Source organism: Ciconia boyciana, chromosome 14 (assembly GCF_034638445.1).
Source record: "Ciconia boyciana chromosome 14, ASM3463844v1, whole genome shotgun sequence".
Lineage (NCBI taxonomy): Eukaryota > Metazoa > Chordata > Aves > Ciconiiformes > Ciconiidae > Ciconia > Ciconia boyciana.
Genome location: NC_132947.1, coordinates 6,807,241 through 6,879,174, shown reverse-complemented (window position 1 = coordinate 6,879,174; position 71,934 = coordinate 6,807,241). Strand labels below are relative to the sequence as shown.

The 71,934-nt window shown below is 43.8% G+C and overlaps 1 protein-coding gene across 1 annotated transcript; it reads right to left on the bottom strand.

Annotated features, from left to right (window-relative positions):
• Positions 1–22,060: 22,060 nt before the first annotated feature.
• Positions 22,061–68,368, bottom strand: BMP7 (bone morphogenetic protein 7). Its single transcript, XM_072879127.1, has 7 exons — positions 67,852–68,368; positions 43,366–43,558; positions 32,249–32,397; positions 27,154–27,351; positions 25,232–25,308; positions 24,471–24,581; positions 22,061–23,150 (listed from the first exon to the last, which is right to left on the bottom strand). The coding sequence occupies exons 1-7, from the start codon at positions 68,366–68,368 to the stop codon at positions 23,001–23,003; spliced, it is 1,395 nt and encodes a 464-aa protein (XP_072735228.1). The 3' UTR covers positions 22,061–23,000.
• Between the last annotated feature and the right edge of the window lie 3,566 nt (positions 68,369–71,934).

The window sequence follows — 71,934 nt, the reverse complement described above, 5'->3', positions numbered from 1 at the left end:
TCACTGGAACAGTATTAAATCAACCACTAGTTACAGACACATGTCTAAGTCACCGAGTTTGGATTCACAGACCTTGAGACAAATGGGATCTTGGGGATTATTAACTAATGTGCTTACCACAGGCTTCCCCACTGGAATTCTTGTGCTAGAAATTATACTTACACAAGTGAGGCTCATATAGGCAATGAATTTTAACTCCAAAATTCATGTCTTTAGTGTTCAGAGGCAGGAAGTCAGCTTGATATGTGGTTTCTCCCTATATCTAGTGAGTGTTATTATGAGGAAATCTTCTGCTTGATCAGATGCATCCAATGATTCTTTAAAAGGCTTTGGATGTATTTAACAGGGTACCAGAGCTCACCACAAATGGGAAGAGGAAAAAATGTATGAAGTCTGAGGCTTTGTCACCATGGTGACATCTATTTGAGTTTGGAAGTTGCATTAGTTTGAGCTCACAAATTTTTCTTTTCCTGTCATTAAAGTCACGCCTCTTATCCTCTCAGCTACCTCCTCCTTCTCTTCCTACCCCACGATGACTGCATTTAAAAACTAAATTTCCTTTCAGGGAACAAATACACAGGATAAATTACATCCATCCATTACTGCCTCCAGCAAGCTGCCACTGGTGCAGTCCATATCTAAGTGGACCATGTATAAATGCAAAGAGAAGAAAATAGCCTGTCTTCTCCTGTGCCAGACAATTTATCAGCTATGATCAGATATGTCCAAATGTGAGAGGTCTTTATCCATCCTTTAATAATCACAGAGCTGACCACATTCACCCCTCCAATGACTCCACTGGATTAGGTGGAGTTCACAGCAGAGATGAATTTGACCTAGTAAGTACATCAGTGGTCTTTTGGGTTTGCTTTACGTAGCACGCAAAGAAGCTCTTCAAAAGTTTGTGGTACAACATAACCTTGACTTCAACTCTAGTTTTAATGGCTACTTGGAAGATGACAAAGACCACACTCTTTGGGAGACTGCCGTAGGGTGAGAAGCCTCAAAACCACATAGCCAAATCTAAGCATAAGTGAAGTCTATGCAGCCCACACAACTGCAGTGGCAGCTGTCAGAAGTATGCCAGAGAAAGCCGTGCTCCTGGCTGACAACTGGAGGGTAGAGAGTCTGAAGCAAAACTTAAAGGAAAAATGTTTCTTTGATGGATATCCAAAATTGGTGACTGCTTCCTTTCAGGATGAGCATGCTGTGCCTAGGGAGATGCTGCTCATCTCTTGAAACAGCACTGCAATCAGCATGGATAGACGGTTTGACAGGAACCTTGATCCATAAGCAACGGCACTTAGAGCACTTGGTTTTGATGAATTTGGGTGTTTGTTTAACTTGTCAGAGGGAGAAGCCACGCTGTGGTTGATGGGTAGAGCCAGGACCAGACTTACCCATTTGCTAATGGTTTTCTGGCCACCGAGAAGCTTGCTCTTAATCAGCAGAAATTCTGTCTTAGCACCTGATTTTAGAAGGAATTTTCTCCCCTGCACTGACCAGCATCACACATCATCCTTCCCTGCCTCAGTCTGTGCTCACAATCAAGTTCACTCTCAGTAGCATGTATTTTATTAAATTTGGCTGTGAGAACGTCACCAATTATGAAGGGAAAAGCAAGAGTGAAGGTTAGGGGGGAAAGGTGAAGGTTAAATTCAGACATTCATGAGTTTATGGGGCAGTTTGTCCTCAAATCAAAGCCAGGCATTCATGTTGAGCTACGTAAACAGGAATAAACGCTCATGTGAAACTGACTTAAGAAGCAAAAACCCATAAGAATGTTTGCCACAAAATGTGTGCTTTCTTCTCCCTTCCCCTCCTCTCGGCCCCAAGGAAGGAGATTGCTCAGAGCATGTTGCTATCCTGGACGATTTGATACCTCTCAAGATAAAGACAAAAAAATCCCTGCCAATAGACATACATTCGTGGTCAGAAGGCTGCTGTGTGCTGCAGCCGCTGCTTGCAGCACAGCCTGCAAACTGGCTAGCGTAGGATCCCAGAGCAGAGGCGCATGCCCAGTCCTGGGGCTAGGAGGACACATCCTGGTCTTTCTTGAGGTGTCCAGTGATGTTTTTTCCTCAATATCACACTCTGTAAAAGGTTTAATTCAAGGTAAAGTTTTGGGAAGGAATAGGAAAACTGGTGAGAACATTTTTTAAGAAGCAAATTAACCTTAGATCCCCAGCTACCTTTTATTTACCAAACAGAAGTTCCCCTGTGTGATACATTTCTTAAATTATAGGTTTCCCATTTCCTGGCATCCTAATAAAGTCTAGATGAATGATGAGAGAGTCTGCTGGGAGAATGAGTAAACATCTCCTACTGTCTGGAATGTAAGATGACTACTGTCTTATCCTTTGTTACAGGTTGTTAAGATAAAATTACCCTATATATCAACAGCACTGTCAATGAAATTAGAAAGGGCATTCTACCTCTGAGCTGCCTGGAGGGTTTGAGGAGGGAGGAGGGAAGGCAGTTGCTTCTATGTTTATTTTGGTTTTCCATTTGTATGAAAGAAAGAAAAGAGTTTTGTTTTGGGGTTTTTTTTGCTTTGTTTTGTTTTTTAATGCAAATGAAAAAGAGGAGAAAAGCCAAGGAGGATGTGCAAGGCAGATTCTGGATGTTTCACCAGCTGTGCAAGCAGGAGAGGAAAGAAATTGTGGCTTGGTGAAAATCCTGGGGTAGTTCATGCCTGAACTGCAGTGGCAGCAAAGCTTGGGTGCAAAGAGACCCTGCAGCTGTAGATGTGGCTCCCATGTAGGGCAGACGCTGTGAGCCCCTGAGCTAAGGGCACCTCATCTCTCCTGGGCTTTCGTCCCCCAGCAAGCGTGAGCGCTGAGCAACGCCTGCCTGGCGTGCAGTGTCCTTACGGGTGCTCTCCCACAGGGATGCTGGTGCCCAGCAAGCAAGGAGAACCCTGGGGTGTTTCACCAACAGCACCTCTCTCATTCAGCGCTTGAAAAACCCTAGTATCGAATGTGGTTAAACGTAACCAGTGGGTTGAAAAGTTAAGAGGTCTTGGGAAGACAGAGGCATATGTGCATGACATATTCCCTGGAGCCTCATAGGAAGCGAAGCTGACAAGGAACACTTTCCAGACAAGTGTCTTCTTTTCAATTATTTTCAATTCCCTTTAAATAGCAAAGGCTCCTGGGGTAATGTGTGCAGGCTCTGCTCGCTCTAATGAGTATTAGCTCGTGCAGTAGGTCCTGCTGGTGGTGAGCCAAAGGCGCGCAGCACTGTCCTTCCCGTTGTCTGTGTGTGACTGCTTGGGAAGGCAAAGCAAACCCTGGCACCCCCATTCACGCAACAGCTGTCCTTGCTCCAGCAATGGCCCCTCCGATCCCAGGGAGACTGGCTAGAGAGGAGGGAAGGGTGCAGACCAGCATCGAGCTGAAACGATGGGAGGTGAGGGTTGGCATCCTGAGAAAATAATTTGCATTTTTGAGAAGACCCAGTCTAATCTGATTTCTAATTTAGCTCTGGGAAATGCCTACAGATTTGGTGTTTTCTCTAGATTTCCTCAAGACACCTCTCAACCTCAAGTTTTCTCCTGTGGTTTGCCCCATTGCTCTTTCCACCACTCTTTATCTGCTGCTGCAGATTTGTCAGCTACAGTTTTAGGAGCACCCTCTTGCACATTCACTAATGTGTCTCTCTGGTGTCCTTTTTTATCAAATCTTGATGCTGTTGCAGTTTTACTCATTTTTAGAGAGAAACCACTGGAGAAGATCTACTTCTTCCAGAAAGTATTTTCTGGAAATGTGAATCTCATGAGTGTACACTTAATTGCCAAAATACTAGAAAACAGTCTATATTATCCGCCTGTACTCAGGAGAAATCCAATGTTGAGCTGTTTTCCTTGTAATTAGGCTGTATTGCCAAAGTAATTACCTGGTTTAGACTTGTTATATTAATTGTGTCTTCAGCTGTCATTACTCTTGAATCCTATAGCCATGAGAGTGGGATCCAAAACTTAACTCCCATTGCCTCTATTCTACACAAAATTAATTCCCTGCTCCAAATGCCTCCCCCAGATCATCCCTGTGGTCCAGGAGGGGATGGGCTGTGGTGGAGCTCAAGGGTTTCTTGTGGAGGGACAGGGTTCTCGTGCAAGTCAAAGATAGCCTCATCACTTACATGTCCTCTCTTGTATCCATGTCAGCTTCTGCTGCAGTATCACTCCTTTGCCTCTCCTTTCTCTGTTTTTACCAAGCACTTTGTTTTGTTTCTTTTTTTTTAAAAAAAGTTGGTTTTCCATTTTTGAAACTCAGACATTTCACACTTAGAATATTTTTGTTTTGAAATGAGAAAAAAATATAACTGAAAACAATACTGGAGAAAAGCTGGAAATAAAAAGCTGAACTTGGGTGAGAAATGCTCTTGGATTCACAAAGCATTCCTCAGTTTCCACCATCTCATCTTGTAGCATGTCAGAAACTTTACATGTCACTCTCTCATGCACTTATGTGTGTGTGTACATACGTATACATATGAGAATTTTCTCTGACAAGCTGTAGGGCTTTGCTACAGATTTTCCATCCCTAACCATGTCAAGAAGAAAATAATCTTAATGCTCTATTCACAAAATGTTTTTGGCCTGTTTCCCTTTGAATGTTATGCTTGTTTGCATAGGCAGTTCATAGGGGAGTTCATAAAACCTCTTTTTGCCTGAATTTGTGAATGCCTGCCCACTGCATGGGCTTAAAATTACATTGGAAAAGGGACTGTTTGGGATGCATACATTTTGCACATGTCCTTTAAGTAACTCAGATATGTTTTCAAAGGAGGATGTTTTTCCTATGGACTGAAGGACACGTTGTAGCACCTTCTAATTTCTTCAGCTCCAAAACAACACTAAGTAAATAGTTGAGGTTTTTGCCAAGTCAGTGTTTCCAGCACTTGTATCTTCCCCTTAGAGAGATCCCTCATTAAAGGACAACCTCTTACTTTAATTCTCGCTGCTTAGTTCCAGCAGGAAACCTTTCTCCTACCTCCGTTCCCAGCCTAATACTGTGATAATGGGGACGAAACTGCTTTTCGCAGTCCTGCTGCCCAGCCCCGCACTGCAGTGCCAATAGTGGCCGGCACAAAACAGATGTTTGTCTTTATTAATCATACACACACAATCTGCAACCTGAACTGTGTACAGAAAAGAATGGAAAAAGTGCAACCTGACAGCAAAAGTATTATTTTATAAATAAGGTCCTTTAGTAGTAGTTAATTGGATACACATTTTGCTAGATTCATGGAACATTAAAAACTATCATATTTGAATTGACTGACTGAGTTCATGTTACATCTCCAAATTACCAATGACCATTTTGCCTTGCAACATCAGACCTTGGGCTCAGAAATCTAGCTTGAGGGCCTTTTTTAAGTACATGGCGCTTTATTTTTTCTAATAGAGATTGATTTAGTGTATGTTTAATGGCCCCATAAATCACTCGACATGCCCAACTCGCATACAAATTCTGCCAAAAAAAAAGTTTTCAAGGAAGCAGATGCCTTGTTCTTGGAACCAATTTGCCTTGCTCTCTGCGTGTGCGTGAACCCACCGTTTCAAGATCCTCCTTATAAAAATGTTCTGCTCTCCCAAGTCTGAACATTGGTCATTTTCTCTGGGACTGCTTTCTTACTATGCCAAGTTAAACTCGGGCAATTCCCCTGCTGTGCCCGTTCTGTTCTAGTGCCTTTTAGATCAGCAATAAATAAATTCATTGTGCGTTTCAACAAGAAGAAAAAGAAAAAGCTGGAGTCGCATTGTGCTTGCTCTTGTGAAGATCTATTGTGTGCAAAGTAGTGTGCTATCAAATGGCGTAGGTCATTTTTCATTACCCCACTGAGGATGCAGCTCAAAGCAGAGGATTATAGAAACTCATTTCCTTTGGTTAAGGAAAAAAAAAAGAGTTAACATTCAATAAACTCAAGGGCTATGACGCAATGTGGCCCTCAGAACCTTCCGAGCGGAGCTGTTAATAGCTTCCTTTCCCAGGACGCGGGTTTGCCCCATTCAGTTATCGACTTTGATGCATTAGTAAAAGAAAATATCAACCCCTCATAACTCTCAGAAATGATACAATACATCACTTGAAAGTAAGCTAGGATCAACACATTGTTAACTGTTTGATCTCTCAAGTCAAAATTAATGATAGGTGTTTTGCACACAAAAAAAATGAATGTTAAAAGCCTATTTAAGCTAACTAAAGACATCCATACAACATCAGGGTTGAATTGGAGGTGATTTCCTGCAATGCAGCTGTTATAAGTTTATCAGTCTGCGGGTGGCAGTAACCAGTAATCATAACCAGATTGCAGAAGGGTGGGATGGAACTTATCTTTAAATAGAAGATCTAACTAACTAACTAAAGCTGGTTGAGAACTAAGTTCACGGTATAATTCACTAGAACACCCAAGGATCTGGGAGAAGCCAGTTTTCTGTCTATTTTAAAGAACTGAAATGATTCTGAAGGTTTAACTGTTAGGCAGGGAGACACCAAGGTTCGTAATGATTAACAGCAGACCTCCTGTGCTCTTGTACTCGCAACATTTACACAATAATGATAGCTAATAAGAAATGGCATTAAGAAATGACTTCAGCTTTCTCTGCTGAGATGTTGCCATAGGCTGTTGATGAACTTTTAGCTCATTCTCTTGTGACATGGAAAGGAAAGATCTGAAACGTAGCATATATTTCAAGCAGAAGAGCGATTGAAAAAATTCCAAGAAATCTCTCTGAAGAGCCAAAGAGAAATGTTGCACTGCGAGACAATGCCTCTGGACAATTACAGCCTGTTAGTTTTAATGCATCTTGAATTGCTTCCGTCTGCAGCTAATCTGACCGCTGGAAACAGTCACTTTTGCAATGCCCTTTAATTTTTCTGATTTGCGTGTGGGCGGTATCTGTTGGTATTAATATGAATGTTTTCCGGATTGAATTAGAGAAAACAAGACAAGCTTTCAAAGTAGCATCAACTTTCTTTGAGAAATGTGAACTCAGGAGCATGTATGAGGCAGTGGGAAACCATGCGGATGATTTAGGTCTGTCCCAGATCGCTGTCATGCAAACACGAAAAGGAGTGACAGAGAAGTCCCACTGGATCCTCAGATCTCCCCAGCACCACTCGACAGTCTCTTTAGCCCTCTTTGTTCTTAATTTTGCCAAATACTTGGCTCTTCCCGGGCGCTGGTTCAGGCACTCCAGCTCAATCCGTTAGAGTTGTGCTTGTGACCGGCCTCGTTGCCCGCAGCCGGTGGGGATACCCCTGTTTCCTAACTCACTGACCCGTGCAGACCCGCTGTTTTCTATGAATGAATGAATCCCTTAAACAGTTAAGGAGTGAGCCAAAATCTTCTTCCATCCCCAAAGTCAGCCAAACACGCGCTTTGTTTTTAAACTGACACGAGTTTAAAATAGCTGCTGTGTTAGTCTTTCCTTTCAACAGAGCCGGCTCCTGCCGTCTCTCTGCGCTCCCTCCGGCGTACAGCCACCTTGCCCTTGGCTTGTAGGAGTTGTCTTATGCCTATGCTTAAATCTGGTTTCTGGAAACTGCAGGTCCAGGGAAGTTCAAATTTGCTTTTTTAGGGAGAACAGACTGAAAAATGGCAACTACATTTTAACATAAGATTCTGATAAAAATGAATATGTTTTAAAAAATTCTTCACACAGCTTTCCTTCAAATTTTGACAAGAGTTTAAACCTAAAATAATTCTTCCCCATGTCTGACATCTGTACTTTATTTATACAACACCTTTTTTGATTTTTTTTTTTAATTGCAGAGGTGTTTTTCAATGGAGAAAAAGAAAATTATTGATAAAACTGAAAATTTGAAATATATTTCGATTGAGACACTCAGCCATTTCCAGTTTTTTGTTTTCTGAATCTTACTCAACAAAACCTCTTAATTATTTCTCCATAGCCACGGGATCAGCTCACTCCCTTCTTCTCTCTAATGGGACTATAAAATCCTCAGCTGGCAGATCTGCCTGTATGCCGGGCTGTGAGATGTGACACATCACGAGTATCTGGAGAGAGTAAATTTTCCATTCAACAAAGTAGCAGAGAGAAAGCAATTTCATTGCCTATGTGAGGACAGGTGGATGGTGGCCAAACACTTTCCAATTTTTGATTTGCTTTGTGTTTTCCCCGTTGTTACTGCTTTGGAATTGGCCCGTCCCAGGCAGTCCAGTTAGTGGTCTGGGACAGCTGGACTGGGCAGGACCTATGGCCACTCGGTGCTTGCCCTCATGCCTATCTGCTCACTGGGTGTGATTACTCCTCACCAGGCTCCTTGGCATAAACTGTGCCCTCCTGCATGCAGTGCCAGGGCTTTGCGTGCTTTACAGCCCGTCTCATCATATCAGTTCCTTTAACAATTCTGCCACATCTGCAAAATAAAAATTTTACAGACAGGGAAACTGAGGCACTGATGGGTGATGCCTCCTGCCCGAAGTTACGCAGTGGATGATGAGAAACAGAGATCAAGATTCCGGATCCAGCTCCTTCCATATCATACTGAGTTACGTCTTGTTTAAAGTACAGAAGTGAGTGTAGCAATTATCAAAGTTCAATATAGGAACTTTTTCTGTAGTAGGCTCTGAAATACTCTGTTGTGTTAATCATTTAAGATACAGTAAGGGCTGTGTTAAGACATTGTGTGGTTTAACGTAATCCTTATACTCACAAATTCACTGTTAAAACACAGCCTTGCGAGAGTGTGGGAAGCACTGCCTATCAATTTCAACTGGAGAAAATCTATATGCAGAAAACAGGAGAACTGGTAAACAACCAGTTAAGCGGTTCAGCCCGCTGTCACTCTATCCCTGCTGCATCAAAAAGTGCTGAATTCCTAAATGTGGAACCCAGATGCAAAAATAACAAAGACCACATTAAAGTGATGCTAATCATACAAGCTGTGGCTCTAGAGGAAGATGCGGAAGTGCTTGGGAGGCTGGTATAGGACTGGGGGAAAGACAGCACAGCCTACAATTGCTTTTTTAAATAACGTGTGCGGGGAAAAAGGTTTCTGTGCCACTACCAAAGCTCCTTGTGTGCAGCCTTGGGCATCTGAGACCGTGCGCCTACGCCCACACACGTGGGCAGGGTTCCCAACCCCTCCACAGATGTGGGGTCCCCCAGCCTTCTAGACAAGCTTGGGAGAGGACTACCTCAGGAGCAATCCTTATTACAAACTAGCCATGGGATGTGAAAAATCTACCTTTTATTACACCAGGCTTTGCAGGGAGCCAGTGATTTCACTAGATACACCCCAGCTGCCCAACTGGCCATGTGAAAGCAGCCCAAGCCCCTGCTCAGAGGCATGCCTGGCCCTCCTGCCTCTCGTTGCTGGTGACAGGACAGACATGGCTGCAAGAGCCCCCGGGGAGAGGAAGGCAGGACAGAGGCAGGTTCCTCCCAGTCCCCACAGTGATGTAGGGCAGAAAGTCCCTCCACAGTGGGGCCAGGCATGCAGGTGGCTTCTTGTGGCCAGTAAAGGAGTCTGTGAAAGGCGGTGTAATGACACAATACAATTGGGTGAACACCAGCATGCACTTAGTAAATGGATGATTGCTTCATTAGTGAGCTCTTTGGGGTTGGAGCCTGTGAGAAGGGCAGATATAGGCTCCTCCGTACTTAAGCTATACCACCTGGGGGAGAGGAAATGATGCCTTGTGACTGAGAAAACCTGATGGGTAAATTACCACCAATGAGGTGAAAATCAGAAGCTCCTAGAAAGGGCTGAGTTACAGAACTTTGAACTAGTCCCTGAGAAGTTGAGCTTAGAGCTTGGTGCTGGAGGCCTGGTTAGAGAAGGTAGGGGTTTGTCCTGAGGATGTGAAAAGTCTTGGCCTCTGGTGTTTTGGTGATGTCAGGAAGGTGTGAGCTCTCCTTTCCCTGGAAGGACAAAGTGCTGGTGCTACCTTGATGTTGCAGCCTGCTTCTCTTGAGAAGACTCTGGGTGGGGGAAATGAAAAAGGTGATATCTGGTACTGGAGAGGTAAGCTTTAACTTTGGTAGTTCTAAATAAAATTATATAGTCATTTGGAATGATGGAGAAATATGGCACTGTGGTTGATGTGGGGGTATAGCCGGAGTGGCCAGAAGTAGGGTCTGGAGGAGCCCAGTCTTGGGCAGAGCTGCTGCCCTGTGTGGGACACAGCAGATGAACAGCCTCTTCTACCTTTATCTGTTGGTCTTCACCCAGCCTGGTTGTGAGTCTGGAAGCAGAGGTGTTGGGACGCTGAGGTTGATCACTGAACAGACTGCAGCTTAAAATACTGTGTGAATCCTGTGAGAGGAGTTTCTGTGCAGTGTTTTTAGAGTAATGTTATTTTAATTATTATTCAAGTGCTTCAGTTGCTCTGGCTTCACCTTCTTCTTGATAGTGACTAGGACTGGGGCTGGTTACTTAGAGAGGCAAGTTAGGGCATTGCCTCACCTGCTGTGGCTAGCAAAACCAGTCTGCTGGCTGTGTGTTTTGTGCCTTGTTCTATTGCTACCCTCTCTGCTCTATTCACTGCCAGGGTTGTGTACAACATGGAGTACGGGGAAGGTTCCTGCAAGCTCTTCCCACCCTGCAGACAAAATAATCCTGAACTTCTGAATTTTGCTGCTATAGCATGAGCTTGTCCTCTAGGGAAGAGCAGGTGTTGCTTTATCCATGTAGGGGACCAAAAGCACTGCTTGGAACAGAGGGTGCAGGCACTAGAGTAGGAAGTGATGTTCTGCCTTTGAAAGCTGATTTGCTCTTGTCCTAGGGACAACAGAGCTCAGCCTGCAGTTCTGGCTGGAGTGATACTGCTGGTCTGCACCCCAACCCTGGGTGGGACACGGTGAGTTTTATTCCAGAGCAAGCTGATTCCAGCTTTCTGAGTAATCCTGGCTTATTGGAATAAGCTTTCCTTTGATCTTGTAGACAGAAGTCCACAACAGCTGTTCCGCAATAGATAAGGACAGCCACTCTCCAGGCTGACCGTGTTTGGAGATTAGTCCTCGGGATGTTCTGCAACAAAGGCACGCAGCCCATAAAGGCGAGACAGTCCTGTTGGTGTGCGCACCCGCAACTGGGACAGCGGGGTCGGGGAAGGAAGCTGTCTGCTTGTGTATCGGGGCTGTAGCGTGCTAGGTGTGATGTAAATGGATGAACTTCTGCTTTGTCTCTCTGCTGTATACCCACAACTGTTTCCTCTTATGGAGGCTGGGGAGAAATGCTATTCTTGCCTGTTAAACTTGGGGCATGTATGCTGAATCTGGAAGTTGCTGTAAAGATTTTTGCTGAAGTTGCTGAAAAAAATTCCCCCCCCCTTTTTAATGGAAATTACTTGATTACAAACTCTTCTCTTAAAGTTTTTAGTAAGAAGTTCTTAAAATTTGTTATTCCAAATAGACTTGCTAAAATGTCTCTCTGTGCATTACTTGACTTAAATGTTGCTTTGGTCTTGCAAGAGGGAAAGACAGCATTCACTCGAGATGGGTGTTTTTGGCAATGTTGATTTTGGGCTTCCTGCAGGGATCACAAAAACCTTTTGGATGTATGTATTTTCAGTAGGAAAATAGTTCCATATTCTCCTCAAGGCTTTTTGAGGGAATGAAAAATATTCTATATGTATGATCTCTGTTGAGTGTGGGTCAGCATGAGTCCAAGCATTGGTCCTTACCAGAATCCATTACATCTCTGGGCAAGCTATCTGACAGAGTGATATGGCTTTTGTTGCCCCTTGGCCTTTGTATGTCACCCCTTTCTGGGTACTCTGGGATGTTGTGAGCTGAGATTCCCCTAACAGCGATGCTAGCTCTCCCTGTGAGGAGCAGGACTTGGATTTGAAGGCTGCCAAAAGTGTGGGTGAGACTGTGGAAATAACCTTTGCCTGTAGTTGAAGGTATTCAGGAGCAGTGGTGGACATGACTTCACCGTGCCCGCTGCTCAGCATGAGTAACCAGTTCCATGCATTTCCATGCCAACCATTAATTTCCAGATGCAATGACTAGCACGGTATTTTCCATTTCCAGATCTTGTTTGTACTGGCATGATTTAAAATACTTGGTAATTACAGTGGTTCCTATAGTCAAACTGCTAGAGCGGTGCATGGTGCTTGGAAGTTTCTTCTTTAGCTAGCAATTTCAGTAATGACAGTAATTCAGATAATCTATCTTCGTGTCCTTGTGGCTTTCAGAAGTATAGGGCTTTTTTTCTTTTTTAGATATGTAGCCCTATCTCTATATATAGCTCAGTGGATATCTAGTATTCTAGATGTGTTAAAATAAACTCGACTGTGAAATTCCAGTCCCATCACCACAAACTTTCTGATGTTGCTCTTCATGTTAATGCAATCAAGTAAAGGGGGGACGAAAATGGAGGGGACAGAGGGGGGAGCTTGGCAGGCTGCTGTGGGCACCGGCTGGCTGTGTTGCCAGGCTGCTTCGGGGGTTTGGGTGTGCGCCAGCAGCATCTTGTCCTTAAATTGTTGAGTGATTGTGGATATGCTGGACTTTTCCCCTGAGCTAAGCAGACTGGATAGAGGTGAAAGAGGCCAGGGCACAGTGAGAAACCCAGGGTGTTGGCACTGAGGTGTGCAGCCCTGGGTGTGCGGGATGGGCTGTCCCCAGAGGGACATGCTGGTGATGCTTGACCAAGCTCTGTGTTGCTCGTGTCTGCTCCCCACAAGTTAACAGCTGAGACATGATATGGTGGTTTCCTCTCAAAGATGAGGTGGCCTCAATGAGTACAACTTCAGGCAGCAGTTGAGCCTCATTTTGGGCGACAGCTCACAGCATAATAAACAGTTTTGGCAGCCAAATGTGACAATGTCCTATTGAACAGGGAAAATCCTTCAGTTTTGGGAAGATGGCCGAATCCCCAAGCTGCTCTCCTTTGCTGGTTAAGTCTACTACGAAGAGAGACGCTCCTAAATTACTTCTGGGAGAAACTGGTAAGACAGATCAGAGGCAGACATCTCCCTTAGTGTGCAATTATATGTGCTGCTTGCTTTGAGAAGAGGCCAAAGCAAATGGGAAGCAGCAATTAAGGTAGGCACCAGCAATGGAGACCTAAAGTATAGAGCACGGTGTTTATCAGTCGTCACTGTACAGAAAAGACCTCTCCTTAATTTGACTGAAGAGGGAAGAGCTGTAGCTCAATATTTTTGTGTATTGATTAACTGTTATTTTGCCCAGAAGATTCTCACATGCAGAGGAGGGTGGGAGGGGCAGATGTTGATTAAATGTAAGCTCTTCTGCAAATGCGTGTGACCTCTGGCAAGCTGCCCATTCTTACCTTCCCTTCAAAGGCAGGGAACAGAGGTGGAAGGGTTTGCTATGCCTCTGTTCAATTAACCCCTGTATTTTCAACTAGAGGCTGACAAAACTGGGGGATCCTGAGCCTAGAACAAGCCCTTGAGGTCACTGCTGTCATACCAACAATAAATCAACCAAAATAACTTTTTTGAAGTCTTGAGCAGTAAATGCAGTCTCTCTGAGATTCTGTGACCACATAGCACATTGAAGATTGCTAGAAAGAGCTGTTGAACACACAGCGCATCATATCCAGGATGTTTGTGCCCATAGTGTGTATGGGAAGTCGTGTGTTTCCTGTAAAGCAATAAAACATCATTGAAATCTAGCTGAATTCAGAATCTGTATGTAAACAGATTCAGGTATCAACAGTTTTCTTTGTGGTAACCTATGTATAGGGTTGTTTCTGCTGCTTTCCAGAGATCTGAAAGCTAAAGCCAAATCAAATGAAATATTGTTGTCACCTGCCTCTAGAACCAGGGACCCATAACAGACCCATCAAAGCCCAGCTGGCAGCAGGACCACTGAGGGCCAAATTGCTTTTTTGTGGTACCTGTACATGTATGCAAGGAAGTGCTGTGGAAGGTGTTTCGGAGACATAACAAAAGAGATGTTGGTATGTTCCACCTTTTTCCGTAAGTGTGTAACTTGAGGTTAGCCCCATCAGCAGAAATACTCAATTTGATCCACAACTCAATACTCGATTTGATCCTGCTACTTTCTAGGCTTTGCTTGAAGCTACTGTAGGTTTTGAAGCCCTCTTCCAACCCTAGATGGGGGTTCAACTCCCCGGTTCTTAGGACAGTAGTCAAGTTACCTTGTTTTTCTTACATACGTGTGTGTACATACAATTATTAGAGACATGTAAACACATATACATATATGGCTACAAGGGTATCCAAAGCACAGCAGTGGTGAGGACTTGCCAAAGAAGGCTAAGAGCTGCTTAGGAAGTCTCCTTCCTTGCTTGTGTCCAGTGGACCTCCATGCCATCTGAAATCCCTTCTCTTCTAAACAACATTGCAAGACTCATTCTCTAACAGTGTGGTCCTTGATGCTGTCACAGTTTTACTAAGGGCCTTAGAGGCTTGGTAGCCTGTGGTCAAGTTTAGTGCTTTCCCCACCAATGAGAGAACTATACCCTGCTGCCATCAAGAAGCAGTGGGAACAGCAAAGCTCATTAATGCTTGCTTTGTTAATAAGAAATAGGAAGTATTACCTTCAGCTTCAGAGCCCTACTTGAAAAACAGTTGTCCTCATAATAAAGAGGGGCCACTCTGCCACCAGATGCAGGGTGCTGTGCTCATATCTTTGTCTAGTAAGCGCTCCTGCTGTAGGGACATCAGCATCCCAGGTCTCTTCTTGCAAGCCTGTAGCTTACATGGTTCTTTGGTAGCTTGCACTAAAGGTTTTTAATTTGTCCCAGTGTATCTGCAGAAAAGGGATGTTGTGTCTTGCTTGCAGTGTGGTAAGGGGCTGCAGAATATCTGTGGTGTGCTCTTACAAACTGAATATTGATCCTGTGTTTGATTGATCAGCCAGGGACTGACCTAGATGATGACAATCCTCATGATCTGTTTGAGCTCTCCATTTGCTGAGCATCTTTCAAGAGGAGGTATGTGAATCATGGACTTGAGACTCCCTGGTCTTCTACGCCTTTTCATAAAGGGAAGGAGGACACATCTGAGGAGACATCAGAGTACGTCTGACACATGGTCTGGAAATGAAGCAAAAGCAACTCCAGTATCCTGCAGTGTCAGCGGAGATGTTTTTCTTTTCATTTTCTGAGAGGTGCTGCAGCAGAAAACCAGATCTGCTTCCTCAAAGACTGTCACTCCCATCTGGAGAACATAATATTTGACCCGCGGGCTTAATTTGCTGTCAGTCTCCCACATCTCCCAGGAAGGAGTCTCCATCTCTTTTAACTTGAGGCTGTTACCTCTTGCCCAAACAACAGGTTTCCCAAGGCTTGTTCTTGAGCCAGATGAGAAATATGAAATAAATGAATGCAAAATACAATCTTCCTTTTTAACTAATACCAATAAAAATGCTTTGAAGAGAGAGTGCTTTGCAAGTGCTAATTGATAGGATTGTCATTGCAACTCCACATTGCCACTGCAGAGGAATCAGGCTATAAAGTGCAGTGTGTCACTGAAGACACATGTCTCTCTGGTTGTGATGATTTTTTTTTTTTATTGAGCATCTTGTTCTCAGCTGCTACTAGAAGCAGGAAATCTCTTAAAGCTGAGAAGAGCTGGTACAGTTTGTGCCTTGAATTGGTTATGCTTTTTCACCTACTTGTGTGAAGCTGGAGCTATTGCTTCTGAGCAGAAGTCCCTCTAGCAGCTCTGAGGGAGCTGGCTGCCATTCCTGACTAAAGACTGAAATAGTTGCAAGATCATGACTGAGCAACTGGGGTGGTGGAGGTTGGGGTGGGCGATAGGCTCTAGGTTGAGGTAGACTTCATCCTCAAGCACACCAACCTCTTGAAAGTCCTTTACTACCTTGTCTCATCCTTTTCTGTGGCCCCAGTGGGAGAAATTGCAGGAGTTGGGGACCCCGCTGTACTGTCTCTATCAAGTGTGGTCTAAGCACATCCCCACTAGTATGGCCTATGAAGAACTTTGGTTTTTCCTGCAAACCAAAAATACCAACTTTTTAAAAATATCTGGAAATAAACATGATCCACTGAAATTCATAACAAAGCACAAATTGAATCCTTCATGCTGTGTAACAGCCATAAATAAAGGCTTTATGGCTGAGAAGTTGTAGGCAATGTTCCAGCAAAATCGGATTTATTCCCTCCCCACCCCCTGCAATATAAATCTCTGGAAATGGGGGTTCCAAGGGCTGTTCTGACACAATGTTAACTGCAGCTTCTTAAACCAGACTCCCTGCCAATATTTATAGTTCACGTTCTGTGCATGGTATGTGTGTATATAACTGCACCAGTTTTACAGTTGATTTCTCAGTAGTCATGTGAAACCAAAACAACTGATGGGCTGAACTTGGAATCACTTGTGCATTTCTCTGATTTAAAAAAGAAAAAAAAGTCTGCCTTAGTGTTAGGAAAAAGATCTCTTGATTAAAGTTGTTCCAAGTCAATGGTGGCCCAACCTCTGTGAGTGTCATGTTCCTTCTCCCCAGAACCACTGGCTGGGTTTCTAGGGGAACCCTGCAAGGTGGATTTCAACACCCAGTTGTTTGTACAGTTGTAAAGTGAGTAGCTGCATGCTTTCTTCTCACAAATGCCTGGCCCTACCACGATTTGCTGTCCACTCCAAAGTTTAGCCCTGAGGTTTCATGAAATACATCCTTGGAGTAATTAACCAAGTCCTAAAACTGCAGTCTAGCCAGGTCATTCCCTGTTAAGGTAGAACAACTCCATTCAGTGGGTTTAAGAGCTAGATTCTAGCTTCAGGAGCCAAATATAGGTCAGTAGTGGCAGTAGATCACTGTGAGAAATGAATAAACAAACAAGAAGCAAAACTCTTCATATGTCAGTTTTAGATCAGCTGAGTATGTTGGTTTGTGCTCTGTTCTTGTATGCTTAGTATATAGTAAAAAATAGAAGCCAAAATGAGGAATTTGTTCTCATTAAGCAATTGCCCAAATATCTTTTTTTTTTTTTTTTTCCAGAGGCTGACTAGTTCTTCTGCACAAGGCAGACAGATGTAGAGCCATCGACCTCTCTGCTCTTGTCTACAGCTTGTTATAAATGCTGAACAAAATGGCTTAAATTGTTGGGACCTGAGAAATGATATCTTTGAGCTCTGACCTTTCATAACCGTATCCAGACACTGAATGTCCCTGCTTCCACATATTTTATATGAAGCACCTGACACAGCAGCAACAAATAACACAGAAATAAATCCAGCAGCCTGCAACAGTTTGCCTTCATTAGCCAAGCCAAAGGTCATCTTGCTGGTGTCACCATTAGAGTCTGGCCACTGCTAGGGCCATTGCCTGCTCTAGACCTTAGCAGAGAGATCATGCAGCAGAGGGAAAGGCGGGGAGCCAGGTCGCAAGGCTCCCAATGCCTCTGTGGGGCTTTTTGTACCCCACAACCACAGTGCCATCCCAAACCTGTATGTGCTGCTTTGGAAATTCAGCATAAACCTGAAGTCCTGGGCTTGAGCTACAGGTGCTGACACGCTAAAGCACAACAGATCTGCTGAGGTCCTGGCATCCCCTCCTTTTTCTTAAGAGCTGCTTAAAATAAGACCGTTAGCCCAAAGTTATCAGCAGCATAGAGCTGCTAACTCAGGAGTCACTTCAGCTTCCCATTCAGAAAGGGTGAGTGCATGTTTTTAATTACAGGCAAGCCCATGGACGTTGCAGTGAATACAGCCACTCGCCCCCTCCCAATTCCAGACACACATGCTCATTCCCCAAATTACTGCTGACTGGCCTGGGATTGGGTTTTATTGCAGACAAGCAAGCCAATTCTTTGAGGGTGAGGTTAATTCAAGCAACCCCATGTAGAGCCTTATCCTGCAAATGGTTAAATGCTTAACCATGCCTGCAAAAATTAGTCAAGTGCAAAGCTACATTTTGGAGGGTTTGTGGGACTGGGGCTGTAGCCCCCTTTTCTCTCCTAGTTTCCCCAGTACTTTTCCCTGATGGAAGAAAAAAGTGAAGTTGATGAATCTGAGTATGACTTGTCCTGTTTTCCTTTAAATATAAAACCAAACTCAAGTTGTCTAAAGATTGTGCTCTCTTCATTTATGGAATTAATTCAAACATCAGGACTCTATTAATTGGAGAAAACAGCAGATTTGTCCCTATTAATTGGAGAAAACAGCAGATTTGTCCCAAAGTGCAAACCTCACAATATCAAAATAACTCTCAAAACATTAAAATTAAAAAGTCTGCTCCTACTGCCTGGTCAGCAAACAGACCCTAGGAAAACCAGTGTGCACGCTAGGAAACAAACCAGTGCATTAAATATGTGTTATCCAAAACCTCTGATCTTTCTTGGCTGCTGGTTTAGGAATACAAATTCTACTGCATTAAGCAGAAAAAGGGAATAGATATTTTTATTTAAAACAGAGTAACTCAAAGTGGCCATAATAACCCATTTGTGTTGCTTTTGTACTTGGGTAATGAATGACTGTAGTATAAAGTGCTCCTAGTTTTTGCCTCAAGGTCTTGTCAATCATTACCTGATAAATAAAAACTTCAAACAGGCTCCTTTTAGCTTAATTGGGCAGAATTTCTCTCCAAAGGAATGGCTGAATACAGAGAATAATGTATTTGTGGCAGCAGTGGAAGTCAGCAAGCAGGGTATTTGGATAGAAACATACAGAGGATGCAAATTCTGAACTCAAAAGATGAGTCTTTTTGGTTTTACTTATCCAGAAAGTGTCTGTTCCCATTGCAGGCAGAGCTGAAAGGATTGAATAGAGCAGCAGAGGAAATCCCACGGTCCTTGGCAACGCTGCTGAGCTGCGCTTACGCGAGCTCTGCTCTCCCTCTCTGGTTTTAGGCTTTACAGCTGACACTTCCATAAAAATCAGAATCTTAAAATTACACTAAGGCTTACTTAAATCATTATCTTTTATTATATGAACGTTGGCAGCAACGGAGGCAGTTTCCCGCGTAGGGACAAAAGGATCCTATTGTCGGTACTGGAACAGATCTAAAACAGCTCAATTAAGCAAACATAACATCCTCAAAGTTTGGTCTGAAAGGAAGTTAAAATAACTGATCTATAAAATGTTTTAAATGTGCTTTAAAATGTCATTACTCAGATAAATCTAGCCATTTTGAAGCTGGTTCACTAGGGTTTTATGTTGCCAGTTTATGGCAGCATACATATTCATGTCAAGAATTCCTCTTCCAGAACAGTAGGTGAGGAGACAAAGCCACAGTAGTGTTGTGGACTGAGGGGAGGCTGCAACCAGCTCGGGAACTGAGTTTTGGCTCCCAGGCTGGGAAAGCTGCTGCAAAGCATATCCAGCAAGTTGTGTGTGTTTGTGGCAGAGCTGGAAACCAACCGATATTTCATGATATAAGGCTGGACGTGTTGAAGTTAGTGGTAAAGCTTCTGTTGGCTGCAAGGCTGGCATTGTAAAGCAGGATTTTTATTTTTTTTTTTAAATTTTTCCTCCCCTTGCTGGAACCACCTCTGACTTACACTGGGTCTAAATGCAGAGAATTGGGACCATACTGAGAAATACCAGAGGATCCTCCTTCTAAAATTAGTCTAGGCAAACAAAAGCCGAGTAGGCATCAGTCTAGGTCAATAAAGGTCTTTCCACTGATGCTTTGCTGGACTTCAGATCAGTGCATGAAGCAAATTTACTTATGAATTTGTAATCACTTGTGAAAGATGGTAGTTTAACTCCAAAATGCTCGTGATTTAAGCCTCTGGATCAGCAAATACATCTACATAAACTGGCACAACTCTGCTCACAGTTCAAAGTAAACAAGAACCCAAAAATTGCTGTTATGCCCTGAAGATATAATGTTTAGTTAATACAGGGATTTAGACCATTATTTTTTTCAGCTGCCTCCATAGCAATGCGGTGTGGTATCCACAGTAGGAAACCTCATGCCAGCAGCATCTCTGAAATATGCTAAAACAATCTAAATTAGAAAATGTCAGCTTCTTGGCTGATGTTCCTTTGGAGTTTCTTTTTTCCTTTCTTGTGCCTCTATAATTTTATTGGGATGACTAAATCTCTGAACTATGTTAGCAGTAAACAGAACTAATTTACCCCCTGCTTCTTTGAAACAGCTGCTGACAGCTGCACTATAATTCAATCATGGATCTTTGCAGTGCAGTCTGCAAAACATATTCATATTTTTTTGTATTCTTCCCTCTCTGTTGTATTTGGACTGAAGGAGTCGCACCAAATAGCGACATGTGCCAATTTTGCCTGTACATAGAGATTGATCTACATGAAACAGAGGCTCGAGATGAAATATTGCCCAGCAAAAAAGGTTATTTGAATATAGGGAGAATAACCACACAGATACACAATGTCATTGGGATATCTTTTGTAAAGTTGCAATGATTTATTTTACTAGTTTGTACAAAAGGCTTCTAACAACTGCTCTATGAAAAGAACCAGAAACGTGTATGCATTTTTGCCAACTGTTAATAAATATCTTCTTAAATAAGGAAACAAATGTGTTTAGGAACCGAGAATCATTTTTCCTGGATGTGATTGAAAAGGAATTCGGAGATGGAAATAAATAATTCTTCTTCCGCTTGTGACAACTATTTACATAAAAATGTACAAACAGTGAAGCTGATGTTGAGCCTAGCAACAGAAATCCTGTTATTATGTTTAAAAAAAAAACCCAACCAAACAAAACAGAAACAATCCCCACATAATATTTAATATATGAATCCTATACAGCAAGATACTGTGGTCCAAGTTAAAAATGCAATACACCAATGCAGTGACCACCAACACTGAAACACCCACAAGAAAAACTAATCCTTGGCTACTAAATAGTGGAAGTTTAGGCACGATTAGCTTTTAACTTTCGAGGCAGCACCTTAACTTCCTTTAGGAGGTTTACAGAAGCACTGATGTGTATACGTATAAGATGTCAAAAGACATTTCCAGTCTGTGTATTTTCAATACCTCACTCTAAATAAGAGATGCACTGAGGGCAGGTTTGGCTGTTTATCGTAGATGGTCTTGTCTGCAGGCTCCAGGGAGAGACGGTCTTTTGGCTTCAGCTGTTGTCCTGCCGTTTGGCTACCTGTAACTGTTTGGTCAAAGTCTCACCTTGGGGCAGTTAGGAAGTTTGCTGGAGTTGCGCTTGCAGAGCATGCGTGCCGCGGCCAGGCTGGTCCTGCAGGTGTTTGAGCTGCCTGGGTTGGAAGCCGGGCACATCTGGCAATGTGGCCACTGCTCACCGAGGCCCCAGTACAAAACCTACCGATGTCGTGGAGAGACTTCCACTTTCCTATGAGCCTAGTCCTGCGACTGAGGAAACTGCTGGGAAAACACCAATTGACTTAAATGAGATTAGAATTAGACCATCAGAAACAAGTTTCCAATTTATTTCATAGACAGTCATTTTTTTCTTCCTTTGCTTATTCTTTTTAAAGTGAGGCATCTGGTCTGGATTTGATCTGTGACTTAAAGGAAGAAGAGCAGTGAGCGATTTCCAGAATCGGGCAGTTGCGATCATTTATCTTCTTTCTCTAACTCTCCTCTAAGGCAAGATATGGAGCCAAGTTCCCACTGCGGCTGCATCGCCCTGTCCGCTCACTGAGCAGAGAGAACCATCCCCAGGGATTTATTATGTTCTGGACCCATCTGTTGGAGGTTTAGGTTTTTGAAGTTTGGAGATTTAGAGCTGGGTGTTCTGTGGACCTGGTGTTTTACTGGACAGAATTTTCTTTTTTATCTCCCTGGTGAAATTTATGCCAATGCTACTTTTGTAATCGCAACCTATGCCAAAGTGTTGAATTGGTTTGTGATTGGTTACTGCTATTCTGCTATTTGTATTCTTATTCACAACAACTTTAATAGAGTTTTAATTACATAAGTGTGATGTTTGTGTAACCTGTGATTTTAAAAGAAGGAAAAAGAAAAGCCTTGAGGGGACGTTTTCTTGCTGCTGGTTCCAGCTTGTTGGTGTGGCTCTTGAAAGGGATTTTTATTTTTTTTTTAAAGGTGAAGCCAATAATAGAGCAGGGGTTTTATCATAAACACTGACCCTGGGAATTAAGGTTTCCTAGCTTGTTTCTAGCTGAGTCTGTGTGGTGCTGGGTGTACGTCCCAGCTTACAGCACCTTCTGCACTTGAGCCTCCATGTTTTCCAAAAAGCGCTGGAACTTGTTCTGTCAGTGAAGTCAATGGACATTTTCCAAACAGGAGCAGGATCTTCAGCTGGCTTTCACAACTTCGTAACTGCTTAGGATACCCCAGCTAAATGTTAGGTTTAATCCCTGTTTCTTAACATTTTGCTGCTTTCCTGTTTCAAGTTCATAGCAAATTCAAATTCTTTCTGGTTGCTAGAGGAAATTTCCTCCCTGTTGACAGAAAAAAGTAGACCCAAAAAGTCTTGCTCTTTGGAATTATTTTCTTCAGTTCTTTTGCTTGCCAATTAGAAATTTTTTTTTTCCTTAGGCTGATCTGTCCTTTGAATTTGCGTCAGTCCAGATATAGACTTTGCTACTATAGTTTAAAACTGGAAGTTGCATGTAGTTAATCTTTGGTTTTGCTTATGGAATTGAAGCAAACAGAGGGATGGAAGTAATAATTCTCTAACAAAATACCTGTTCACTCCAGGTATATTTTGGTCACTTATTTTATTGCAAACTGTGTTACAGGAACTACACATGCTTATTAGTCACAGCACATTCTCACCTTGGATAGATTATTATTTTTTAACTCACAATCAACACTGGTGAGTTTGCAATCTTCAGAAAAACTCATTTGCAAAAGTATGTATTGTAGGAGCCAATTTTGTAGGCAGATTTGGTTTTAAATGGTTTCTCTGGCTTGTTTCAGTTTACAAGCTCATTGTCTGTAATAAACTAAAACAAAATGTGTTCAAATGCCACTTAGATCCAGAAACTGTTCCATTGTCTGAAATTTCAGAAGCCCGGTCCTAAAAACTGTTTGGGATTTTTTTAAACCCATTGCTGGAGTGCTAACCTTTTCCCCTCCCCCACACAGCCGTACAAAACCACTCTTTACAAATAACTTTTTTTTTTTCCTTTCCTACAAATCTAATGACAGCCACATGCTCGTACCACCATGTTCCTGTATTTTTTTAAGATAACATTGGAGCTGTCATCAAAATAGAGCACTGAGATGGCATTGAGTTGTGTAGGAGCACAGCAGGGTTTCGGCACAGTCTCTGGGTTTATAAAGTGAACCTGGGGAATGAAAGTAGAGGCATGTTAAGATTTACTTTTCCCCTCTCCTCCCCCATATTTTTCTTTCCCAGGCAACCTTCTGTCTGTCCCATACACTCACTCAGACATGTTTCGAACACCTGGCTTTGTGTACAAATGTCTTGAGATGTCCCCTGCACGTACGGAGGCTGACGCACGCACCCAAGTCAGATCTAGTTGGAAATCTTTCAGTGAGGCAGGTTTTCATTAGAAAATTCCCATTTGTCAGAGCAGTCAGCGCTCTGCAGAAGTGTACCAGTTACGATAAACTCTGCGGGACGTGCGGGCGAGGTTTTGCGAGAAATCCCATCAGCCCTGGGCGGGGTCTCCTGTCCCTGTGGCTGGCAGCACCGAGACCCAGCTGGGGCCAAGGGCTCCGGGTCCACTGCACTCCCTGCTGCGGGATCTCCGAGGAGAGGGGGAAAAAGCAAATAAAAAGCAATCTACTAGGAGAAAAACATGCAGATATTTCTTCCCTTGGAAACGTGGATGCTTCTAGTTTTCCTAATACTTTTGGCAATGTTGTCCTTAGACGTGCACAGGACATGGGATGTAGATGAAAAGGTGGAGTGAGCCTCCCCATGCCCTGCCAACACGTGCAGGGGGCCTGGGCTGTTAAGCTGGACCCGAGGTGGGTAGGGGAGGGTGTCCAGGCAGGTCAGCTGGGGGTGCAGCACAGGCAGGGTCCTCGGGACCAGCGTGTCTTCTGGCCCATGCCAAGAGCTGTGGTGCATTGGCTTTGGTGCCACAGCTGGGGCTGGGTGGCCCCCAGCCAACAGTCCCCCTGAGCACAGGCGCTGTGTCATGAGGACGCGCCAGCTCAGGGCTCCCATCTGGACATCTTTGCACAATTTCATAACACGAATACACCCACAGAGCAGCTGGGCTGTGTAATTTTGAGATTCACTGACCCCTTCCTCAGTCTGCCCCCAAATCCATTTTTGGCGGCAGCCTACAGTGGATCCTTACAGAGTTTTTCCAAGAGATGCTGATAGTGGGTCTCACATCCTGCTCTTTCCTTCCCGTGCAGTGGGACTATACCACCATTAAGATGTCTATCATAGGGCCCTTTGAAACTAGAGAGAGCATGTCAATGCTTGCAGCAAAGACAGGGTAATTCCTAGCCAACTATTAATTCAGGCCACTTGGCTAGACATGTTTAGCCAGATGCTGCAGGCATCTTAATGAGCTAATGCAGACTTTCCTTCTCTTGTTAGCTTAGAGATTTTTTTTGTGTATTAACTTATTTCTGAGTAGCACCTATCAGAAATAACTCTGTAGTAGGAGCTACAGTGCACCTACCAGTGTCTGTACAATGGCGTGATTTGTAGCATTCATGTATGAATTCAACGGGAAAGCACATTCTCCTTCACAGTAATATGCAGCATAGCCCTCTGGAGCGATGATCCAGTCCTTGATTAAATTGAAGATGTTACATTGTGGAGAAAGGCAGAAATACGGTGCAGCGAAACAAAAAGTAGAACAGCACATAAATCTAACAATTCATACGCCTACGTACAATTACAGTAGCCTGCCAAATAGAAATCTGGTTCTCTGGCCTTTCTAATGCTATCTTATACACCTCTAAAGCAGCTGCTTTTCCTACAGGGACATACCCCACTTTGCAAACATGCCCATCATGTAGCTGGGTTTAGTTCTTTATCCATTCAGCAGTGTCTTCCTGGCTGTCCACAAGGATCACTTCACTCATCGCTGAAATGCAGGTACAAGCTTTCAGAAATGAAAATGTCTTTAACCAGGTCTAAAAGAATTGATAGATGAAAATGGAGAGCAGTATGTGTGTTCAACACCGCTAGATGAAATTCAGGGGGCCACAGGTTCTCAAAAGGACCTAGGTGTGTTGACTTTCTAGCCAGCCTCACACTAAATATTTGTATATGCTAACTTTGCAGAAGCACTTGCTTAAGCATGCTAAAGGCAGTATACAATTTTTTCCCCCAGGGATAAAAATTATCCAGTTATTGGCTTGTTCTCACTATTGCAGCTCATAAGTGATGTGCAAAGACAGCCCAGCTCACACCCCAGTCACTCACAGCCCTTACCTGCCACCCCAGGTCCCTGAAGCTGACGTAGAGCTCGTGCTTCTTGCAGGCTTGTCGCTGGTCGCTGCTGCTGTTCTCTGCACGGGGCAAAGGGGGTCTGTAAGGCTGGGCTGCCCCAGCACCCACAGCCCTCAGCAATGCCCCAACAGGGAGAGAGGCATCACTGCTCATCTGTTGCACTTGTGGCTTTTTTTTTTAAAAACATTTTCAGTTTTAGTCATAAAATAATGGCTGTGTTCAATACATATGACATGCCCCTCTGGCTTTTTGTGCAAAGCCAAAAAAGGCCTGGGAAAATAGCTTTATTTATTTATTTTTATTTTTCTGGGCTTCCTCTGACCTCATATTAGCAAAAAGCAGATCTCTCTGATTATTGCCTGCTATATAAAATGAGAATCTGTGAAAGGAGTGATAGGGAAAGGCACCATTTACCTGTTTTCTAAATTTCTAACTGTCTTTGAATCACCTGCGTTACTGGTGATAGTTGCACTTCAGGCCTACAAAGGCAACATATGACATTAAGGCAATGTGAAATCTGTTCTTCTGTCCAGTGCAGCTGGATCCAGATTACAGATTTCTTGCAATGGGTCACAATTCTGAAGCGAAACAATAAAGCATGGGTCTGAATCATGGATCTGAACAACCATGACTATCAGTGTAGTTTTAAAGTTGTGTCCATCCTGGACATATAGCGTGAGCTGCAGACCCAAGTAGAAGTACCGGAAAATATTTTTTTCAACTCTTGTTATTGGAAACTAACTCAACATGGGGTCCCCAAGCTGGAAGCGGGACACTAGTTACAGGAACTTTTCTAACCTACTCGCAGAAGTAAGAAATTCTTTTGTCCATTACCCATCCTTTAAAAATTGAATTGATATAGCAAATAGATGATAAAAATGCACACTTAAACTGCAGACCATCTCGGCCTGGGCAACTGCAAAACCCAGAGCTCGGAAATATAAGCCATGGGAAACCATTTTAAGAGACTCCAGGATTTTGGGTGAGAGATACAGAAATACATATATGTGGGCAGGTCTGAGAAGCCACATCTATCACCAGGGCTGCAGAAAAACATCATTAGTTCTAGGACATGAATGACCCGATTAAATATCAGGAAGCTGCACCAAGACTGATGGGAGCGAGTTCTCTCTTGCAGGTAAACCCAAGCAACCCAAGGCGAAGGTGAGTCACGTAAGATGATATTGTGCCCTACGTTGTCCTTTTCCTTCCACCTCTTGCAAGCTCTCCTTCCATTCAGTGAAGTGCTTGCAGAAATAGAAATGGAATTTGTCGCTGCCCTCAGCAGAGCTAGCGGTTCCTGCTGGGAAGGTCACCAAGGGCCCGTTATTCTGAGGTATCTTGTAATTAAGCCACATTTCTATTTCAAATGCCTGACGGAGTTTTCTTCCATATTAGGAAGCACAGCTCCCCCCAAAATAGCTGCGGTTATCCTGAGCAGTGAATGGGTTTTCCTCTTCTGAGCAGCAAAACTTTTGGGACTACTGAACTTTTTGGGGGCTAAACTTAAAATCACAAACTCTGAAAATCTACAGCATTTTGACTCAGATCCAATGAAATAGATTATTGTTTTGATCACTTACTCATTGGTTTAATGTAATTATCTTACATTTCAAAATGAGAATTTATTTCATGTGGAAGAAAAGGAGATTTTTCTGGTTAGATGGCTTGTTTTTTAATATTGGATTAAGAAATCCCTCAGTTTAACATTGTTTCAAAGAAACATTATTTTTCTAATTTTTTTTAATAATCCCAAGTAGTTTCAAACCAGCAAGAGAACACTAGTGGTAGATCAAAGAGGCAACAAACAGGCTGAGTATGGGAGAAACCATTCCCATCCAGTGTCGAGTCCAGCAGAGCATTATCGCACACCAGAAACACAGACCCGGCAACCCACACTGTACCTGCGATGTTCGACACGCGGAAAGCTTCCTGGTTCTTTGGCGTTTTTGATCGATTCTGGCTCCTTTGCTTCCCTCCTGTGGAGCGAATACTGCGGAGATGGACCTCGGTGGCTTTGAAGAAGGCTACCGTGAATGGCTGCTTGTTCTGCGGGCCATGCCTTCCAATGAGACCCGCCAGTTTGGGATTGATGCTTTGCCCTTAATAACAGAATGGACTGATAAGAGGGCCTGCAGTAACTTTTCATTTTCAGCAGACGTAGTAAGGATAACAAGGAGGAGAGCTGCTGCCTGGCTGGTAAGGGTGATTCCTAGGCATGTCTGCATCGATCCACCAAGGGCCTGGACTTAATTGACAAAGCTGCTTCTGACAAGAGCAGCTCAGCACAGCTAACTTCATTTTATATCTGCATGTAAAAGTTACATAAAATAGTCCTACATATAATTATTTTACCCTAAATCCGCTTAGCATTAACTTTTCCTGCATTCTTTAGAGGGGTTTCTTTAAGTTCACCAACCTATAATTTGAAGAGGTCCTATAAAAGGAACCATAAAACTCAGCCCATAGGAACACTAAATTCCCACTGGAAGGTTATTAACTTAGAATAAAAATGCTTTGTATGAAATGTTGACAGAGTTCCAGATATACTGTAGCTGAGAGAAACAAATCGTTCAGATGTTTAGAGACATTTTGCTTATTGCTGTATCTCAGCACTACTGTACGCAATAACTTTGTTCTAAAACTGTTGATTACTGTTCATGCTTCCTTCATCATGGGCTTTTAAAATAGTTTTATTTTTGGTAAAAGATTATTAGGTGGTTTCTCTGTAGAATGAAATAAATTATTTACAAAAGATGCAAGAAGTGGGTGGCAGCAGGAAATTTAGCATTTCTCCCTGTTGCCTCCAAAAGGTGTCTGGGCGCTGTTGTGAAACGCAGAGGTGATACCCAGATTTATTCTGTTCCAAGCTACTGAGTACTGCTGCTAAGTCAAAGTTATGTTAATGGCAATGATCCTTTTGCTAAGGACAGAGCCTTGTGAGCCACAAAGCAAATGTGCTAAAGGACAGCCGACACTTTCCTGGAGAAGCCCGGAAAGGCAGCCTGGCCGGGGAGAGCAGGCAAGGGGCTCTATGGTCCACTGACAAAAATTTCCTTATCTTACTAGTTTCTGACTACCGTGTGAAAAGAAGCTGATAACCTAAGTGCTTCTAGGTAATATTCTATAACTGCTGTTTTTAAGCTGAGTAAAGTATATAGCAAGGCTTATAAATTATTGTCTTTATGGAATTGTTTCCATCTTTGTTCTTGCACGTGGCCAGAAGATTGGTAAAGGTGACAGACCCAGAAAAGGGGGCTGTGGTCAAAGCTTGAGGCCAAGAAACAGACCAGCCTCGGCTGGAGTCCATTCTCTATTTTTCTAAAAGCGTGCAGCCCAGCGAGCAAGTCCCAAGCTGCAATATATGGGATTTGTGGAGAGGACTGGCTCAAGAGGTGTTTTATCGGGAGCATGGCAGCTTGGCAGCAGGATGGCTGCCCAGGGTGGCCAGGTCCCGTGGCACACCGTCTGCGGAGGAGCAGGGCCAGGCCTTGTAAACTAGGTAAAGCAAAACTAATCTCAGACAGGGTACCAGGAAAGCTTGGGCGAAAATAGCAAATGCAAAAACTCATGTACGTAGATTTATATGCGGACACACATCAACAACTTCTTCACCTTCTGCTTAAGCTCCTTTCCGGAAACTTGTCCAAACAGTTTTCATTTTAAACATTTGAGGCTGATCCCACAAAGTAGTTAAGCAAGTAGCTAATGCTAAATATTTAAGTAGTTCCACTTGTGCTCAGGCTTTGCCAGATTGAAGCCTTATTTCCTGAAAACAAGCTCAGCTGCAGGAGTTAGAGCTCACTGAATAGTGCTCCTATGGCTTTTCCTGCTCCTTCAAAGAAGCCTTTCTGCTTCTCAAAGCTGTTTAAACTAGCAAGTACATCTACAGCTGTGGTTTGTCCAGTGTAAATTATTTTACCTTTACCATGTCTCTAGAGAGTAGGTCAGCAGTATGCAGTGAGGGGACCCAGCTTCACACTGGTATGTTTAATGGATTTGCATTAGCGCAGCAATATGTAGCATTTGACCAATGAATTGCTCGTGTAACACCAACATGTCATGTTCAAGACCGTTATGGTGGCAGTGTTTCCTTAGGGGGAAAATAAGGCATGTAATGCTCTGGTTGCGAAGTAGCATTTTTCTTTTTAATAAAGATGGGAAAAATCCACTTTCTAACTTTCCTACACATCCAGAAAGCAAGGTTAAACACAAGGGCACATGTGTTATAATTGCCTAATGTGCCCCATTAGGCAATTATAAACTTCTCCCAAAAGAACTAAAGCTGGGCTCTTGAACCAGAGGGCATGGCTTTATCTGCTTTTATGAAGCTGCTTTTTTAATACTGTCAAAAATGGGTTCTTCAGTAATAAACTAAGTAAACCGAAGTGGGCAGCTGCTGTTCCCACGTGCTGCTGCCGAGCAAGGTGTATCGGGTGCTGGCTGAGAGCTCGCTGAAGGCTACTGAGTCACTCCAGCATTTCTTTTCCTTGCTGCTTGAGCTGATCCCCATTTTCTAGGAGTAAACAAATACCCTTTGATTCTACCCTAGTTATACATGTTGATAGACTTATTTGGCAAGATTATAAAGAAATACAAAGATCAGTTAAATTAATTTCTCTTGTATAATTTCATCTGGACAGTGCTCGTTATGTCAGCATTTTGTTTACATAGACTGTATTGGCTTCACGGTTAGAGATCTCTATGTGTAGCGACAGATACAAAGAAAAGATACTATTTTTTTTTTCTAATTCGCTTAAAGCGTTGGGGGTTGCCAACCATATAGTATTGCATCAAAATCCTGCTGTGTTTGCAGCATATGATTTTCATATGAAGTCCAGGTGTAAAAGCAGCTTTCTTGTTAGCGCACACAGTTGGTCTAAATCCAAGATGAAACTTGGGGAGCAAGGAGAGACATGTCCTTGCCATTCAAAATAGAAAGAAAAATTCACATGTATGGTGGAGAACTGTGAGTGCAAAGGTGTGCTGTCAGGGGACTTGGTTACAGAAGACAAGCAGACAATCAGCTCCTGTATCTCTGTATTTACTTTTCAAACACTGCAGTTGGCTTTTCTAACTTTAATGACAGGCTGATTAAAGTATTTTGTTAATCTGTTTTGAGAAAGCAGCACGTCATTTTGTGTATGATTTCAACCCTTTACAAACTCAGCTAGATTTTTCAGGAGTGTAAAAAGAAACCAGTTTCCTAATTTTCATTGAGTTGAATAACAGACGAGAATGCACTTATCGCTGAACCTGGGAATTCTGTCTTTGAAAGCTCCCTCTGTGATAGATCTGGCTATATGCTTTTAAAAGTCCACTCCTGATTGCTCCAGTACAGCAGACGGAGTTACTCTAAGTGTGTGCAAAGTTGCGGCATTTCCTTGGATGCAGGATCCTGAAAAGTCTCCATTGAAATCTGTAACATATTCATAAATCAGCTGCCTTCCTGCTTAATGCTGAAAAAAGGGACTGACTTTTGCTGTAAAATCACTAGGTGAGGATGGGGGAGGGCAGAGCGATAAGACGACTTTATCGGTAGAAGAGTGTGAGTGTGATACTGTAGTATCCATAGTGTTTAGAGATATTAAGCCCATTTCCAGCTATTGCTTTTCTGTGGACTCTGGGCTGGGTCTTGATGGTTTTCCTATATGTGAACCACAATTGAATGAATGTGCCATAATTGTGGACACAAATTCTGTACTTCCAAGTATTTCCTTTAGGAGGCAAACAGGAAACTAAAAACAAGGACGAGTGTTTGAAAGCGGCTTAAGCTTGTCTTGGCTGTTGATTTGCGTTACTGTTTTAGCTTTAAGAGTTAGGATTAACTTGTAAATCAGGTTGAATTGGAATCTTTATACAAAGATGGCAAAAGTCATCTGTCAGGGGGGTGGGGACTAGTGACTTTCATGGTGGAGCTCCTGCTTTGTATCTGTGTTTGGGTTTCTGCATTCACTGATCACTCAGAAAGGGCAGATTAAAACAAACCCTGTGCACTTCTCTGTGCGCAGGTCTCGCATGAGTAAAATCAACCTTTCATGTAAATGACTCTCTGTAGGTTGCCTGTTTCAAAACTGCTTTGCACAGTCTTTATGCAAAATACTACTTACTGGAAACGTTCAGAATGTTGCACAAAAACCAATAGCAAGTGATATCATAGATGCGTATCTGGAGAATGAAAGTATGTCCTTAGATAACTACATTCAGAGTATTTATAATAGTTTTGAGCTGGGTTTTGCTTAACCTTTCCTGTGGGGCAGCCAGCAGTTTCAAATAGTTTCAAATAGAACCCCCCAGAAGACCCAGGATACTTTGGTTTCCTTGCACAAGTCTCGAAGTGAGCATCAGGAAGCTTAACTTTAAGACAAAGTAGCATGACGTTTTAGTTAAGACCTGGTTAGGAAAATTCCCCACCTGATTCTAAACACATCCTTTCTGGAGATGTTTCAGAGCCAGGTCTTCGTACCTATTCCCAAACCTCACGGCTTTGTATCATAAGCACGCTGCAGACGTTGAAGTCCAGACCAGGCACGACTTTACTAGTCATTTCTACTGCCACAAAGAAGATTAAAATGCTTCCTAGCTGTTTTCTGAATTTGAAAGGACTTTTGTGCCAATTAACACCAGCCTTCTACATCACTCAGCTGTGTCTTTTTGCACATAGCAAAGTTTCTTCCTCTCTCCTCCACTGGACTGCACTACCTGCAAATCAGCCAGCAGCGGATACATATCTTGACAGGGATGTGTACGTAGCTAATACTGAAATGACTGCAGGCAGGTTACCAATCTGTTGAAGCGTTTGAGTACATCCTTAACCTGAAATATGTCTATGGATTTTTTTATTATTATTATTACTTGCATGTTAGGCAAATTCAGGAAAAACATGCTTAAGAAATCCTATTGAAAGGAAACAGTACTGAATGCTTAAGGCTTCCCCTGGCTGGGAATCGTATACCTGAAATGGAGAGTCACTGATTGATGTTGGTGTCTGACACTCACCATCGATGCCTTCCACGGAGAGCTGCAGGCCAAGATTGTGTTGGGGATTCACCACCCAGTGATTGCTGGTTGCAGTAATGTCAAACACCAGCCACCCTTCTTCTGCGGCCCAGATTGTTCGAGAGTCAAGCAGGAACAAATCTGAATCCCTGAAAACAAAGAAGCGTAATTCCCAGTTACTGAGCTTTCCACTGGAGTCTCTATAGACGTTCACATACATGCTTTAAGCAACACACTTGGTTGTCCTGTCAGCAATAGGCAGATTATGCCAGAGCTGGGCTGGCGTGCTTTCCTGTCTAATCACCTTCAGATGAAGCGTTTTTCTTCTCTTTAAAAAAGGGAGGATGGGTTGAAGCAGAGTTGAGGTGGTTTTGGGTTACTTTGCTGTTACAGTTAACCTTAGAGCTGCTGATGCAACTTCAGAAAAAACGCTTGCCAGGCACAGATTTGCAAAATTATTGTTTTCATATGCAAACTTGGTAATTGGGCAGACAATGCTGCTCATTATTCTTTCCACACATCATTTCCTGACTTTTACGCATAATTGTAGCATTGGTGCAAGCCAGCTGGAACTCTGGTGTGCATATATTAACATATGTAATGGTTTTTTAAATTTCTTCATCTGAGGTTGCAGATTGAGGCAATAACCCTCTGCACAGTCACAGGTCTGCATTACTTTGGGTGGCAATTTTCTTTCGATTCATTGCTTGAATTTTTTAAAGGCCACAGCTGGGTTATTCTGGTTGAAGAACTAACACCAGAAAATGAGAAAGATCAGAAATAGAGACGATTTCATGCATTTGAAAAGAGTGAAATCATTCTGGATTTACAAAACATTTCCTGACAAATTTCTGTAAAATGAAAATTTGAGAAAACACAGGTTCTGTAAAGGAAAGAATCTTCTCTTATCAGAAATTAAAAAAGAGATAAAACCGGGATGAAAAAATTGGATAGTGGTGCAGTTCCTTTATAAAAAACGACTTTACAAGAAGAACAAAGAAACATGGTGGAAGTGTCTAGACAAGTCCCGTAAGAGCTGCTTTTGTACTTACAGTGCACAAACATGATAACTTGTTTAAGTGTAATTATATCCTTTTGAATGAAGAAATATCCTTGGAAAATGCTTTAATCATGCCCTCAAAACTTAAAGAAGGCCTTGTGAATTTTGTCACTATTGATTTGTCAGTGCAAATAAATATATATAACTTAGTTTACAGAGTGCTTCTTGTTTGCACGAAATACCAAGCGATCAAAAATGAATCTGAGAAGTGCTGTCAGCATAGAAGCTTCTGTCTCTTAGCTTTTAGTGATTCTTTTCCCTGTGAGATACCAAGAAATTAGAGGTTTTTGTCCCACATAGCTGACTCAAAACAGAAATGGAGTTTTATTGCGATGTTTTTACTACCTAGCTTTCCTTTCAATCTTTGTGGGCCCAGGCGTATAAGAGATGATGGCTTGCCTCCGTGAGCTAATGGATGTCACCGCCTCTGGCTCCGTGCTGGCTTACATGAAATTAAACTTCTGAAATCAGTTCCCGCAGAGCACGTGAGCACATCGCCCAGCGTGCGTAAAAGGAGGATTCTGTCGTTTCCTCACCAATGCATGATGCTGTTAACCTTTGGATACGACACGGCTGAGTATGCAGATACAGCCAATGCTGCTGAGGGTGCAGTTAGTGCTGCATGTGGCAGCCTGAGGGAAAGCAGTGGCTTTCTGTGTCAGCTCAATTCAGAAAGAGGAGGCAAGGTCTGATGCTTGCAAGGGATGTTTTGCAGGCGTGGGATTGTAACATTTGCAATTCCTCCCTTCGCCCAGCACATCCCTGCCATGGAGGAAGGCATGGGAGAGGGAGTTTTGCTTTCTTTTAAATGAAGTTTTGGTTTGTGGAAGAAGCCCTACATCAGAATTGCACTGGCTGCCACACTGTCTTGCTAACACATAGGGGGTCCTATGGGGGAGTATTTTGGTGATGTTTGGGCAGCCAGAGCGGGTAGCTCAGGAAGGGGCCATGGTGCAGCGATGGAGAGCCTCAACCCAGGTGTTGGGAGCTGCTCTCTGAAGCTCAGTCAGTTTTGCTGGGTGCACCTAGGACAGCTGAAGATAAACAGTACGGATAACCCGCTCCCTCCACATACACATTAGTTACAGGAATGTAAGATGCTTGAAGTCTAACTGGGGGACAAATTTCCTGGGGTTTCATCCCCACCCAGAAGCAATGGCCCTGTTCCCACTGTGCATGACGCAGCTGCATGGACACCTCCCGCCCTTCCCTGTTTACAACATGCTGAACAAAACGCATCCCAGAGGAGCTAGGGACGAGGGAGTAGTACGGATTGGCCCGTTCCAATGGCTGAGTCCAAGTTTCCAGAAGTAAAGGGTTTTTATATTCACATACTGCATCATTTAAGCATGGCCCCTGACTGGAACTCATGATTCACACAAGGTTTAGTTAATAGGAACTTGGCTTGCTTGGTTTTTCTCCCTTGTACTTTGCAGGTTGAAGATAATGGCAATAATGATAACTTTTTTTGGTTTTAGCTACTGCTCAACTGCAGTATTACTCAGAAAAACCAGCCTTTAAGCTTCCCATGCTGACATGATGCAATCAGGGTAACCAGACAACATGAGGCATCAAGTACCCGGGTGAGTCAGTCTGGGAAATTGTATAATGCATTTGTTTTCCTGTAGTTACAGCAATGTGCAAACAATAGGCCTGGAGGGGAAGCCTGAAGTGAGAGAGATGAAAGGGACCCACTAAAGGGAAACGTCCTTCCCACACACACTTGGAACGTTTGGACCCAAAAAGGCCCTGTGTCAGATGCTCTCTGGACAAGTTCATGCACTCCTGGATTAGCACTTTCCACTCTGGCCCACCAGCGGCGGCCAGGGATGGGATGCAAAACCTGACTGATGTTGCAAGCAGAGGCTCCTGAGATTGTGGCGCCTGTTCTGACGAAAACAAACCTCATGTTCTTTTAAAAAGAACAACCTCCCTTCAAGTGAAATGCCCTGCTTTCCAAAGACTTATGGCAAACAGCGTTAAATCACTAGCTAATAGACAGCAAGCCCTTTAGACATCATTGTTGGACAAGACGTAATAAACATGGCAAAGAAATGTTATTCTGCTTACACTTAAACAAAATTTGCTCTGAGGACTCCCGTCTAATGAGTTGTCATATGAGACAGTGCTAGTTAAGTCCAACTAATGTGGCTGGTTTGGGTTTTAGGTTTGAGATAAAGAGCCAAGCACAAAGGGAAAAGGTTTCTAGTGCACATCTCACCCTCTGGTACCTTACCTACCAATTGTACGCATATTTAGAGCATTCTTGGAGCAATGTGAATAATGGCTCTGCAACCAGGAGGCAGAAAAGCACGTTCGTTCCTTGGCCCTGCAGTCAATCCCTTCATCTGAGAACTTCAGAGCATGTGAGAAACTGTACTGAAACTTCTACCAGACCAAGAGATAGGAAGAGGCACGTGATCCTCATTTTACAGAAAATTAAGCTGGGACATGGAAATGTTAATGTCTAGATTAGAGTTACATAAATGATGAAGAGTTACATGAATGATCCAGACCACAAGTATGTTTTGTTGAGACCACATCAAAATGGCTCAGCGTTCAAAGTATTTACATCAGTGGGAGTGTCAAAGCTTTTAGCAATGATAAAACTCAGGGCTTTCAGCTTAATTTTCTCAAGCATCGGGCTGTCGATGGAGCCTAAGATGAGGACAGGAGGTTGGCACTTGTCTACTGATCACTTTGGTAGTGTCTGGCGCTGGATGCCAGAAAGGAGAGGCACCTCCCGTTAGCACTCCCAAAAATTTGTCTACAGGTCATATAACTGCTGTGAGGTCTATGAAGTTTCCTTAGTGAACCTGATGTTTTTTGGACTCAAGGGTGAATAACAAGTATTGCAAAGTGAGGGTGGCTGAGGAGGATGCATGTGAGATCGTGTCTGGAAAGCAGCTGGCGTTATGGAGGTGGAAGAGCTGAAGCTGCCAAAGGGCTGTGCGTGACCAGGGATGTGGAGGGCGGGTGGCATGAGTAGGGTAAGAAAGGAAATCACAGGGGATTAGTGGAAGAGAAAAGGACTGGAAGAAGTGAGGTTTGTGGGGGTGAGTGGAGAAATAAGGGGAGACAAAATACAGAAAAGGCAAGTAAGAGTATCCTGAAAGGAAACAGTGAGGAAGAGAATTGCCAGGTTGCAACGCAGTAATTCTAAGATAAGAAAAAGTATTAGCAACCAAGAAACTTCATGAAAATAGTATGCATGGGCTCTTTGCCTTTTGCTCGGATATTTTTTCAGCCTCTAAGAGGCACTTTGGTTTGTAGGCATAGACACTAGAAACTTATCTAAAAATCAGAAGTGCAGCATCTCTCCTAATCACCTGCCTCGATGAGTTGGGGCATGAGAAAGAACATGGACTAACAAGAGAGACTCAGTGAAAATATGAGAGTTGGCAATTCTGCAGTAGCAAGGGAGAACAGGAGATGAAACTCTGCATCTATAAGCTATAATGCTATAAGGTCTATACTGCTCTAGGGTAGCCCTCTTACCTAACAGCACCTGCTTTTGCATCTGTTTTCTTCACTCACTTTCCCCATCTGCCTCGTCAGCTCTGTTCTTTCAAGCTGCTGGTTGACGAGTGGTAGTAAACACTAATGAGCACTTCCAAATGGGGTAACGATAAATGGGAAGAAGGACAGGCAGTAGAAGAGAAGGTGACTCTCAGCAACTTCCAGCACATTGCAAGCCAAGCTGACTTCTGTGACATGCTGGCACCCTGGCTTGTGGGCAGCCCTGGAGCCCTGGCTCACCTGGCCGTGTGCTGGCAGCAGCCAGCCCGGGGCCGCTGCCAGTACCTCCCGCAGTCCCTGCCTGCATTCAGGTAATCTGCCTGCCCAAAGAGCACACCGAGGCTGCCCGGCAGCTGCACCACTCTAATCCCTACCCACTAGTTTGAGGAATTACAGGTCTAGCAGTGTTTTAAACAACAACCATACTGTGACACCTTGCAACAGACTTTGAATTGCTTTAGAAATATGGGTCAACCCTCCCGCTTCCGTTTTAAAATGGGAAACACTTGACGCACAGATACGTTAAATTGACTCGGCATGTAAACCATAGCCACTAAGCCAGGAGCATAATCCTATCCTCTTGACTGGTATTCTAACCCTGGAGGGGCTGTTTGGGTCACAGGCATGGTGCAAGATAGCGAGTTTACTAACAGGCAGCCCAAGGAAAGAGCTGGCATGGGGGGATAGGGGCAACTCACGTCCAGGTTTGAGCAGGTGGAGGGAGGAGAAGGCAGAAAGGGCATCCTGGGAGGGTGAGAGGAGATCTGGGGTTAGAAGACATCTGTTTGGATTAAAAAACTGCAGTATCCAGATTCCAGTTTGCTTGGTGTCATTGCTTAAAGTCGGCTGCAGCTGTCCAAAGACAAGCTTAGGAAAATATTTTTCAGACTTTCCTACTTTGAGAGGGCCCCAGGATCTCCCTGGGCCTCTCCCTGGCATGTTTGCAACACCCTCTGTACACAGACCTGATGCAGCCCTCCTCCCACACCTTCCCTTCCCCACGCGCCTGGGATCCCCTGCTTATCCTTCCCTCTCCCTCCCCGTGCCCCGGGGAGGAGCTGCCAGCCAAACACAGCCTGGGGTCTCCTCCAGGTGAGGGGATGGCCACGGCAGAGACACAGTTTGCTGGAGGTGGTTTCCAAGGACTGTTCTGAAAACTGGCTGTACTGGTAGTGAAACAGATCTGTGTAAATTTTGTTGAATCTTGGGAGAAATTAAATTCACTTTAAAATTTCAGCAGATTCTTAATTCTGGTTTGTGTGTTTCTAGTAGTCATGTTCCCTTTCCTACATAGTGTTTGAGAAGGGTAAGATCTAGGTTTCAAAGACTGATTAAAAGTGGCAATGGGAGTTTGTTACAGAGAGATGCAACATGTTTCCTAAATATGAAGCCTCTTGTAAAAGCAGTGCTGAGAGAAATGAGGTTATATACATATCTCTGACACTTTATATACAGCTGTTTCTATTCAGCATTGAATCGCTGTTCATTAGTGCATCACTTAGCTGAGCAAGAGCCCACTGGGGTATGCAAAATGCCTCCTGCAGCTACTCAAGTGCCTGTGAAGAGTTGTGCCTTGCTAAGTGAGTTCAAGATCTGTCAGAGGTTTTGCAGGCTGCAGTGGCTTTTAGGAATGGTCGGAAAGAGATAACTAGATGCAGCTCTGTTCTTGGAGAGCTACAGGGTTTCCGTGCTAAAGTTCCCTTGCTACTTGGTAAGGGATGAGTACAGTTATCAACTGACTTGCAGATAAGTCACAAAAAAAAATCAAAGCTATTGTCAGTACCTTTCTAGATGCTGTTAGTACTTGCAGATACCATCATGGTGCTGGGGCACAACGTTAAAACAAACTATACCCTTCTTTGCTGCACCATCCCTAGACCGATCACACTGGTACTTAAAAAAGCTCTAAAAAGAAGGCACATCTGCTTCGCGGGTTGGGTGGGCCTAAGCCTTCCTTAGTTACTAGAATTACATGTTTCAACCCACAACATGGAAACAGACTCCGATGAACGGGAGGAAGGGGTCTGGAGAGGGGCTCAGGTTTGATCTGGGTGCAGAAGTGGTGTAGTTTGAAGCACAAACTAAAGCGTTCCAGCTGCAAGTCAAACCCAGGAATGCATCGTGCAAGATCTTATTTTTCTGTAGGGCTGGTAACATGAGCATTCAAATCATTCACTGCCTTTGAAGCCTGTGAAATCCATAATGGCCACAAAGTGAACATGTAGCAACTGCATTTCAATTACCAAAGGCTGGTCAAGTACCTGGCTTTATTCTCTCCAGTAACAAAACTCCCATCGACTTCAAAGGGGTTGGGATTTACTCCACAGTGCAAGTGCTGGGTCCAATGAAATCGGAGATGTAACTCTGGGACGAGGTATTTTAGCTTCTGAAGGTGCAGACAGATGGGCAGGATTGAGGTCTGATGTTGAGGGGAGCTATACAGTCTGCATTTTTTCTGAAGCTTCAGGTTAAAAAATTGAAGATGATGCCACAACTGATAATCTGCCCCAGAACTGCATGGGTGCTTCTTGAAAATACACAAGTTCCTATCAGTTGCAATAGGAGTTAGGTATCCAAACTGCTTAGCTGCTGTTAGAAATCCCACTACATACCTGCGTCTCTCTTTAGCACTTAAGTCCCTTTGAAATTCTTGCTTTGGCCATTGCTTACAACAACAGTGGAGAAACTGAGGGTAATGGATGTTTCTTTTGCAAAGTAGTTCACAAACTATTTCATGATTCCACTGTAAAAGTATCAAAGTTCATTTTTCTTAGGCTCATATCCGTAAGCTTTATTTTGACACGTTCCCTGCATAGGTGCCTGAGATCAGTGATCTTCAACACCCTGTGGCAAGCCTCGTGCCCTGAGATGTGTGCTCCCTAGCACTCGAATTTGCTTTGCTTCCCCGCAGCACCCAGGAGGGAGGAGACGGAGGCTTGAGCAGCACCCAGCTCCCTGATGGCAACCTTTAGTTCCCACTAGCAGGGTTTGTGACCACAAGCAGGGACTTGATGTCCTGCTGCTCAGCACCCTTCTCGAGCCAGTCACTGGCTTTATAAAACTCTTTCCCAGGCTTTTGGGTGAGTGAACCATGAAGACCAAACAGCAGTTGGGACATGAGTCACTGGACTTTAAGTTATGCACACGAAAGCTTTGAGACATGTTATATTAGTCAAAACATCAACTGTTTTCACAGTGTTTATGATATTAGGAACATTTTTGTTCGTGAATGTGCTTGTTTGGTTAAAGTGAATAACTGATGCTTTGTGCCTAAAGAATGCTGTACATGCCTGTTTATAAAGGACATGTTGCCAGTTTGAAAAGCTTGCCTTGCAATGAATTCATAGATTCGAAAAGGCCAGAAAGAATATTTGATCATTTAGTCTGGTTTCCTATAAACACCTGTAATAATATCTTCAGTTTGACAGAGATATGTTTGCTATTAGTCAAAGTCCAGAGTGGCATCCCGTCTGCTACAAAGGACGGGGCTGGGCTCTCATTTTTACTGCCAGGGTTGTTAGGCGTCTATCTGCCCGTGACTGAGCAGGCGGATGGAGGAGAGCTTCCACCCTCTGTTCCAGTGTCGGTACTATTGAGGGGCAGGATTTCAGAAATAGTCTGCTGTGGGTGCAGCTGTTTGTCTGGAAAGACCTATGCCTGTATTTTTCACCGACAATAAATTGCAGACAAGAGATGTTGCTGGTTAGATACCTGCCAGCCTGTCTGAACTCGTAAAGCAAGTCATTAATTGTTGAACTGCTCATACTTATGGTTTATTTGAACTGAGGGCACAACATCACACCCTCCAAACTGGAGGCTCATCTGAGGTGTAACTGAAAATCAAGCCTTCAGCATATACAATGGGTCTCTTCACCCTCAAAGGAAAAAAATCTCCAGTCAGCCTCAGCTTGGGCCTTTCAGCTGTATCCCGTGCTGGTTTTGTGGCCCTGGAAGCTGTCCCTTTCTCTGCCGTGTGTTGCTGTGTTACAAAGGAGAGGCGATGCTGTAGCTGCCTCTGGGGAGCCTGGCACCGAGCTTCTGTGCCTTGGTGCACTTGCACAGGAGGTGCACGTTGCAGGGGGGCACAGGCCAGGACAATACCTGGTGTTTCAGATCCCGAAAGGCAATTCCAGCAATCTCCTGGGAGACCCCACCGCTCTTGTATCATAAGAAGAGCACAGGGAGGGGGAAAACCATTTGGTTTTTTGTTGGCCATTGTACCTGCCATGCTCTGGGGAGAGGAATCTACAAAGCCAAACGCAAGCAAAGGTTTTCTTGCCTGCGTGGGGGGGAAGGTTTGGCTTTGTTTTGCTCTTGTTGCTAACAACGTCAGATGGGTCTGACTTTCCAGCCTGCTCAGGATGAGACAAACAGCCAAGGAAGCATCAAAGTGAATGGGTGTTTTTTGATCAACATTGGAGAGAGTTTGTTTTCTTTCTCTACTTGCCCAATGACACACTGACTTGGATGACTGGTCTGTGACAGAACCGGTTGGAAAATGTCAGTGGAAAAATGCAGAAAAAGAGCAAATATTTTTACAAATGTTAGGGACAATATTTTTACCTTTGGTCAATCCAAACCAACAGGAATATTTTTTCAGGACAAACTGTTCAAAACTCACCATTGCCTGTGCCAAAATGTATGCAAAGGGTGAATATGCATGAACACTCATTAAAAAAAGTGTTCCTGTGGTGAATGTGACGCAGTAAAATTGCATCTAATCTTGTAGCTGGAAGATCTGTATAATTAGCAAGATTCCTCACCTCTTCCAGCCAGTGGTTCATGTATATGCCTGCCCTTTGCATACATTTTTTCCTTCAGGACTAAGGATTTGTGAAGGAGACAGCGTGCAGAAACACTTTATGCTCCAAGCAGTTGTATACCCATAAGTATCCCCAGCGGGTATCTTGCAGCCCTCTCTAAGCATAGTTTTAACAAACCTGTGGATGTATCATCTTAAAATTAAGGTAATAAATGTCATCCTAACTCTGTCAGTAAGTTTCAGGGTCTTGAAGGAGAACTTCCCTGGCTTCTGATGAGGAAGGACATTGACTCCAAGAACAGGTTTCTGGCAATTCCCTAATGCCCTGGCATGCTGGCGAGGCCCTCTGCATCTGCCAACACACATCTTGTTTCTGCTCTTCCCAAGAGTGAAAAGTCATCCCTGCAGGCTTCTACCTATATAACCTACTCAAGAAATACAGCAAAGGGAGGCTTCTATCTCTGGAAGGGCCTAAGACAGAATGAACTTAAACACTTTTAGTAAGCAGGACATCTAACAGGTCCTACGCACATTTGTGGCTTGTTGCCTTCTCCTTTAAGAAAGGCTGGTTAAAATGTGTAGTTTGAATTATCTGTGTTTGATAAAAATAGATTAATATTAGCTCAGTCCCAAAACCCTGCAAATAATTGTGTCATTAGAAATGCCAAGAGAACCACGAGTTTTGACCCGTAAAATTGGAATTTCAGATGTGGAAGAAAACATACCCATATTTAAATACTTTTACCATACAGCAAAGCTGGTAGAAATTCTCACCATTTAAAAAAGTTGATAAGGTTTCCTGTCATATTTTAATGGATTAAAAAATGCAAAACATTCTTTTCTGCATTTTTATTAGCTCTTATAAAAATATAGAGCCCTCTTTTAAAATCCCTAGTGTTTCTCTTTTCATGAACCTAAATTAGGGCTGTAGTATTATTACCCCATATTTAGTAGTCCTAGAGAATAACTTCTGACTAGCATGTGACTGTAAATACTTTTCACGTAAATAAATGCAATGTCACTTTTGGTAGGATTTGTATGTAGAAGAAATATGTGCAAATGAAACTAAGTGCCTTTGATAAATGGCTTGGGATTGCTGATTAATTGGAACTAAAAACAGATGAGAAAATTGAACATATGTTCTTATTCAAGTTCCCTGGAGGATTTGTCAGGGAGCTTGGCATACATTAATAATTGCTTGGAATGGATTTAATAGCTCATCTTGTAGTTTTGCACACACAAAACAATCAGTCAATATAAAAAGCATGGTGTCATCTGTCTTTGTTAATTAGGGATTTCAAATGCCTTCAGTAATAAAGGCTAGTAATTAAGCTACAATTAGAAAGGAAGCATTCGGATGTGGATTTGCCACCTCAGGATCCATAAGCGGCAGGAGGAAGAGGGTAGGTCTTCCAGAAATCTTGAAATACTCGACGTTTATGATCTTTTCCTGCACTAGCAGACAGCCAGGCTTGTTTGCTCCTCAGCTACCGGCTGCTCCCAGGGACAAGAGCGACAGTGCTGGGGATGCTCCCTGGGGCGCGCGGAGGCTCGCAGGGCACCTTCTCCCCATGCCCTCGGTGGCTGCCCAGACATGGCAGCTACGTGCCCACGGCATTAGCATTGACTGAGCTCTCGCTGTACAACCCTCACGCCTAAGCCCAGCTCTTCAGACACGTTTGATGGCACCAGTATTTCTAAAAATATTGGACATAACTTTTTGAAGGAACATACCGTGCTTGCGCTTTCATCGGGATTTGCCTGTGGGTAACTCACCTTCCCGGGTGTTCCTGGAGTACCTGGTAGACACTAATCTGGAACGTTTCATTATCGAAGCGTTCGCGGATGTAATCCTTATATATCCTGAACTCGGCAGCCGTCACCGCTTCCCCCTCTGGGATTCTGGAGAGATCAAACCTGAACTCTCGGTAGTGGCAGCGCTGATGGTGAAACTCTCTGTCATGCTCCACTGAAACAGAAAAACAGCCCATTAGCCACCTGCTTTGTTCCCTTTCCCCTTGCCATCAAACAAGCTTGCGAGTTGCCACAACAGAAAAGGGCAAGAATATCTGATTGCAGCATCTCATGCTGTTGTTCGGTTCATTAAAGCACGTAGGAAATACATGACTCTATCTGGGCTATTATAAGCATATATATGTGTTTATCAGAGTCTCTTTGAAACAGTTTTACAGCTGGCTGGTACAAGGTGTGGGTGACCGTTGTGTTTTAATGATTTTTGGCAGCTTCGTGCTTGACAAGTGACTCTGGACATTTGCCACCGATAACGACCAAGCTGCTGTGGGAAGGAGCTGAAAGAAACAGATGGGGCTTTTCAGGAGTGCCGGTTCTTGGCCTGACTCTGCTTCTGAAAATTACGCACACATGCATACCCGCACACATATATACACAAATTCCAGTCCTTGAGGCTTTTCATGCCAGTGACCCACATTCAGTGCCAGCTGAATTCATCACAAACTCACAGCCCTGCTCCGAAGGGTCAAAGCTTTCATTTTAAAGCATATTTAGTGATCAGGGCTGTGGAGCAAATGTTCAAAAGGAGGACCTTCTTCCAACTCCCAGCCCTGACGGTGAAATAACAAGAAGTGCCAGAGTCCTCCCAAGACAGTGTGAGGACGGTGCGTTATCCCACCGAGTGACAGGTCTGCCTGTCTTCTGATGGACAGCTGATGGTCTCGTGTAAAACTGCTTGTGGATATTGAAGCTGAGGGTCCGTGATGTGAGGAAAGATTTCGAGACTGTCCTCCAGCAAGGGGGAGGAGAGGTGTCAGAGCCCAATTTCAGCACATGAAGTGAAGCACCCTTCTTAGAACAAATTCCAAATTAAATAGACAAGTTGGACAAAGGAAAATGAGGAAACAGAGGTATAAGGGATGAACTGACTCGCCAGAGGTCACACCGCACGACATTTTAAGAGCTGAGGTTTGAACCAGGGACTTCCCATATGTCCCAGTCCCGTCGTCTGTCCACTTGACCTCCCTGCAGCTCGACTGCACAATTCAAGTAGTTAGCTCTGAGATTTTCTTGGCAAAGAATGTGTGTCTTTCTACAGGCCTGATTCTCTTCTGGCAGCAGTAAATCCATTGTGTACATCTATTGACTTAAATGGAATTACTCCTGAAAAAGAGGAGTTTTAAGCCTGAGTCTGGAAAGTGCTATTTAAATTTACAGCATTGCACGGTACAAATGTATATCAGCGCTCGCGAGGGCCTCCCCTGTGGCAGGGACGGAGCGTGGGGAGCCTCCGGGAACCGGGCTGTGTCCAAGCGCTTACACGGAGCAGGTTCAGCGCTGCTTTGCTGGCCGAGATTCGGCAGCTGGCCACGGGCTCTTCCTCCTCTCGCACATTACTTCTGCAAGGAGTCCAGGGCTCACAGTTTGCCACTGTATGATTGCTGTTCAGGGAAATACTTCAGAGCTCTTACTAATAGCTGGGATTCATCTTAGAGGATTTTTTTAGGTATGAAACCCCTAAACTTTCCAAGACAAAGGCGATTAAGTTCAGCAAATGGTTTTATAGGTTGAGCAGTCTTAGTGTGCACTGAATGAACAAAGTTATAGTTGCACCTCTAGCTATAACATCTCGTACAGCCTCAGGAAGATCACTCAGTCTCTCATACCCTGAAGTGGGAGAATATTGTGAATATTGATCAGTGTTTGTAAAACACTTGGCAGGCTAAAACTGCCCTATAAGTGCTAACACCACTATTAAATGTGCCTCAGTCCCTTTCCTCCGAAGTATTCTCAGCAGAAGAAGATATAAAGAGTATGATTTCAGTCTCAAAGGAATTCGTCTGCGCCTAAATTATAGAGGGGAGGAAAAAATATTTTAATATGGAATAGCTCCTTTAACCACAACTATAGAAGAATGAATATAATGTTGTGTGGTTTTAGTTATATTACGGATCACATCACCAGCAGGGTGTATTATAGAGAGGTCTAGCAGTAGGATGGACCAATATGATTTGCTTCCAAAGACATGGGAAGGCTGAATTTTCAAAGGAAGGTGGATGCACCTTTTCAGTGTACATATGTGGTGACAACTACATCAGCCAACACTGGTCTTTAGCTGCACTTCATACACAAAGTCTGACAACAAACACACGAGGATGAAACTTTTTCGGGTGCTGCTGGAGTTCACAGTGATTCCCACTGCAGAGCCCTAGAAAAAATGTGTCATATTAGTATGAAAAATTAACAGCCAGGGTCATAAAATAAAGAGCCCCAAAGTTTGAACTTTCCCATGCTTTGCAGATGTTTGGATATACGGTTTTGGACTGAGCCATCTTTAGTGTTAAAGCAAACATTCCTGTGGCTATAGTCATTAAGATCATGAAAATATGTGGATATGTAACTGAAGAAAGAATCCCAAGAAACCCTTCAACTCAGTGTTTATTGTTTTTCCCCTTTTTCTTTGCACTCTGGACCTATCTGCTGACCCAGAAGTAACAAATCCTTTCAGAACTAATTTATGAGAAACACTGACCCTGAATCAACATCTGTTAGATGACTGCAGTAAATCTTATTACATAATTAAACACCAAAATCTATGTTAAAATAATGTTAAGGGTCTGACTTGAACTCATAAAAGCAAGACTCTTCATTATGAAGGCTGAAATCCTATCCTTAATTCATGCTGCTGTGCATTGGTATTTGTGAACATATGGTACAGTATATATGATCGTGCACTTTTTGTAGACCCCAGTAATACCTTAAGCACAACAGCATGAGGTAAGCAGGGGAGTGCTCAAGAAGCCTGAGTTTCCTGGGTTTGATGGGTGTTAGTCAGACCTTTGACAATACTGCAACTGGGTCGTTTCCAATTAGTTACCTGAGGAGTTTGAATGGGGAGGGGTGTATGCGTGTGTTAAAAAAAAGGGGGGGAGAGTGGTATTTTAAGTGTTCACCAAAACAGTCAAGCGAATTGCTACAGCTCTTTGAATACAACTGTACTTTTTCCATTAGATCTATAAAATCCGTGATCCCTATTGACACAACATACCATAATGAGAACCTTTTGGTCATTCTTGAACAACTTAATGTCAGCTGTTTGTCAGCCATTATGTGCTAAAAGCTCCCTTAAAACTCATCAAGCAATATGAATATTTGCTGGGTATACTTAATAGCCCTCCTGCCCAAAGAACCTGAACACACGTTTGCCCCAGGTTCATAGTTCTTACAAATCACTACTACCCAAAGGCTTTTGGTGAATGGGTTTAGCCCAGTTCCTAATTTCAAACATTGGAAATTCCAGCTCAGAAACTGTCACAATTCAAATGCTTTGGCAAGGCAGCTGCTTGGAGAGGAAGCCAAAGCTCTGGATGTGCAATCAAACGTTGTAAAATATGAAAAGGAAGAACACCCTTGAAAAATAATTCTGCTATGAAATAGACTGTGTGCCTTAGCTGTGGGAAAACAGTGGATTTCCGCTCCTAAAGAAACAATCCAAAGTCTCTCACAGGTGATGCATGTGTAAATGCACCTCTCTCCTCATTTCTAGAAGTGGTCACCCATTTTGGAGGCACAACCACTGTAGACAAACTATGACCTAATTTAACACATGGCTCAAAATCTGCTGGTGCAAAATAACTCTTGGGCATGGTGAACGTGGCAGTTAATCGTAGCTACGGTAGGTGGGGATCACCAGACACTCCCTTTGGCATAGTCCTTTGGGAAAGGAAAGGTCAAGACGATGAGACTTGAGAGCTATAGGATGGAGGCAGACAACAGATTCATGAGAAAATAAGCAAGACACCAAAAAGTGTGCAGGACAGTTAAGGTGATCCAAACAAAACAAGCACATACCTTAGGTTAGTGGTTATCAGTAAATTTGCCACACCTCTCTTGCAAATACGCAAGTAAGCTCAGCATCTTTGAAAGCCTGACCTTGACTATCTGTCCACAATCTGCATGCTGCACAGACTGCACTAGTCTATCTGATACAGATAGGGCTCTGATCTCTCCGAAGTCTTTTGTCTCTCCAAACCGACTCTGTTGTGGCATTGTGGTGATGCAAGAGGAGGCAGGACAGCATAGTTGTGCAACAACAGGAATGGTTAAAAGAAAACATGATGGATACATGTGCTCAGGTGCGAAGTAGCCAGGTATCAGATCCAAAAATATGGGAAAGCTGGAGATAAAATGTCAACAAATCCCTGGTACTTGTTTTGACATGTCCTGAAGTGTACTCTTTTCAGATACAAAACTTTAAAACTTTAAGACTCAGGGATGAAAAAGTGTAGTTACAGCTAGAACTTGTAGCAATACAGTTGAAACCAGTACCAAAAAAGTAATGTTGGACAGAAAGTCTTGTGATCTTGGTTTAATGCCCCAGGGTACCCAAACTTCTAAAGCAAATGACATAGCAGCATAAAGCTGGGAAACTTGAACTGATCCCATGTTTGGTTGTTTTTGCAACGAAATACGTTGAGACTAGAAATAAGAGCCCAAACTATTTTCAGCTACTTTGTAAATCAGTACTGGTAAGTGAAAAGCTGACCTTAGCTAATTCTGTAAACACTGGTTGGACCACTGGTTTTGTAATACAGATTGATGGTAGGCAAGGCATGACACATGACAGCAAAGATTATGTTGAGACATAGCTTGCAGTAGTTATTATTTCTCTTTACGCATACCAGGGAAACCATACCATTTTAGCCTCAGTACCGAGTGCAGTAGCACAATGTCAATCACTAACTCCATGTGTCAAGCAAAGAACCAGTGAATCACAGCAATGATTTTCCAAGAATGACTGTGTTAAAAAGTAATTATTACAGAAGCGTTAAAGAGCTAATCCAAACCTCAGGGAAGTCAATAGAAATATTTCCACTAATTTCAATGGATTTTGTGGGAGGCCTTACTTTTGCCAGTCTACCTACCTAAGTATTTTTATGCTCCAGTTTTCTGAAGATGTAAAAAAATCTCTTTTTCACAGGCAAAGTAAATACCAGATGAATAGATTCTGTGCTCAGGCTGCCAAACTGGGAAAGCTTCGGTAATTCCATACCTCCTTCTCCCTGGCACGTTTGGGTGATGCATTTGGAATATATTTTGAATATTTAAACAAGTGAAAACTTAAATTGTCCTGTTAACACTTTCACCTGATAATACGTTAATTGTTTTTATAAGGCACTTTAAGAGTAGTTGTCTCATTTATTGTAGTGCTCACAGCAATTAGAGTGCTACTTGTTTCTCATTTGCAATGAAAAAAAGCACCAAAAGGAATGTGCAGTAGGGTGTCTGTAACTTCTTTACTCCCAAAAAAGGCCAGAAGGGATTTGTAAAGGACTTTAATCTCAAATAGATTAAAGGTCCTGAATTCCTGAGACTGAAAGATAAGTCAAAGGAAAATAGATTCCAAAAGACAACACCCCCTCGCCTCAGCCTCTCAGCCAGGCGGGAGACTCGGCTGCAGAGCCATCAGCAGTTGCCTAAGAAACCCCTCAGAGATTTGGATGCCAGAAAAAATCTGCCCCGCTCTGGCATCAAGGTCTAACAGGTTTTCGGAGTCTACCTGTGCCTGCCTGGCCCCAGGGACTGCGGACGCCATGTAGGTGAGCTTAGCGGGTAGGAAAGTCTTTATCTGCTTTCCCTCCGATTGCTGCAGAGCTACAGAAAATGAACGCTATTTCTTCAGAGATGGCTGAGGGCCGGCTGGCTTGTCCAGTGAGCCAGTGGATTGATTTTAGCCTTAGTGTTTTCATGAAAGGGCAAACTTTTGAGTTACATCGCTTTCATCCAGCAGTGCAAAATCTTGTTTGAATTTTCCAAGAAAATTTACCTTTAATTCCCTCCATCACCACCCCTTGAGATCGAAGCCAAAACTTCAGAAACCCTCTTGCACCATTTCAGCATAGAGCACAAGATCCCTAAAATCCGGCTGCCCTGGGACCACCAGCTCCACCTGGGGCCCACGAGCATTTCTAGCCTAGGTACATTACTGCTTTCAAAGGGAAGGTCCACTCCTATCTACTGCTTCACCCTGCTGTCTCCCTTGGGAAATGGATTCAGATGGAAAATAATTTTCCCTTTCCCAGATGAGTTTTCAGGTGGATCCCATCCTCATCTGGCTCACCGTGGTGCCCCAAGAGCAGCGGTGGCAGGAGGAGGACCGGGGACCTCCCAGCACGGCAGGAGGAGGGCAGGGCCACCCCTTGGACTCTGGGCTTGCAGCGGTTGTGAAACTGTGCTGTCAATTTTCAGGATGCCAAATTTGAGACCTCTTGATGGGATTCTAATTAACAGGCATTAAACGCTCCCTCTATAAATTGCACTTCTTTGTCTCTAAATTGGTGGATAAAACCATGTCACTTATGAAATATAGGCCTTTTCTCCTTATGTTAGTGAGGTTCAAGAAGGAGGAAACCAAGCAGGGGAAGGGTCCAGCGGTCTCTGCAGCTGAAAGAGCCTACTGGGCTCAGCGGGATTCCCGATTGAGCAAGAAGTGCAAGGTCAGTCCTTATATTTCTCTGAGGAAAGGGGGGAGTATAATAAAGATTGCAATCATGTCATGTCAGGCCACAGTCTGCTAAGGGATGTGTTCCCTTCCTCATTGTGCTTGACAGCAAGAGTTACAGGGGCAGTGGCAGTAAATTTATAATGGCAAGAATTTGGGAATGCAAAGTTCTGTGATTGGTTTTCATTTGCTTCATCCTCTCAGCTACAAGATTTACATGCAGACATTAGGCAGTTAAAGCAGCAATTAAAGAAATATTTGAAGAAATAGTTAAAGAATATAAATTGGGAGTCCTACACATGGAGTAGAGCAAATGTCCTGGGTTGTGCGATGGGATTTTTTTTTTTTAAAGAGTGATAAAACCAGTATTTGGAGGGCTTTTTTACATTGGATAGTTGCGGCTCTCCAACTCATCTAAAAGCTACTGCAGGTTTTTGGAGAAACCTAAGGAAAAACAAATGCACCCTTGATTCTGGTCTGTGAGATAAGCTTACTAGAAAAATAGTCTGTGGTTTTTCTATAACTCATTAATGCACGCCATCGCCAGGGACTGCTGCCATCCTGCCACTTCTGAAAACACAGTCTGTCCTTCAGCCACAGGCCCAGGACGCCCAGGCGTTCGGGGGGGTCTGGGCTCATCTGCTGAAGCCCTGTCCTGATGGTCTCGTCCCCGTCTGCCCTTTGCAGAAGGGGCTGCTCTGAGCCAAAGCAGCGCTCAGCAGAAGGGAACCTGCACCCAGATGTTCAGTGCTCGTGTACCCATTTTACAGCCAGGTAAAGGGAGGTGAAGGTGATAAGCTATTTCTCGCGTGGTAAATTCAGTGTGTGGCAGGGCAAAGTCCTGCCCTGTCCGTGGGTGGAACGCAGGACTAATGCATTAATTTCAGATGAGATGAAAACCAGGCTCCATAAATCCTGATCCCCAAACCCAGAGGTTAGAAACAGGGGAGTTCGAAATTCTTTAGTGCTCAATCCGCAAAGCGATCTGGGGTAAGGATTTTTGCTTCGAAAGGTGGGGGGGAAAAGCCCTCTGGAGTTAATATTCTTCCTTTAGCCATCACTTCATTTGTTCAGCTTTCAGCATGAAGGTCGTGTTGCCAGCAAGACCACCTAGCCACAAACCCAGCAGGGAGCTTCCAAAATTCTTCTACACAGTGACTCCTTGTTATAAACTGAAAAGTGGTAATAGCAACAGTGCATATCACATCTGTGCCAGGCTTCGGGCCTGGGAAGGAGCACTCTCCCTACTGCTGAACACAACTTAGAAAGATCCTTTCAGTCCACACATGTATCAGCATTAGCCATTTCTTTGTCAACAAATCCCTTAATACGTACCCTTTCTATCATGTACAGATGTCCAAAAAATAATGGAATACTGTACTACAAGATTAAACACTTTAATGTCAGCATATGTGTTGCATGACTGAACAATGGTATCATTGTGCGTGTACAAACAGCGGGTTGAGGGAAGATGGGTTTAATTATCTCCAAAGCAGCAGCAAGTTCTTCCTGACTAAGTTGAACTTCAGCTAGCAAGGACTGCTCAGGGCAGAAATCGGTGTTTCTCTAACAAAATGCCTGGGCCCTTTCTGACGTTCTTCCAGTGTTAAGGTCAGCGTCGTACTCGCCTCAGGCAGGGCTTCGGAGAGCGATGCGGAGCCACCTGCCTCCCCGGGAGCCGTGCTGCCAAGGAACACGGTGGAGGGAGGAGAGGATGCTGCGAGTCACCACATCCTCTCGCCCCGTGTCTCACCCAGGAGACTTTTAAGTTAAAATTCCTTAGGATGGTAGGTGGCGAAGGGAAAACATAATCATCGGGAAGGAAAGGACAGAGAGAAGCGAGCGTGCCGCCTTCTGCGCTTGGAGACGTTCCCCTGCCGGGGTTTCATCACAGGCACTTTAAGGCAATGCTGGATGGTAAAACTATTTCTCCTTAAAGACCATCCATGAAATATCTGGGCAGGTTATGCACAGGTAATCCATTTTCTTTTCCGAGTGTGCCCTGATCGGTACCCGCTTACGCTGTGGTTTCTCCGCTGAAATCAGAGCCAGACTAGATGAAAGGTATCGTGAAAAATTTACACGTGGGACTGCTCTGTGAACACGAAACTCTCCTAATAGTAAACAGACCGACCGTGGTGCGAATCCTGATGCTGAGTTCACAGAGTCTGTATGTGTATCTGGGGAAAGCAAAGTTAAATAAGCAGGGAGGAGTTGTGTTTCTTCAGAATACCTTATTCACAGCCTTAGCACGTGAAACGCGGCAGCACATAGCTGCAATCCATCTGCAGCTGCAGTAACGCAGTTAGGATTGCTGCGGGATTTGGGGTGTGTGAGGGAATGGAGAAATGGGAGAGCGACAAGGGAAAGAAATAAATGGGAGTGAAGTTGCTCCTTTAGACTGACTCCCTCTATTTCTACCTTCATCTTCCAGGAATCCAATACAAGGAAATCTCCTGCAGGGCCTCCCTCATCAGCCTCTCAAACCTTGTTTCTCTTCCCCCCTTCACTGGGAGGGGGAGACCCAGGACAGTGCTGACCTGGGGATTTGCCCCCAGCAGCCTTCCCTTTCCCAGCACCTTGGCATGGCATTTTTCCAGAGAGACAGAGGAGCAAGCTGGGGACTGCGGTGATGCTGCAAAAGGCGGCTCCTCCTATGTCCTCCCAACCGGCCAGCGTTGTGGCCATCACAAAATATCTCAAGCTCTCGTGCGGTCACCGGGAGCATGGTTAACCGAGGCTGGTATTTACCCTCAACAGCCTGCGCCAACAGATTGGGACTGTTGCTTCTCTCTGTGTATCTGAAAGATGGGGACGCACCTGGACAGCAGCTCGGAGCCAGGGACTCCTGCAGCTCCCAAAGGCAATCTTAGCTCTTCTCTACACCCTCCTCTAGAAAAGTCCCTGTAGTCAAACTGAGCAGTGAGCAAAATGACAGGCAGCAGCTCATCATTACTGCTGCTTTCTTTTCTTTGTCTGTACCGTATGCATAGCACAGAATAACGCAGCCTAAGAGCAGAGGTGCGCTGCTGTCTAATACATTCCCTAAACCCTAAATCCTCTGGATGCAGCTGTGGGAGGTATGTGAAGATGCAGGAGTACATTTTTCTTTTCCCTCTTTGAACAGAGATGACTGCTGCGTTACACTGCTCGCTCTCTCTTTTTGTAATCTGGGAGACAGCAAGGCTACCTTCCTGGAGCTGTGAAATCGGAGAGTTGTATCTGGTAAGGCTAACTTCACGGGGAAGCTGTGCCAGCGTTAAGTGTGAGCTCCAAGTCACACGTTTTGCCAGTGCATCTGAGGGTCAAGGAGATAGTGGCAGCCTGGGGAGGAGCGGGAGGAATCACAGATGAGGGTCGGGATGGTGGAGACTGAGGCAGCAGCCACAGCACAGAAAAGGGCAGTACCGGTCTAGAGGAGAAAGCAGTGTGATGGGTGTCTAAAGGGGAGGACGTTGCAGAGCACAGAGAGGGAGAAAAGTTAGTGACAATATGGTTCATTGAGAAAAATAATCCCCCAGTCCAGCCAGCAGACAAATGGGGCTCAAGGTGCTTCCTGCAACCTGCTCTGAGGCTGGAGGCCTCTCAAAAAAATCACTGATGCAAAAACCAGCGGTCTGCCCTGTCTGCTTGTACACACAGCATTGAGCAAATGGAAACAAATCCCCAGGCCCAAGGAAGGAGAGACAAGTGGCTGAACAGATCTAGTCAGAAATAATGTGCGTTCAGCCAGGGAAGATAAGAGGCAGCATGACAGACTACTACAGGGAAACCTAAAATGGGCTATTTGGGATGAAATGCAAATTTTGGAATATAAGGATCCAGGTCATTCTTGAAAGATTCCAAGTGTGAAACAGTTCTTCAGCTTGGACCACATTTCAGATCGGGGGAAGGCAAGAAAGTTTCCCTAAAATGTTTTTGGCCAGCTCTAACCTAACCTCAGGTAAAGGCAGACAGCCCACTAATGACTGGTAGTCTGGAAGGGTGCTCATCCGTGGAGGGCGAGGGCAGCAGCACTGCAAGCTTCCCTGCTCCTCGGAGGGTGTCTGCTCATACCCCAGTGTCTGTACAAGGGAAGGAGGCTGGGAGCCTGCAGCACAGGCACAGATCTGCCAGAAGACGTGCAGAGGACATGCAAAGAAAAACCCAGTTGTGATACAGTAACTCTTCGATGCAATGATTTGATCGTGCGGAGATGCAACAGCATCAAATTATGCTCTTGCATTCCAGTAACTACACTGGGGCAAACTAAGAAGGCTTCAAATGGATGTGATAAATTAGATACTGTTACTGATAATTTGATAAATTAGATAATAAACAGCCTGAATCAGTAATCTTGGGAAGGTCACTGCCCAAGCGTCTCTGATGTGTTTATACAAACCAGACCAAAATGGCTAAACCACTAATGCCCTGGAGAGCGTGTTCACCCACGTTTGCAAGGCTGGACTGCTCTGCCTTACACTGGGCCAGTGAGAGAGGATATTGCCTACTAACTTTGTTTCAATTTTTTCCAAATCTTGCTTCCAGAGCATGAAGAACTTTATAAAAGTTGTGCTTGTAAACCAATGCTTTTCAAGCTTATATGCTGCTAATTATCTTCCACTACGTGATTTTTTCAAGTTGCCTTCTGTTCCGTATTACTATTGGTGTATTATTATATAGCATAAAGTTACTTAATACAGCAAAAGATTCAACAACATTTGTAAAACTGATATAGAAAGAAGGACTGGATTCTGGACTGGTACAGCTGGTTTAAGGTATTTTAGAAGTAAATGAAATCAAATGAGAATTTATAATCCTTCCTGAGGTCTGGATTCCATCAGACTAAACTCATTAGGCATTAAGGTGCAGGTGCAGCTAAATAAAGGATTGTTCTGCTTTCCTTAATACCATAGATTCACATCTTGAGTTCAAAATAAAAGTCTTTTAAAAGCAGATGTATATATTGTGCATCTACTGGCAACACTTGAAAGAGAAAGTTCAGCTGATGGAATCTTCAAATGCCTCATTTTTGTCAAAGGAATGTGCCCATTTCTGCACCGGCCACGCTAAGGGACACGAGTGGAGAAGTGACTGCACATTGGCCTCTTAAGGCTTATTCATTTCATTTGCATCAGACTTCCTTTCATCTACTGAACAGCTGCCCAAATAAATAACATAAATCTAATTAAGCTTTCTTTAATATTGTATTGCCACAACAATACCAGCATCCCCCCGAAATATCCCAGAGTGTGGGTCTGCACCTGCGCAGGCTCTCTGGGAGGAACATGGCGGGAGTCGCAGGCATGGGGAATCGAGCCTTTTTTGTGGTTTACTGTGATAAAAGGAAATAATTCAAGAACCAGTTTGCCAGGTTTGAAACCATATGACTTGCTGGATTTCGTAGCTGAAGTCCCAGATTCTGGTTTTGTTGAGAAAGTAGTTTGTGGAATATTACAAAATAACCAGTCGATATCAGACGTGCGGCCACCAGATAAGAATCTCAGCCTTTGATTGTAATCAGCAAAATTTTGACTTGGAATGTATACACTCCGAGCTGGGCCATAAGACCGCCATCGGCTGGACCTTTTGAGCTTGTCTACGCTATAACAAACATCTGCGCCTTTCTCGGTCGGGCAAGCGCTGGGAGATTAGGGGGCAACAAACTGTTCGGGGGAGAGGTCCATCTGCCCTGGAGGGGAAATCCCTGCAAGAGCAGAGCTCGCCTTGCATCCTTCCTGTTACCTCTATTGCATGTTTTTCAGGTGTTCTGTATGTGGGAGGTCCAGTGATATTAACACAGTTTATAAGCCAGGATTATTAGATAGAAATACGGTGTTTGGAGGGATGGGAGCAAACATTTTGGAAAATAATGATTAGAGACCTCAATTACAGTTTAAAAAGATACTCCAGAGTGCCCTTTCTCCTGAAAGTGGGACCATGTGACCTATTTCACATTTTTCTTTGATATCATCATGTTTCCTCGGTGCTGCCAAGATAGCTGGGATCAGGTGGGGCACTGAGCACAGCCTTCTGGGTTTGGGACGCGGGAACTGCAGAGGAGGTCACTGCCCAGCAGCGATCCTCGCTGCCAACCGCCGCGCAGCCACTCGCTGCCTTTTTGCCTCATAGCTTAATGCATACGAATTTTTTGCTTTCTAGGAATGTTTGCTGTGCAACACATTTATTTTTATGGGGAAACTGGCAGGGGACTGTTTATTCTTTTAATAATTTGGTATATGGGCCTGAGAATTATGAATATTAAAGATCTCTAAGTTGATGCCATCCACATATATTTCTGTTGGTAGACGTAAAATGCTAGTGTGTCAGAGGGATGGCAAGTTTAAACTATTTCAGAAATGTCCTCAGGAAGACATATATATACACATATATATATATGCATACATATATATATATATACACATATATAGAGAGCATGCACGTGTCCCTTTTACACTTTAAATGTTGGTGGCCAACACCCCAGGCATAACAACATCTGAAGGTTAGGAGAAGATTTATTTTCAGTTTAATTCCCACCCACGATTCCTATTATACAAGAGGAATTTGTTTTTGGTGCAAGATAAGCCCATCGGTGACATCAGCAGCACCTAGCCCTGCATACCACACTGCGGATCGCAGGGCTGGATTCCTGACACTGAGCCTCTCACTAGGGTTGGGCCATCCAGGCCTCCTGAGTCAGCCCCTAACAACAGCATTTTCTGTTTTGTTTTGGGTTTTTTGTGTCTTCAAACACAATTTTGCAATTGCAGTTCTGGGGTAAAAGATCAGCTGTTGTAATACACCCTCGTGTCCTCGCATCGGTTTGGTATGAATGAAGGGAACGCAGTTCACGTCCTGTTGCGTGCAACTATTAAAAATAGCACAGAAATGAGAGTATGGCGTTCACAAAAGTGTCTCTCAAGGAGCAGGAACACAGATCATTCTTCTCCAGCTCGGTCTCTTGCCTACCAGTCACTACTCTCAGTTGCTGGACTACAACTGCCAATATGGGGAGGAAAGACTTGCAGCGTATTAGACACACGGACTTAGGTTTTTCCCCTACTCCGTAATACTTTCAGTGAAACAGCTCTCACAGTTGTGGACTAATGAGCAAAATGACAGTTACTGTTTTCTAAAAAAATATTTGGGGTTTGCTTGAACGTGTTTCTGCATCATTCCAGATTCTTTCATGTACTTCTGTATTCCCTGTGTCAGGCTTTAATGTAGTGTAACGGTGAGATTTCTGTGGATATGGAGTCTAATATTCTTGTAATTTGATTATAATGCATGCCACTGAGTTGCAGGAACTGCTGTATTCAGAGGTCAAAGTTGTGTTCACACCAGTGAGGGAAGTTTTACACCACATGTCCGATTAGCTGCTCCTTTTCACCTGTCTCGGGAGACAAATGATTCATCACATAGTGCTGAAATATCTTCATCTTCTGATTTGGGCCAAGATTTAAAAGAATGGTCACTGAAAAGCTTCTTTTTGAGTTGAAGAGAAAGATCTGTGCTGAATGATTCTTTTTCAGCTCTTCTCTTCTGCAGTTTATTACAAGTATATTTGTGTAATTAGGGGGCCCAGTAGTAATGTTGTTAAAATACAAGTGGGCACATTTATTGTTTCCTCCAAAAGGAAACAACCAATCTCCAGCAGTTCTGTTTTTTCCCTGTCTCAACTGACCATTTACTGCTTTATGTAGCTAGCAGATTGCGAGGCTAAAGTTACTTCTTTTTTTTTTTTCTTTTTATTTCTTTTTTGTTAAAAAGGGGAAAAAAAATCCCCTCCCTTCTCTTAACAAATGCTGGATTTTTTATGGATATGGTCAGACAGGGGAACTTAAACTCAGCATGATGTTTACAGTGCCACACAAGCTTCAGGAAAAGTGATGTGCCGTACTCTTTATTAACATCTAAAAAGTCCCTGTGGGATTATAATTACTGCACAGTAATAAACAAACAAAAATAGGAAGATTAAAACGTTCAGAATATTTTGAGTGATAGAAGCAGTAAGTCTTAACCTTGAGAATCAGGGGAGGAGCAGCTTGCTAGCATTGAGCACGCGGGTAGAACAGATACGATTTAGGAATTGATTCCTGTTGGTGGTGCATGATTATCGTTTGTGGCATTACAGATACTTGGCTGATGTAAAGAAATTGTTGTTAAAATACTGATACAAAAGTATTTGAACAGTACTAAATTGTAAGCACCAGAATTCCAAATTTCTAAATTACGGTAATTTTTAATCTTCCATTTAAATTATAAACCTGAACTTGCTTTCCCTCGGGGTGCCAAAGGACTCATTAAAGCCAATGGGTGTTTCAGGTACACGAGCAGTGAAATACTGCCAGCCCTGTTCCTAATCCTTACGCAGTAAGAAACTTGTCTTTCCATCGGAATTGTAACTCCCAACTGCTGATGCTGTATTATTTTATGAGCATTTTTTAGTAGTTCTCCCAGGGTTCTTCTGGTCTCTTTTAAAAAGTTTTACTGCCACTGTGCTGTGGGAAGAACAACTGGCAAAATCAGAGGATCGAGGCAGCCCCACCGGTGCCAACAAAACGAGGTGGCTGAAGGCAGGATCTGGCCCAGCGGCTCTCGAACCAGAGCCAAAGCTCAACCTGATTTACGGCCCCCAAAACTTGGTACAGATGCTGTGCCAGCTCCTCAGATGGTGTCGATGGTGGTGACTTCACTGCTGGGGTGGCCTCGTGCCAGGTTGCTCCAGCTGAGGACGTTGCCTGGTGCCACCAGCGGGTTGGCGTGGAGGTGTAATTCAGACCAGCATCGCGTGCTGGGAGGCTGCAGCCTAATGAGAGGAAACTTTTTGCTCATTTGAAAGGCAGTTGTGCGCAACAGGCAAAACTTTAACAAATGATGCGCTGCGAGATTATCGGCCTGATCAGCACGATAGCGTTCCCTCATCATAAAGAGCCTAAGAAGGCACTCGCTCGTTTTAATTATTATTTAGAGGGAAGCGGTGCCTTCCCTCTCCCCCTCCCCTTTTGTTCTTTAAAAGGAAGGTAGCTTTTAAGAGCTTGCCATGAAGATCTAAGTTAAAGGATTTTCTCTACTACAAAGCCTGCATAGTTTCCCAGGCCAGGTGGACCCGATAGCACTGACTGCATGCTGAAAAATCGCATCCCCACCCTTCAGGCACTTTAATTGTAAGCCTTTCCAGATACACTGGATAAACACTGTCAAAATGAACTGAAAGGGTGGTTGTTGTTGGTTTAGCCCTTAAATAATTATGAGTTTGTCTGTCTAATTACAACATAATCTTGTTTAAACTTGGAAGGCTATTTGCAGTATCTTTTAAATGAGGCGGAATCAGAAACAGTGAAAAACTGAAAATTTACAATTCTTCTACTTTAAGGCAAGGAAAAAAGAGGTTTTGCTCCTGTAAAATGTAAATCAACCTGACAACAAAAGAGTCTAACTTGGAAGCTACTGCGGCAAGATAAAGATGATGAAGAATAGCGTGAGACCTCCGAGATGCAACAGAAACTTAATACTCTACGGATGAAAATTTTCAAACAGTTTAGAAATAGTTTAAGGTAATTTACGGGAAGACTTGAATGACAAAGCACATTACTTGAAGTGCCTTTCCTTCACTAGGCACTTTCTAAATTCTTTCTCTTTCATTTCTTTACTCTCAGGAGACTTTTAAATCCAGTGAACCAAAACAACACTTTGTTTGTTGGTGTAGCGCAGGGCTGGCACAGATGGCAGACATTGCACCTGTTCCAATAAAATGGGAAAACCGAGAGACAAACCATAGCGCTCAGTAAGTTGAATCTACTGAAACATGAACAATTTGTATTTTGAATATCCTCCAGGAATAAGAGGAGAAATACATAAACAGTCCTTGTTTTCACCATCATCAGTTTAAAATAAATTTGTTTAAAGGGAACTTCACATTTGTTTCATGTACAAAGACAGTACAAACCACTAAAGAAACTATGATTATGCTTGACTTTCTTTAAGAAGGAAAATGATTTTATCTAGCTACTCCTGTTCTTTTAAAGAAAAATTATCTGTTGGCAGTTTAATCAAAATCAGTTAATTCCCCTATTCCTTAGTTGTGGCGGCTTTTTTCACTTACACATTTTCTCATGCCGAGTAGTATCATATTCTTACAATCTAGTCCGTAGTGATCAGAACAACAACATCAACAAAAGTCCTTCTGCTCATCTATTAATAAATAACTAAAATTATTAGGTGGGGGGAACTGTTCGGATAGTTAGCAACAAAATTCACTGCAAAATATTATTTTTCTAGGCACAAGGAATATGCTATGTAATATCTGAAAGATTACTAAACAATCTTAAATGAGAAGAAACATTAAGTAACAGCTACTCGAGGGATAAATTTCTTCGAACGTTTGCCTTGATCATCAGCAGTTGTGCTGTTCAACATCCCATATATCTCTCTCTGTTTCTCTCACACATACACACACAAGCATTAAATACAAAATGTCATGAAAATTCCTAAGTATCATTTAATGTTGGCAGCCCTGCACTGTAAAGCCATTTATATAAACCTGTGGTTGGCAGCTCTCACTCTTCCATGGGAACAAATTAACATTGGCATTCCAAACACAGGAAAGTAAGGAAATTAGAAACACAGTTTATATTTGGCCAGTGCTTTGAAATACTGTACCATGCTACTGATGTCAATTAATGAAAAGCAGAATTTTGCGGAGAGGGTCTGGTTTTGAAACACATTAACACACGTTAAACATGTTTGCACAGGAACTGGATTGTAAGCATCTTGGTTCTAAAACAATAAAGCAATTACACTAAAACTTGTAGTCTCAAAGTTGCCATTAATTCAATCCACTCAATCTGGATCACTAAAGGATTTTCACTGACTTCAAGATGTAGACGACACAAATGTTTGAAAGAACATGCAAGGCACAGTATTGTGGGGCTTGCACGTATGAGCTCGCACCCAAGATCCTCTTATGTTACCTCCTGTAAATCAGGTAAATTTATGTATAAATAATGGAATTGTAGAATGTATACCCAAATAAAGGGGGTCTCAGCAAACTTCGTAGTTTTCACTAACAAAATAAGGCTTTCAGAAAGAGAGATTTCAATTAGAATCGGTTCAAACTTTGCTACCTGCAACCTTTTTTGTAGCAAAGATGTTTACTGACAAAATCTTAAACACTTCGGGTTTTCGCATGTAGACCAAAAAAATCTAGATGGCAGTTTATCTCCTGGCACAGCTCCACTGACTTCAGTGGAATTACTCCAGCACGGAATTTGGCCCCGCAGTCTTTACAACACTGTTTATTTGTACTGTGATTCAGATATTTTGATACCAGGAATCTTTCATCACTGAAGTTTCTCCATATGAAATATGTCTTGTATTAAGAAATATCAGTTTCACATTTTTGTCAAACATTATTTGTTAAATTCTGTTTGTTGCAAAGATGGGAATTCAGCTGTAGTTCAACAACATGGATTGGGCTAATAATGATAAGCAGTGACTAAGAGGAGCTAGTTCGTGTTTTCATTATTTGCAGCAAAGGAAGCCTCCCTCAAAAACAATTTCAAGATTAGGAGAGAAAACTGTTTGAAGCTCTAGCAGAAACTACTGCATGCTCATTATTTCAACACAGGGGCATTTCTTTGGCCCAATTCTGTTCTCAGTTGTGCTAGTGGAAATCAAGAGGGAGTTTATGGGAATTACTTTGGACGTACAGTTGTATAAATGAGACCATAGGGCCAGCTTCAGTAGAAATTTGACAATTTACACCAATGAAGACCTAGCCAAGAATTTTCTCTTGGGTTTCCATTTTCCAAACATATGCGTGTGCAGAACTTTATCCATGTGATTAGTCCTCGTGAGTAGTCCCATTTACTTCAAACAGTTGTAGAATGAAAATCTTCATCCTGAAACTAATTTAAACAGCTCCCTCATTTCTTTAGAAGTTCCTTCCCTTTAGAGAAGAAATATATACATATAATAGCATATTTTATTGATATGTATATATATAAAATATATAGAGAGAGAGTTAATTCACGTGAGTGTTTTGATACAGGCGCCAGAGGGAGGACTGTACCACTGGAAAGGGCTTAAAATATCGTGGTCTCTTAATGCTGTGTATCAACAGGTAGCCTCTTTATCTGGCATGCTATCAAAATTTGCTTACTTGTGTTCTTGCTCAGATGACTTCATCCCTCATTGCAACTTCTCACTGGTATTCATCAAGTTAGAACAATTTAGAGGCATAAACCTAAATGTGTTATCATTTTAACCACAAATTAACAGTTTCCATATAAATATTAGCATTTCCTCACTTGGTTCAAGGATAGAAGCCATAATGGCACTAACAGTATATTTGATTTAAACTAATTAAAAACAGAGGCTCTTGCAATTTAATATATTGATTTTACCAGTGGGACTTAAATCTTTTATAATAAGTGTACACAGCTGCACCACTCACCCACCGCCACTTTTAAACCTAATCCCTGCATTCCTCCTGACAATAACATGACAGGATCCACACATCCCAGTATTAGCCTTAACCCCGGTGACACTGCCAGAATGTATTAAACTAAAACATCGCAGTGTCCTATTTAAAAGGAGCCTGTCAACAGCTCTGACTAGGCTTTAATAGTTATAATCTTTTTTTTAATTAATGTTTCCAACCACTTGTGTAACCTTCTCTCACACATCCCTACCCCCCTACCCAAAAATGTGTTTCAAGCTTATTTACAGACGAAAACGTAACGCCTGGTTTCATGCTGCCTGCCCAGAGGCCATTAAACCTCCTGTGCAAAAGGAGCGGCGGGGGGACGCACACACGCGCACACAAGCAAAACCGACGGCAAGCGGAGCTGGGGTGGGAGCAGGTCCTGTACGCTTCACTTGTGCCCAACTCCTGTTACAGGCATCACAGGATCTGGCCATCAAGGCTTGTCTCCTTCCAGGCACTTCACAAGCCGTTGTGTTTTGGCTTTTAAACTACAGTTCCCGGAGGGGGCTTCACCTCCCCAGTGAAGCCTGTGTGGGAACGGGGGACAGACCCTGCTTCTGGGATAAATCCGCCGCAGGAGCGTGCGAGCGGATGGGGACAATTTCCATGTCCTTTTTCCTTGCATGAGGACATCTGTCCTCAGCTGCTCCGTTCTCTGCTACCACCGCACCCATATGGCGGAGGTAAATAGTTCCTGTTCTGTTCTGCCATTTTGCACCTGAAAATTAGAAAATGAATCCATTTCTCTCTAGAACAGGTCTGTACATTCAGAGAATACCTGCCAGTTACTTGCTGCACGGTCAGTGTACTTCATACCTTTAGTTTGCTGCAAGCTTTCTACCTTAGCTAATATTATACCACCAAGTGTTGCATATATCCATACTGTCCAAAAGAATTACAGGATGTACCTGTTCAGGCTTGGGAGCTTATAACAGCGCTAGGTGGAGGAGAAAAAAAAAAAGCCGAGGGCTTGGCCTAATGTATGGACAAACCATGTGATCATGACCAGGCATCCAGGGCTAACATTTAATCTGCTTTGTTTCAAGTGGGAAATATGTGAAGATCAAATAAGTTCAAATCCAGGTCAAATATCCTTGAAAATCTTTGATTTATATAAGCAGGAAAATGAGGTTTAAAAGAAGTGATTATGAAAGGGTTACTAAAAACACAGCTGTACGCGTACTCTTATATCTGAGGCTCTCCAAAGAAAAACTGTGTGACATCTATATTAACCTTTGGCTGTACACCAATGAAGGCCTGTAGTGAGCTGGAATGCAAGGCAGCCCCTTCCAAATTTTAACACAAGCCAGGTTACAGCTGCAAATGCCTGCAGCCCGTGCTCACTTTATAAAGTATTCCCCGAAGGAAATTTTTTAACTGTTATAGAATCTTTTTCTAATACCCTACAGTGTTAAAGCCTGTTATTAAAGGGCAAAGAGATGGTTCTCTATGCCAAACACTTGTCAACAAAAAGGATAGCCAGATGGTATGAAATAAAAGGAAACTTGGGGGCTCTTCAGCTTCTTGATTTACATTAACAAAAGCCACTTTCATGTGCTCCTTCCAAGAATGACTAATTCCCCCCCGCCCCCTTATTTTTTGCCAGGATTAAACAATGTTGCTCATTTTATAATCAACCACGAGACAAATTAGCAAATTGCATATCACTTGCGCCGACTCTCTTAAAAAATATTCTAAGCAAGTCTGTTTACCAAGGCAAGACTACCCACATAAGGACAACTCGATTATTTTTAGAAGAGAGGGTCTAAGTAATCTAGAGGACGTTTACTCCTTAGTTGCTGTTTATAAACTTGAAATTAAACTTGTGCAAAAAACGCTTTGTGTTTTTTCAGTTCCTAAAATGGATCAGTTTGTAAACTGTACTTGAGCAGGATCTGAAACGAAATTCCAAATACTGAAATTATAGTAATAAATTTTATAAAATTAGCCAGTAATTAGCTGGCTAACTTAGACCACTGTGGCTAAATTATCTTTTAATTTACATGTAACTTCATTCTTGACACCAATCCATTCCCCATCCATCTTAGCACAGGTGTAAGCTAAGACAAAATGTAGCCTGTGAATTAACTGGTTATAAATCTAAATCTAATTAATTGTCAAGATTTTACAGTAACATTACATGCTTAGTACAGAGCTCCCTGCAACATAACCCTGAAATGGAGCACCTGTATTCTGGTTCCTCCCTACCAATACCCAGTATAAATTCTCTGGAATAAATATACACAGTATCTCCATAGAAATCAATGTGTGGGGGGTTTTGTTGTTTTTTTTACTATGTAGCCCAGCAAATCTTGCAATGTAAATCTTTTTTTTTTTTTTTTTAATATATTTTCCTCTATAGTTGTATGACTAGATAGATGAAGAATAAGAATAAAGCAAAAAAGTGTATTTGTAGATTAGCATTTGGAAGCCTGGAATAGCATGTTTTATTTATTGAAATTTAAAAGTATTATTTCTTTACTCACTTTTACTCTTTCCTTCCATTCTAAGATGAGACTTTATTATGCTGTGACACTTCCTCATTGTGATGGCTCTAGTATAGTAATAAAAGCCTACCTGTGAAATGCAATGCTCACAGAGTATCTCTTACAAAACTAGGACACAGTTTACTACAGTCTGCATTTAGCAATTCAGCTCTGCTTTAAAAGGGATCATTGTCGAAAGTCTCCAAAAAAATATCAGTTCTACAACAGATCTTCTAATTTTCCCTGAATGTCATGGAAAACTGTGTATATCAAAGCAGGTGTTGTATTTGACTATATACGGGACTGAGTGGCTGGTCTAATTCATTAAAACGTCCATAAACAAGCCTGTCTTTGTCCTATAAAGATGAAAGACCGATGACTATAATGGGATGAAAGGTGTGCACAGTGATGAAGAAAGCTATTATAGATCTATGTCCTTTTTAAACTCGTCCTGGCATGCACTGTTGACAAGGGAACAAAACAGTACAGATAAACCTCCGAAATACGCCTTGCTGGTAATAATTCCACCTGTCCCTCTTAAAACTATTGGATTTTGCCTGCGCTCTTACTCCTCACTGACCATGCTGACAGCAATTAAATAAAATGATAATGAAGTATTTTGCATAAAGAACACTTTTAGATTTCTAAGCAGACTACAAAACCCAGCAGGTCGAAATGAATGAATATATCCACTGTAGTCATCACACCGCATTGGGACGTCGATTACTGATTACGTAGTTTATACAGGTATAACCTGCTCTATAAAAAGTTCTCACATAGAAACAGACATATGCAAAATGTAATTTTTATTTCACAATTTATGGATCGATTCCACTCCTTTGTATTCAAAATAATCGGGGATCTGAACATTAATTCCTTTCATGTAAAACTTCCATGGGCTGCGAAGGCGACTCTTCCTTACATAGGAAACATAGGACGGGAGCGCTGCAGTTTCACTGATGAAAGTTATGCAGTAAATAACTACGCCCGAGGAGCAGAGCTGCTTCCCCAGAGCTAAACTCCCTTCCATTAGGTACTTACATGTTTCATAAAGGTTCTCTCTTCTCTACCGAAATGGAAACAGAAGTGTGAATTTCGCTATCGTTATTTCAACATCCTTTGTCTTCTGTTCGGGACTCTCCCTGCGCTCTGGTTGTACATGGTGTAGGACCCAAGAACCACAGAGAACAACGTTAGCAAGATCACTCTTATCTCTAAAGTCAAATATTTGACCGCCATTGGTACTTTTGGCCGCTCAAATATTTGATTTTAAACGTATCATTGCTGATCGGCTTAAGTATCTAGCAGCGATTAGACAAACACTGTAATTCCAAATGGAAAGCACCAGCGCTCTCAAAGAGCGCAGCCCCCAGGCCAGATGTAATTCAGAGCTTCCCACTGTGCAGCTTACGGGAGTCAATAAGGAGGTGCAGCTCATGCAAACTAGAGATCTCCCACAGCGTCCCGTGTCTCCCTACCATGCAAGAATTGTGCCGGGATGGCTACCGTGTCTGATAATTATTAATGTGTGTCACAGAGCCTTTCCAGCTACTGATCTTTTTCAGTTAGTTAAAGTGCTGGGATTAGAGCGGTGGTGATTTAGGTGGTGATTTAATCTTTGTTGCCCCTGAAGCTCCAGACAGTGGAAGTGTCCAGAACAGTGACATCCATAAAGGTGTTAATGGATTTATTGGCGATGGGGCTGTCTGTAATCCCGAGCGGGTTACATGCCAGAGGTGGGCTCCTCTTGCTCTTTGCGTGTCCCTTTGTTTGGGACAAAGTTTGAGTTGATCTTGTTTTGGAAATACTAGTCAGATTCTGTCTTGAACTTGCAGGCACCCAATCTGTACGTGTGGTGGTTTCAGAGCTGCACATGATGAGGTCTAAAAATGGATAGAGTGAACCAGGTCTATAATTATATATTTAAAATAGAATGCTCATCCTGACAATGCTTTACTCAAATCTGGCCAAGTCAGTCCACATGGGTGTGCAATCTACAGCAAGCAAATAGAAATCAGATTGGGCCGTGGCATCCAATTAGAGAGGCCTAGCGAGCCGCATACAAAGCATGCCAACTTTCGTATAATTTGCATAAACCCATCCACATGTGCTTGTGAAAAGAGGCGAGTTAGCTGCATAAACGGGGGTCAACAGAAAAAGCTGGAGGAGTAAATAAGGATTTACTGTGGAATCCCTCGCAAGCCATTAGGAAAACATGTGCGGGCAGCTCGGCCCCTTCGGCCGAGGGAGCGCGGCACGGGGATGCCGCAGGGAACTATCCGTCTAGGCAGCCCTGGTGGCCCTGCACCAGGCACAAGCGCTGGCCCGGCGCTGGGAGCCGTGCCGGGACCCGTGGTCCTGCCTGGGTTTCGCGTCTTCCTTGGCGGTGCGGGACGCGGAACAGACCTGCTAATCGTCCTGTTCAACTCCTACCTGCGCATCCAATTTCTGAGGTGCGGCAAGTAACTATCAAAGGGAGAAGACGACAAAGAACTTAGTGTGTCGGTGTGCGGGGTGGAGCGTGGCGAGAGCTTGTGGCTGTCCAAATGCTGCGGTGGAAAGTCAGAGCCCTCCCCGCGTCGCTGCCGTTTAATTACCGCCTCGCAAAGCAGCCGCTTTTCCAAGGGCCGCTACCTTGCCCTTCCTTGCCCAAGTGGGCTGCCACCCACCTGACCCGCTGCGGAAACAGCTCCCTGCCGGGGCCACCTGCGCCGCCAGCCCCTGCCCTCCCGCTGGTGGCCAGGGCCCCGCTCCAGCCCCCCCCCCCCGGCACGGTCCCCCCGCCCGGCCACCCCGGGGCCAGCCCCGCGGCCTCGCCGAGGGCAGGCACTCACCCAAGTTGACGAAGCTCATGACCATGTCGGCCTCGGTGAGGAAGTTGCTGTCCTGCAGGCTGGCCAGGGGCGGCCCCTGGGTGCTGAAGATGGGCTTGTAGGGGTAGGAGAAGCCCTCGCCCTCCTCAGCGGCGGCCCCCGCCGCCCCCTCCTCCACGGACATGGCATTGTAGAGGTCCAGCATGAACATGGGGGCCGAGTTGTGCTTGCCGTGGAGGTGGGGCCGCGGGCGGTGCGGCAGGCCGAGGATGGAGAGGATCTCCCGCTGCATCTCGCGGCGCTCGGGGCCGCGCAGCCGCCGGTGGATGAAGCTGGAGTGCACCTCGTTGTCCACCGTGAAGTCGGCGAGGACGCAGCGCAGCCAGAGGGCGGGGGCGGCGGCGCCCAGCACCAGGAGCCAGGAGGCGGGCTGCCCGCGCCCCGCCGCCGGCATCGCGGCGCGGCGGCGGCTGCGGCTGCGGAGGGGCGGCGCGGGGGGCGCGGGGCTGCCCCGCCGCGGGACGCGCCCCACCGGCATGCGCGGCGCGGAGCGGCGCGGAGGGACGGCGCGGCCCCGCGCTCACTGCGGCGGCCGGCGGCCCCCGCGGAGGCGCCGCAGCCCGCTCATGGCCCGCCGGCGGCGGCGGCTGCTAGCGGCCCCGGCCCATGGACGGAGCGGCGGCGGCGGCGGCGGCCCGAGGCGCTTCCCCCGGCGAAGCGGCGGCGGCGGCGGCGGCGGCAGCGGGAGCGGGAGCGGCGCGCTCTGCCCGCGTCCCGCACGCCGCGGCGGAGCCGTGTGTGCAGTGCTGCTCGGCGGAGAGGCAGCGGGAGGTTGTCTCTGGTGGGAGGAGCAGGCTGGAAAACCCAGGCGCTCTCGCTCGCCCGCTCCAAACCGCCTGGGAGAGAAAATCCGTGTAACTGCCTAGAGGAGGAACATCTGATCAGGTTGCTTTTCAGGATGTTTGCGGAGGCTGCTGGCTTGGGGGAGAGGGTGAGCCGGTCCCAAGTGCCTAAATTAACGTGAACGTAATTACGGAGAAGACACCCCGGGAGGGAGGGTGCTTTATGGATAAGGAAGGGGCCCAGACTCCCAGAGAGCTTATAGATGCAAGCATACATCGTCTGTCTGCACAAACATGCGTACACGGGCGTGCTTTTTTCTTCCCTTCCACCCTTTTTTTTTGAAGAAGTACAGATGGCGAGAGACTGTCCAGCACAAAACCAACAGCACTGAATTATTTAAAATGTGATGATTATACATTCACGCACGTGGGCATGTATGTCTGTGTGCATCGAGCCCCGGGTCACTTTTTCCAGCCGGCAGCGGGGGGAGTTAATGGAGAAGCATTAGAAATCCGAGGGGGGGTTATCGTACAAGAGGGGTAAAACCAGCGACGTTTACTTGGATTGGAACCATCGACCTGTGCACGCGGGTGGTTTATGCCATTACTGGATCCTGCTCGCTCGCCTTCCCCTTTCCTTCTGCTCCCTGGTACACGCCTTTGTGGAATACTGTCTTGAGACGGATTGTCAACTTTTTAAAGCAGTGACTTTTTTTTTTTTTTAACTCAGTGGGTAAAACATCTACAGTAATGGAGCCCCAGTCCTGAGTAGTCCAGTAGATGTCTGCTGCAACAGTAAATAACAAGAATAATAATAATCTCAGATAAGAAGTGTAGACTACTGCTTCCCAAATCTTACTTGGAAAGCAAGGGGAAGGCAGGATGGAAGGGTTTATCTGGGTCACTGAATCCAGCCCAAGGTAATTTCAGAAACCATATATATATATACACACTAAGTTTATGCTGACATTAAGATTCATTCCTTAGGCAAAGGAGGAAGAAGAGGGGCAGGGGATAAAGGAGGTCAGCGTTGGTTTTTTGATAGATTGGGCATCTGATGTTTTCAGACGAGCAATATCCGGTAGTATCCAGCACCAGATCCTGCATCTGTTCTGGAAACTAATATTCGGCACTTCTTTTAGCTCTTTATGTTTAAAATCCTTGTGTGAACGGCGGGTAACCAGTCAAAAAAGCTGCATGGGAAACACGTTGAGTGATTTAGTGTGTTTGTATGCATGCATGTGCACCTCTTAATAACAGGGAAACTGAGGCATGACATCGAAATGACTCACAGAGCTCTTGAAATAGTGGTGGAACCAGCATTAAACTCCTAGCTCAGTCCTAACTCATGTTTAGGAATGGCTCAAGCTCTGGGAGGATGGTGGAGGGAGAGAGGTTGTGAAGCCGCATCCACCTTAGGTAACACGAGAGCACTTGCTAAACTCAGTGGTGCTAATGGGGGTGCTCGAACGCCACCCCTGTAGCTGCCTTCCCATTGCTCCCCACTAATGAAAACACCAGTACCTAAGCAGTTGCATTTTGGATGCCCAGCTGAGATCAAACTCTCTAACATCTTTTGTACTTCCTGAGGAGCAGCACTAACCTGCTCTTAACCAGGCAGGTATTTGCCTAAATTTCTCTCTTGCCGAGGGTGCGGTTTCTAGATCAATTTAAGCTGATCTAAAGCCAGGTTCCTCCTGAGAAAGGTGGTTTTTTTTCATCCCACCCCAGCCGGAACCTTCGGCCGTGCAACCCCACCACTCTCCAAAGCCGGTACTAACACTTACATCCACACGCAGGTCAGGAAGCTGATTCTGTTTTTAAAAGTAATCTTTTTTTAACCATTTCTGTATTTGTTTTTGCTGAATTAATTTTCTGCTGGATCAGCTCCTTGTTCTGACTGACTACATATTGTGCTGGAAGTAGGGAGGCCACAGAAATGCACAGCTGGGGGCAAGGAGAGGGTGTCTGGGCTGGGCTGCCTTAGGTTGGCTTAAACTGGTGGTGGAAGGGCAGACAGATGATTCGGTATCCCTCCGCTCTCCCTTTCAGCTGCAGATAACTTGATTTCGCTTTCTTTTTTGTTCCTTGTAGGCAGTTTGTTTTTCCTGAGTTTTGAGTGTTGGCCTTTCTTCAGGCAGCAGCAGGGCGAGGAGACTTGCCTTTGCCATGGACGATGAGATTAAAAAATCTGTAAGGATGGACCAGTGGACTGGAGAGCAGGTGTCTCTGCTGCCTGAATTACTTACACCTGAATTGCTTGTAGCTCACATGTTAAAACTGACTAAATTTCAGGTCAGTGTCGTGCTTTGGAATGACATCACTCTTTGAGAGAAAGAAAGGAAAAGATAATTTGGGAGGTTTGGATCCTGACTCGTTAACACCTTAGGTAACCACTGTTGAAGCTGTATGTGCCATTGAAGAAACAGCAGAGGAAGAAAAGTAAACCTTGAAACCTCTTGATTTGACAAATTTCTTGAAAAAGTGATGTTTGAATCTATTTCCTTCTTGTTTTGTCTGTTTAAGTGGTCTGGGTTTGGCCAAGTTTAGATAAATCTTGATTTAATGCAGGATATGTTCTTTAAAGAGAGGTCAATGCTGCAACTGTATCCTATGCTTTCATAGCAAGAGTTGTGAGAGTTTAATCTTTTATAGCAGTATTTTCTATGATCCTGTTGCACCAGGTACAGCATTAAATAAATGCATGATAGTTTGCAATGGGGGTACTGCTCGCATGTCTTCTTAAAACAGCATAACAAAACCACTCTAGGAGTGTGCGATGAGAAAGGGAATCTGTTAAAGAATATTTTTTTTGAATGTGATGTCCTTGGCTCTTGACTTCAGCTTGCTTTGGGACACAACAAAGAGCAGTGTTTATTCTGCTGCATGCAATAAAGGATGATGCAGCTCAAACTGCAATGGTTCAGTCTTCAGATCCGAGCTTGAATTTCAAATACCTTTCAAACAGAAAAGGTACAAACTGGATTGCCTTTCTCATGGACAATGTCTTTCTCTTCCCTCCTTTCTTTCCTGCTGCGTAAACCGCATCCTGCTTCCTGTAGGATCAGTTCCATGCAGGTTGCTGAAATATTGGCACCCTCATGTCATTGTCTTTTTCCTCCTCCTTCCTGGATCAATTAAGAAACCAGTTTTTCCTCTTACTCTTCTCTGCTTCTCTTGTCTGTCCTCCTCTTCTTGAGAAGGAAAACTAAATGCTTATGATGAAGTAATCCCTGTTTGTTGGCACTTGCTCCTTCAGATA

Coding starts and splice junctions, on each gene's coding strand:
- BMP7 (XM_072879127.1), bottom strand. CDS start 68,368: ATGCCGGTGGGGCGCGTCCCGCGGCGGGGCAGCCCCGCGCCCCCCGCG. Junction 24,582..25,231: donor TCAGGGACCTGGGGTGGCAG/GTAAGGGCTGTG, acceptor AATTTAATCAAG/GACTGGATCATCGCTCCAGA. Junction 23,151..24,470: donor ACGCCATTGTACAGACACTG/GTAGGTGCACTG, acceptor TTCATTCCCCAG/GTTCACTTTATAAACCCAGA.